Below are 72089 nucleotides of genomic sequence, written 5' to 3' on the forward strand. Positions count from 1 at the left end.
TTTTGCACATAAAAATATTTAGAACATGTTTTTAGCTGAGTTTTATTAGTCATAATGCCAGGAAGTGCCTGGTGTTATGGATGATGGAATTATCTTTGAGGGCTTCCCTTTAGTGTTATTTCTTTCTTATAGGCTTCGTTCTCCCAGCATTTCGTATTAGAACTGAAATATAAAGTGGAAATTGAATATTCTATTTGCAGAGGTGACCCATACACAAAAATAAAGTGAACCCTACTCCTAGGTCTTTCTATTCCCTTGCTCCTAATCAGCATTATAACCCCTATGCCACATGGGTAACCACTTAGGTCTTGGGTAAGGCTATTTTAACAAGAAATAGAAACATGGCATCCATTCTCAGGCACAAAAGTAACAATTCAGAAACAATTGACATTAAATAATGCCCTTATCAGGCAATTGGATTAAATTTCCCTCTTGGGGGAATCTAATAACAAGATTGTGTGCATGCACTGGCATACATGTGTATGTAGAGAACAGAATAATAGAATCATAGAAACAGAAGGGATTGTCTATTATAGCTAGGCAATTTTTCTTAAACAAAACAGGGATCACCTTTAGAATATCTAAAAACTTCTCCATAATTCCTCTAGGGACAGGGCACAGGTGACCCTTTCACACACACAGCGCTGGTACTCTAGGAGGATATTAGTCCTTATGTAGAGATAAAAATCTGTTTCCTCTTCACTTCTGCCCACTGACACCAGTTCTTCTCTTCTCTGACATCAGAGCCTAGAAATGTTTGAAAAATAGTCATCAAGTCCTTTCTGGTAAAGAATGATCCTTTTCATTAGCCAGTACCCATCCCTCTCTTCTTCTGGTAACAGTATGCAATTTTCCTTCAGTTCCATACCTTCCTCACTCTTAACACATGCAGTCGTTTGCAGGGGATGGAGGCGTACATTCCTGGAATGGGTATATGACCTAAGCCCACCAATTAATACATACAAATTTCCTGTCCCTTGTTTAGTTTCTTTATAAAAATTTTTTTTTACATTTTATTTATTTATTTGACAGAGAGAGAGAGAAAATAAGCAGGAGGTGTGGCCGGTGGAGGAAGAGGGAGAAGCAGACTCCCCACTGAGCAGGGAGCCCAATGCAGGGCTTGATCCCAGGACTCTGGGATCATGACCTGAGCCAAAGGCAGATGCTTAACCAACTGAGCTATCCAGTTGGCTGGATGCACCCCATCCCATGCTTAGTTTCTAAGCAGGCAGTTGACAAAGGCTATACCCATGAGACATATTTTTACAGAATCTTTGAGAAAGACCAGCTCTTTTCTTGCTTTTCTTGTCCATTTTACTTGCTGTATAAGGCAATAGAAGTCATTTCCAAGCAAAATAATCCTGAACCAAAAGAGTCTTCTGATCTTATTCTTTCTAAGGAGCATCACAGTTCCTCCAGCTATTCCTTAAATGGTCTGTCTTCACAGCTTTTCACCATCTCTACCAACTCTGATTTGTTCCAGTGGAAAAGTGCTGAACAAAACTGTTACCCAGAATGAAACCCAAATTACAAAATGTGCTCTGAGCAGTGCAGAGAACAGTAAATATTGACCATTAGTGATGTAGATATGATAATTCTATCACTTCAGCTCAATAGTCCATGAATAATTTTGTGATGGTTAATTTTTTATATCAATTTGTCTAGGCTATGATACCCAGTTGTTTGGTCAAACACCAATCTAGAGGTTGCTATGAAGACTAGACTTTGAGTGAAGCACATTGCCCCCCATAATGTGGATGAGCCTCATCCATCACAGCTGAAGACCTTAAAAGAAAATGATTCAGCCTTCAGAACACCTTCAGACTCAAGACTGCAACACTGATTCCAACTCCTGCCAGAATTCCTAGCCAGCCTGATTTCAGACTTCCCAGCACCTCCTCCACCCTGCATTAACACCTGTGTATACGTGTTTGTGTATGTGTCCTATTGGTTCTGTTTTCTCCAGAGAACTGACACATAAAGATATTATGCTTTTTTCTGGCTTGGAACCTTCAAACAATGGAAACACTTGATTCTTTCACGTTTATGAGGACTCTCCATCTTATATTTGCTCAATTCATTGTTTTCAACTGAACTCCTCATACTTTATATGTGTGTCTACGACCATGATTTCCATCAACTGAGATTTTTCAGAAAGATTCCTTCATCCAGCATATTCATTAAGGGTCTCAGTTTGGAACCTATGCACATTTGGTGAGAAGGCTTTGATCTCTCCATCCTAGTAATTAGAAAAGTGTTTGTTAAGCTATAGCTTATATTGGAGCCCTGTTGAACACAACTTGAAGTTCCCGTCAATCAGTATCCTGTTGTGTGACCTCCTTAACTAGTTGTTAATCCACCTAACAGGATTATCATCCAAGCCACACTTCTCCATCATGCCTGTAAGAATATTATAAAAGTTCCCACTGAATGCCCTGCAGAAAGAGAATAGACTATGTTCACAGAATTCCTTCCATCTAATAACCATGCAAAACCCATGCAAAAATCGTTACTTTGACATAAATTATTGTTTACGAGCTCATTCTAACTGGCCACCCTTTCATTTTGTGAAGAATTTTTTAAGACCTTATTTATTTGAGGATAAGAGAGAGAGAGAGAGAGCACAAGCATGGGAGAGGGATAGAGGAAGACCAGACACCCTGCTGAGCAGGGCACCCAACGCAGAGCTCGATCGCAGGTCCCCAAGATGATGACCTGAGCAGAGGCAGACACTTAACCAAATGAGCCACCCAAGTGCCTCTTTGTGAAGAATTCTCATACACAGTTGATTTAGAATTTTGCCAGAGTGCCATCAAAATACCAGCAAAGTAAACTTAGATCTGCATTTTTGCTAATTTTTGAAATACCCTCTTCCCCAAAGATGAGAGATATTCTGTCCATGATTGCATCTTCAAGTTCTTTCATTACCTTGAAAAGTAATTCATCTGGGCAGCCCAGGTGGCTCAGCAGTTTAGCGCCGCCTTTGGCTTGGGGTCTGATTCTGGAGACCCAGAATCCAGTCCCACGTCGGGCTCCCTACGTGGAGCCTGCTTCTCCCTCTGCCTCTGTCTCTGCCTCTCTCTCTCTCTCTCTCCCTCATAAATAAATAAAATCTTAAAAAAAAAAGAAAAGTAATTCATCAAATAAATGACTAGTTTCACACATTTGAAGAAGCACAATGCTTCTCACCTTCTTGAGCTTCAGTTGTTACTCATGTAAGTTTTACTCTTTATAGTTTAAATGTGATTCTCCTTGATGGAGAAGAAAGAGAGAAAACCAGGCTAACCAAAAGGCAAATAACCAGGAAAAAAACTGTAACAGACTAAAGAGCCAAATGACTTTTATCTTTGTTCTATTAAAAAGCATGTAAAATCTGATATTTAAACCATCAAAACTCTGGAAGACAGATGATCAAAGGACAAACAGATAACTCATTTAGAAGAAATCTATCTGAATCACAAAACATGGAAAAGGTTGCATCTTCTTAGTATTGCAATAAATACAAGATAATATTTTTAAGCTTGGCCTATAAAATTAGCAGTCTCTTGAAAAAATATAATATACAATGTTGATAGTGAAAGTATCACCTACATTTTCACATATACACGTATTGTGTGATCATATATATTGATAACAGAAATATGACATACTACTACTCTTTCACAAAGTTGTATATCAATATTCACAACACCCCAAGGAAATATTTTTAAATGTAAGACAATCTTTAGCTACAAAGATTTTTATTGTTTATTTATTTGTGTTTAAGGATATACACCATACAAGCAATAAAGAATATGAAATAAATTATGCCTCATAATTATAAAAGGGTACTGTGTAGCCATTAAAATGATTACTATGAACTTACTAAGAGAAATTCTTATTTTATAATTTTTGGCTTAAAAAGTTATTATACAGAATATGTACATTTTCTCTATGTAATACAAGTGAGTAAAACTCTTCACTAAAAAAATAAAAAAAAAAACCTAAGAAAATATACCAAAACTAATATGGTCATGACATACTAGATGTTAAATTATAGAATTTTTACAAAGGGAAAAATAACAATAGGTTTTATTTTTAAAACTGGATTGAGAGGTTCTGTTTTCTTTAAAACCAACAGAACCTGAGCATATTTTTGCAAGAACCATTCAAATAGTCAAGAAAAATCATGGAAATTATCATATTTTCAAAATCACAGAGGGAGAAAGTGCATCAGTCAAATCAAGCATGATCTGTCAGATATAAGAAAAGCCCTCCTTCAGTCTGCCACCAACCCCAAAACACACCTTCCAATCATGCTTCATCATAGGTTTTTTCCTACCCATACTTAAAGGCATCATCACTAATCCTCAAAAGATTATTAGTGCTCAAGATTTTTAGTTATGAATTAATAGTTAAATCATGATTAGCTATTAGAAGAGCTTTCAGCATTCAAGACTGATCAGTATTATTGAGGTTGGGATATAGAAGGAGAAGATAAGTTGCCAGATGTAAAGCAGCCATTCTCTTCACTTCAGAATGCACCCCCATCAGTCCTGATCTCAGAATCCACATGCGTGCACTTAACACTTTGCATTTCTCTTAGGAAACCATGCTCTCAGAACTAACACCATCTACACTTAGCAGGAATAAGCAAAGCCATTCTGATTTGGGCCTTACCATACCTATAGTTATAAAATGACATGAGTTGGGACGCCTGGGTGGCTCAGTGGTTAAGCATATGCCTTGGGCTCAGGGAGTGATCCTGGGGTTCCGGGATCGAGTCTCACATCTGGATCCTTGAAGGGAGCCTGCTTCTCCCTCTGCCTGTGTCTCTCCCTTTCTCTGTGTGTCTCTCATGAATAGATAAATAAAATCTTTCTTTAAAAAATGACATAAAAAATGATATGAATTGTTCAATATTTCAAAATGCATGGTATGAAGTGGGGGGGTAATTCCTGTACAGAAGGAAGAGAGATACTAACATTATACTGTGATCCATTTGATGTTTAATAAAATTACATTGACAATGAGATAACTTAGGATCAGATACTATATTTTAGAAACAAAGGCAATTTTCTGGTTCCTAGGTATAGGTTAGGATAAAGAGTATATAAGGCAGATGTATATGAGAAGAGAAGGCTAAATTAATGAAGAGGGTATTTCCTGAGAGTTGTCTGGGAGAGAAAAATCAAAGTAAAATGAGGTTCAAGAACAGGAGAGACTAGATTTACATTGAACTGACCAGTGGGCCAGAGCCAAAAGGACTGATGAGTAATGAGGTCAGAATAAATCAAGGAGCAAAGCACAGAGGAGACAAGGTAGAGAAACACAGGAAAGAAGTCCATCAGCCCAAGGATCTAGGGGAAATTATCTGTCATTCCTTAAAGGTTCCAAAATCAGCTTGGGAGAAGTAACCAAAATTTATCATTCATGTATTCAAGAAAACCTATTTATTTCATCTCCTGATGATGGAGTGAGAAGTGACTCAACATATTGACATGTTTTTTGACAAGACAGACTTTAAATCTGTGAATTGTCCAAGCAATGTCAATATTTCTGGTACCTTTTCTTCTCCAATGCTGCCTGTTCCTCTATGATCCCTCTCCTGTAGAACCTGTCCCCTAGGTTCTTCTCTGCTTCCCATTCCAGATGACTGTGACCTATAATGAAGGATTTTGCTAACACTAGAGTTAGTCAACTGAAATACAATTTTAGTATAGTTATAAAAGTGCTCCTAATGCAAAGAAAGTTGGATAAGTCACTACCTATGAACATCATTACCAGACTTGAAAGGCCCCAGGGGTGAGACATACTGCTCTGAATGATCCAAAATTGGCTTCTAAGTCTATTTTGACTGTGTGATTTCTCCTATTACAAATATATAGGATCCTCAGAGCAAGATGATTTTCTTCTCACAGTGTTTTTCATGGCCTTTAAATATCTTTGTCCATATAAATTTATTCAAAAGAAATGTCAATGTTAGCCTCCACAACAATGGGGCAATCTGACAACATGTTGCCTATTGACACAATGCAATGGGAAAGCATAATATCACCCATGAAGTCTTTTTGCATTAAAACTGCTTATCTTGAAGCTAAGTATGGGGAAACAATCAGACTACTCCAAATTCAACCAGACAATTAGACTTGAGTCTTCAAAACTGTCAGTATTATAAAAGATCCTAAAACACCTAATGGGAGAGTCATTCCAGATTAAAAGAAGCTACAAGGCTATGACAACTGCGTACAAAGCATGCTTCTTACTCAGATCATTAGAAGAAAAAAAAAAAAAAAAGAAAAGGAAAAAGAAAAACCAAATGATACTGCAAGGAGAGCTGGAAAATCTGAATATTGACAATATTATACAATGATATTATATCAATGTTACATTGAGATAATTCATCGTGTTTATGTAGAAGAATGACTTTGTTCTTAGAAGATGCATCCCGAGCTAATTAAGAGTGATGTTCACAACTTCCTTTCCAACAACCTAGATGGGAGGAAAAAGAAAATGCAAGAAAAGAAAGATATACATATGTACAACATACATACGGAGGAAGACAGAGACAGAAAGACCCAAGGTAGAGAACTCATTGTGGCAAAATGGTAACAAGTAATGAAGAGTATATTGAGATATTGGCAAGAGTACATTAATCATTATAGTATTTACTATTCTTTCAGTTTTCTTATAGCTTTTTTTTCCCCAAATAAGGTTGGGGGAAAGACAGGCAGAACAAATACATAATCCTGTGATATGGTGGGAGAAACTCAGAAGTCTGAAGATTGGGTTTTGTGCACAGCTGTGACATGTGGCTCAGATTCTGAGCAAGTGGCCTCAGTTCTTGGGGTTTTTAGTTCTTCTTCTGTACAGTAAGATGGATGAACTGAATCATCTCCAAGGACCCTTCCCTGTGATAGGAGTAAGCATTGGGGAATAAAAATAGTCATGTCTATGCATGTAAATGTATGTTGACATATGCCAATAGCATAATAAAATTGCTATTTCTCTTCATAAAATTACTCCCTGGTAATTTCATAATTTATAAATTATTCCTCCTCAGCACCTTGGCTAATTGTGTGTGTTTAATGATATTAGCCTACTTGGCTCTGAAATGCTGTTTCTTGTTCCAAGAATCAGACCTCTTATTTACCTTTAAAAAAAAAAAAAAGAATTCTACACAAAATAACAAGCAAGAAAGAAACAATGCAAGAAAGGAAGGAAGGGGGAGAGTAACAAGGGAAGGGAGGCTAGGAGAAAGGGGAGAAAGAAGGAAGTTGGGGACAGAGGAAGGAGGAATTGCTTCAGAGAAGTATGTATTTGCTCACCAGAGCTGGACTATAAACTGAGAACTGAAGTGTCTATTTAGTGGTGCAAATCCCTCAGGTGATTGTCTCTAATTAGGAGTTGGAAATAGGACCTGTAGCCACTTCATTAATCCCCTGACTATACATATCTAATGCACATGTGTGAAGTTCTGTGGCATCTACTAGGAACCAAAGCAGCAAATGGAAGCAAGAATGGATAGTTTTGAGAAAGAGAGTAGATAATTTTTTTAAATAATCTGTGTAACTCTCTCAAAACTTTTCCTGATGGACCATTTTCCAAGATTAAAAAAAAAGTTTTAAGGCTATTAAGAACTAGACCCATTTGAGCAATACTCTTTAAGACTTATTTATTTTAGAGTGAGAGAGGGAGCATGAATGGGGGTGAGGAGTAGAGAGAGTGGAGGAGAGAGAATCTTTTTTTTTTTTTTATTGGAGTTCAATTTGCCAACATATAGCATAACACCCAGTGCTCATCCCATCAACTGCCCCCCTCAGTGCCCGTCACCCAGTCACCCCTACCCCCTGCCCACCTCCCTTTCCACCACCCCTAGTTCATTTCCCAGAGTTAGAAGTCTCTCATGTTCTGTCTCCCTTTCTGATATTTCCCACTCATTTTTTCTCCTTTCCCCTTTATTCCCTTTCACTACTTCTTATATTCCCCAAATGAATGAGACCATATAATGTTTGTCCTTCTCTGATTGACTTATTTCGCTCAGCATAATACCCTCCAGTTCCATCCACGTTGAAGCAAATAGTGGGTATTTGTCGTTTCTAATGACTGAGTAATATTCCATTGTATACAGAGACCACATCTTCTTTATCCATTCATCCTTTGATGGACACCGAGGCTCCTTCCACAGTTTGGCTATTGTGGACATTGCTGCTATAAACATTGGGGTGCAGATGTCCTGGCGTTTCACTGCATCTGTATCTTTGGGGTAAATCTCCAGCAGTGCAATTGCTGGGTCATGAGGCAGATCTATTTTTAATGAGGAGAGAGAATCTTAAGCAGACTCCTCACTGAGCATGGAGCCCAACACAGGGCTGGATCCCATGAACCTGAGATCATGACTTGAGCCAAAAATCAAGAGTCAGATGCTTAACTGACTGAGCCACCCACAGCCCCTTGACCAGTATTCGTAATCTTAAAAGCAAAGACAGAAGAAAAGAAGCTTCCAAATTAAAAGCCTATATTTGAGATTTCTATTTAAAGAATGTGAGATCAGCACAAAAACAATGCTCACAAAAGTTAAAATTTTTAAAAATCAATCTAACTTAATTTTTATTATATACTATTTTGTATATCCTGATTTTAGACCTTATGCTTTTTATTACTGTACATTCTGATTTTTTTTACCAGGGCCATGGATCATCTTTTAAAAATAAATCTAGGGGCAGTTGGGTGGCTCAGTGGTTTAGCGTCTGCCTTTGGAGAAACCAAATCAATTGGTTTCTCCAGGATGTTTTTCTCCCATGTGATCCCGGAGTCCTGGGATTGAGTCCTGCATCAGGCTCTCCTCAAGGAGCCTACTTCTCCCTCTGCCTATGTCTCTGCTTCTCTCTGTGTGTCTCTCATGAATAAATAAATAAAATCTTTTTTTAAAAAATGTAAAATCTTAGGAGGGAATAAAAGCAAAGGACTTCCATGAAAAATGGTATCTTTATAACTGATGTGAAGATATTTCCAGGACTATTATAAACTGGATTGATAAATATATTCACATCTAGAAAGTGATTCTGTAACTGGGAATGTTTTGAAACATGAAAAACTATGATAAATAACGTGAGCTGGTCATCATTCTTCCCATCATTGAGCTGATTCTCTGTTGACTTTTCACTATTCTTGGTGACTTGCATTGGAGTTTCCATAAATCCACTAAATAAAAAAAAATATTAATTCCAGCATATGGATACTTGACCATTAGCAAGGAGAGCAAAGACTGGGTCAGAATGAAATCTTACTCTAGCCTGCTCTCCTTCAAAGGAAGTACAGCCCATGCTCTCCCCTCATCTCACCCTCTTTATCCTGCTCCTTTTCTTCATCTGTACAATGGGTAGGGGGAAAGCCCATGGAAAGACTATTACCCACCCACAACAACAGCATGTCCTGGACAATATTTCAAGCGCAGTATAGATGAGGATTTACTCAAAATGACTGCCCACTGAGGATATAATTGAGCCTACCACTCCAAAGTCATGCTTGTCAGGTCATTTACTATCTAAGCTTATACTTCTCCATTTGGGCCAATAGGGGACCCAGAATCTTCCCTGGAGTAGTCACAGAGTGCACATGCAGACCAGGTACCCAACAACACTAAGAGTTTTAGTAAGACAATAGAAGGTTATGTTGAAATACACACTGTGAAATAAGACCTTCATACACCAATCATGGGAATTGTACATTTCCTAAATTCAATGTCCTGTTCCTCCTCATCTAGCAAACAATACCTCCTTTTCTCCAATCTGAATCCCTCCAGAGTGTGCTGATCCCTCTCCCCCTTGTCCCCATTGGCTCTGGAACACCTCCAAACAAGCTTGTCCTTGAGAGTTGTCCCAAAAGCTCAAGCTTTCTAGCCACAAAAGCTGAATGGTCATTTTAAATCATCAGTCTTCATCAATTGGTTTCTCCAGGATGTTTTCCTCCCATCAGTATGCTGTGTAAAATGTACAAAGTGTGCAAAATGTTAACTGCTGCCTACTTGTTAGCAGGACTGACTGCTTGATGCTGTAGCTCTTCCTCACATGTTTGCACCTGCTGTCCGGATGCACCCCCTCCTGCACCATGATCAGTATTCTGCAGGGTGGTGACAACCAGGGGAGCATTTTAAGCACCATTGGTGGGAAAGCACAATTTCTTACTTGACCTTCATTAAACAGCCTTGGATAACATCCCCGTCAACAGTAGCTGCAGTCTGGTAATATTAGTGTGAGCATTATATACTACATGGGGCTACACTGGCATGCACCCCAGCCCAAGCTGCTTCATGTACCATCTAGGGGAGCATGTGTGCTAATATTCACATGTGTCCTGATCGAGGTCTTACTTTCTGAGCACTCCTCTCCTTTCTCCACTGACCTTCCTCCCATCAGCTCAGGTACTAGATGTCTGGCCTCTTGACAGAGAGAGAGAGAGATGATGTAGCTGCCTGAGAGAGAACTAAAGCACCAATGTGACTTTAAGATCACCAGAACACCCAGCCCAGGCTCTTCTTCCCACTTAAAACTCTCCAGAAAGCACACTGCTCTACCAAACCCAGGAATATACTGTGTGCATTTTATTTAAGTCATCATTCTCCTATCACTTCTGTATAAGAGGCAAATAAGCTACAGATTATCTCCCCACTGCCCATCAACACCCTCTGGTGGATTGCAAATGTAAGCTGAATTTAACCACAAAATACAGGCACTGTTTCAGAAAGAAGGGACGTAGTGCCTCTTTCTAAGGTAAGCAGCCAATCAGAACAGTGGACCAGTGCAAGGGGTATGGCCCCACGGACCAGGAAGGAGTTACAGCTCAAAAGACACACACTTTCTGCCAGAGCAGTGATCCTAGCAGTAGAGGACTGTAAGAGGTCACCTAAATAGAAGAGAGCAGTTTGGAGAAAATAATCAGCAACTACAATCGGTTGCCAAACCAATGGACACGTAGTTCTGAATAACTGCTCCATTTAGACAGCCAGGGCAAGAACCTAGTCAAGGCCAAGGGGAAGTGTAAACCAGCTCAGGGCAGAGGTGATTGGCTGGACTGCAACAAGATCATGCCGGCAGGATTTTCACATGTTACAGTGTGTCCTGAACTTTGTATTTTTCCATACATATATGGAAAATGCAATGAAATAAGCCATCTATTTCCAATCAATATTTTGATAGGCTATATTAAATAATCAATCTTGCTTAAAGACCACAGCCAAGTCTCATTAGCTGCTATGGTTCTCCTTTGATTTTTGTTGGCTTTCTGGATGGTTTGGCCACTCTCACTAAACTTTGATTAAGGCAAGAGAAAGAGGCGGAACTTTTGGAATTAGATGAAAACCTTTGCCCTTATTCCTGCAGGTCTTTCTGTTAAATTGTATTTTCCGGCTTAAATAAGGTCTCCCATGAATCTGGCTGTCATTATTCTCGAAATAATAATAGTTGATTGTTAAGAAATGAAAAAGCACAAAGCATGTATATTTATTTCTCTGCCTTTCCCCTCAACTCAATGGCTATTACAGGGCAGTGATAGTCCCAAGGAAACAGGGGTTCTTTTAACTGTACCAGAAAATGTGTTCAAAAACCTAAACAAGCTAGCTGCAGCCATATCTTTGTTTGGCAACCTGAGTATTCTCTTCACTTAGACCTGCTCGTTGCAACACACAAAGGATTACTCTGCAGCCAGGGATAATAGCTGATCCCATAATCTGGCACTAACACTTAGAAAGATTAATTACCCTATTAAAATCTTAGACATTACTAAGAAAATCTTTGTATAAACCTTTTAACTCACAACAAACGCAGCCTCCTCAGTGCCTTGGGATTGTTATACAATATAGGTCCTCACCCTCCTACACTTGTTCACCGTTGTTTCCAGCATCTTCAGGAATATCCAGATGCACATACTCACACACAAAAGTGAACGCACATCAGCAAATGTGCACTGAGCAACGGATGGTCGAAGCTGCTTCCTGATACAAAGGCGTAGAGTGGGAATGTGGTTGGAATAGATAAAGTAAAAACTCCTCCCGTCTATAAATCGGTCGCTCTGGAGATTAAGCAGCAGGGGAAATAAAAAACATGGATTCAAAACCTGCTGCTGTGTCAGAAACCAGAGGCACCTAAGAAGATTCAAGTTGTAATCCCCCCACAAATTATATGCCCAATATGTGAGTGAAATGATGAGGAAGGTTGAATTCTTGACGCTTAGCATCAAAGTCTCCCTCTGGAGCCAAACACTGATGATCAGTCTTTAGGGAGTTTTTGGTTTTCTGGATGTCGGCCTATGGTGGTTCCCTTTCTTTGCTCCAGGTTTCTTATCACATATGCGAAGAGAACCCGTTGGTTTCAAGACAGAAATGTGATGAAATGCAAGAGGGAGCAGAAGCCCCAGTGAACAGGTTACAAGGCACGTGCAGACTGAACACGAAAACCACCTGCATCCTTCTCATCAGTTGTGATACTTCACTGACAATGTCATTAAACAGCCCACAGCAAACATCATCCACAGAAAAACGAAGAAATGCTGTTGATAGTAAGTTGGTTAAAAGCCCAGCCTGTAGAGTCAAGATCCCAGCTCCTGCACAGATTGGCTGCATGGAGCCGGGCGACGTGCATCATAGAACCAGCCTCAGTCTCAAATGCCTCACCTGTAACATGGAAATGACAGTCATACCAGATGCCTGAGGGTGTTGGGGGAGTCGGTGAGGGAAGTTCATGGTGCATCTGGCACAACCCCTCATGCATCGCCAGTGCTCAGGAAATATTAGCTGTCCCTGTTCCCTGTCCCTGCAGAGTGACTCCCAAATAACAGAGCAGGCTGCTGTCCAAATGAGGATGACTTCAGGACTGATGCGTCACTTGCCCCTTCGAGCTGTTAAGTAGATCAGGTTCCTCAGCAGGCCTCTTGGCTTTTTGTAAGCAAAGCCTAGAAAGACATAATAACAGGGACAAACAGCACTAACACACATTACAGGGAGACAGGAATTGTTCACAAAACTGGTAGAAGTAGAAGACCCAAAGACACGTTCACTCCCCTTACTCCATCACAACCCCCCTCCCAGTTCTGGTTTACTCTACTTCTCCTGCTACCAACTTTTTCCACTGAGTTTCACCTACTGTCTCAACCACAAAGAAGAAAGACTTTCCCAGGTTTTTTTTTTTTTAATTGCAAATCAGAGGCATAAGCAAATCTCTCAGGAAAGCCCCAAACTGCTCCAGCAGTACCAGCACTTCCCAGAGAAAGGGTCCTCTGCATTCCCAGGTTTGTAGAGAGAAAAGTTGGTCTTCACAGACTTGCCAGGGAAAATGCAAAGCCAGAGATGGTCTATATAAAGCAAGCATGAGGATTTTCCTTGCACTCAGTGAAGTTATGGTTGAAACTTCAAAACCAAAGGAACACTTTTGATCTTAGCAACAAAAGCCTTCCACTCACTGCTCTCATGAGAAGGTGTCAAGGCTCCGCTGGGGCATTTGATTCTTGATGCACGTGGAATGAGAGGCACAAAACATTTTTCTCTGGACCAGCAGAGAGCTGAAATTGGTGCATTCTCCTGTTAAGAGTAAGCAAATTTGGTCCATTTTTTTTCAGGTGCATAGCAATCTTTTTAGACACTGGAAGGCAATTTCTAAGTAAAATAAGATCCAGTAAGGACAGTAATATGGATGTTCAAAATTCTTCCTCCCTAACATTGTCAAAACCATGACTTTCTCCCACTCTACAGTGCTTTCTCCTCAAGTATTGCTGACTACCAGTCTCAGATGAGCAGAAACAGTCAGCTCAAACATTATAGAGACAGAAATGGGTGCCCCAGATTTGCTGTTATTGAAGAAAAATGAAATCCCAGAGACATGAGGGGCAGGGGGGAACTTGGCACTCACAATGAGCATCATTCTCTTAAAGATGTGCACACCAGCACTCCTCTGAAATGTATTTATACAAATAGGCTTGAATTCCACACTTTAAAAATAAAGGATACCTTGTCACCAATCCAGGCTTATCAAGGTGGTCAGCTTCTGATCAGAAAGGTTGCATCGAAACATCTACGGACGGCACACAGAGAAACTATGAAAGGTGGGCTTCTGATTACTCCCCATGTAGATCTGCTTTCACAGCTCAAAAATCAGCCCTGTCCTTAAGAAGCCTTCCAGTTGAAATGCCTCAAAAATCACTTTAAAATTTTTAAAAAATTAAAGTTAAACTGATATACATGAAGAAGAAAAAATATATCATTAAGGTAGTCCAACATCTTCAGGGTTACAGGGGCAAAATGCCCACATACTACCTAGGACAGCCTTCTGAAGAACATAAGAAGATAGGCAGAAAACAGCGTGTCAGGTACAGAACAGATACACCCACAAATAGTTTATGGGACTATATGGGAAGAGCTCCCAAATCAGGATAGTCTTGGGGAGCAAGTGGCAGAGACAGGGCAGGGAAGGCTTCCCTGGTTCCCCAAAGTCTACTTCTCATCAGCCTATGTATTTCTATCTTGGGCTCTATCCAGTCTGGATGCTGAGCTAGATGGAAACATGCAAGAAGGCAATGGGCTCAGTGTCCTCATTTGCTGCCAAGTGGTAGAGCCAAGTTCTAGATCCAAGTGCTGAACCCATCCAGGCCCTGGAGGGCTTCCCCTGGAGGTCAACTACCACATTGGAAGACACGGTCTACAGAGCCAGGAAGGACTAAATTCACACTTCTGGACCATCCCTTCCTTGCTGTTGACCCCAAATGAGTTATTTTAACTTCCTCAGCTTCAGGTCCTTAACTATTAAATAAACAAACTCTTATCCCAAGGATTATGATAGACCAGAGAAGTTATCTTTTGAAATTATAGGGCTCCTGGGTGGCTCAGTTGGTTAAGGGTCTGCCTTCAGCTCAGGTCATGATCCCAGAGTCCTAGGATCAAGCCCCAAGCCCCAAGCCCCATGTCAGGCTCCCTGCTCAGCATGAGTCTGCTTCTCCCTCTACCTGCTGTTCCTCCTGCTTATGCTCTTTCTTTCTCTCTCAAATAAATAAATAAAACCTTTTAAAAAAAATTGTTAACAATGCCTGACAAATAGGGGTGGTGCTAAGTAAATGTTAGCTTCTTTCCTTTGTATTCCTCACCCCTAATCTCCTTCTGCTACCAGGTTTCGTAGATCTAAGGCAGCAGGGGAATAGGCTCAGATGTGAACAGAAGCACAACTTCATCCTGCTAAATCCCACACAAGTTCGGAACCACCTGACTCTGTTCTCTTGTCTTACTAGCCTGTGACACCAGCACCCCCACCACTTTCATTACTACCCAGATGGTGATCTGATTCAGGCTCCTCACAGTCCACTGGCACCAAAGTAACTCATCAACCACTTCAGCATGGCTCACCACTGTCCTGTTACTTGAACCATGGGTTTAGACAATATGATAGTGACAAGACGTCATTCTGTACAAGAATCTTCACTCAGTCTGACCTCCTCCCTCCTCAAAAGTACCAGCTCAGCAAACATAACCACATGGTCCTACTGGATCACCAGGAGATAGCACTGTCACAAGACAGCAACAACAAACCTTTGTCATCGTAAGCTTTTGTTGTGACATCATCTAATTTTTTTCATCCTAGCTTGGAAAAGCTGAGTCCACCAACTCACAGCAATAACTGACAATGAACTCAGGCCCTGTGATTACCTTACATGAATTATTTTGTTCAATCTCATGACAACTCGGAGTTGGGAACTATCATTAGGCCTATTTTACTCGTGACAAAAGATTCAATTGAAGCTCTAGGCAGCTAATTAACTTACCCAAGTTAAAAGAAGTGGTGATGAGGACATCCTTAAAAGAATGGCGTTCATTTTGAGGGTTTTGGTGCCAAGTTTCCCTCTCCCCCCTCCTGTCACTGGGATTTCACTTTTATGCTGGTATTGGACAACTCTGGGGCACCTCTATCTGTTTCCATAAGATTTGTACCAACAGCTTCTATTTCTCTGAGACTGATACCCACACAGCCAGAAAGTGGTAGAGCAGATATTTGAACCATGGCATCTTGACAAGAGAACTTAACCAGCATGCTGCATCCAATTCCTTTTGATAACCTTAGGTCCTATAGCTCAGATTCACCTTTTCAACAATTTTATTGATCACAGACCATGTGCCAGTCACGGCCTTAGTGCTGGCAACAACACAGAACTGTTTTCATGAAGCTTACTCTCTATTTGGATGAAGAAAACATAAAAACACAAACACGTACACGTAATAGAGTTCAGGTAGTGATAAATGCTATGAAGAAAAATAAAGTTGATCAAGGGGCTATAGAGAGAAAGTACTCGATATCTACAGCAGCAGGCAGGTGATCACTTCATTTGATCCTATGTGTTCAGGTAGGACATACATTATATCCATCCAATATACTGGATCATGAGTTGAAAAGCCAAGTGACTTGCCCAACATCCCAGAGCTTGCAAGAAATGAAGTATACACTAAAAGCCAAATTTCCTACTTCGTACTGACTCTTTAGTTGCCATATTTAGTTTAATACTCCAACCTGTAATCATGCTTCCATATGTGCATTTTTAAAGACAGATAATCTCTGTGTACTGGTTTTTCCTTGTTGGTCCCAATAAAATGAGATCACCTAATAAAAAAAAACAGAGTGGATAGGAAGAAAGTATCTAAAAAAAGAAAGCTCTCCGAACTCATAAGAAACTGAACTGTCCAAAATGAGTTCTCTCACTCTCACTTTTAAATACTTTGATTAATAGCTGATAGGCTGTGCTCCACTATAATACTCATGGATTTGGCTCTTACAAGTAGAAATATCCTGGATCCAATGCTTTAATTACTAAGGGAAAATAAGAGCCCCCCTAAATCATGACTAACAGCATTGACATCATTTCCAATCCCGCTCTTTTATTTGTTTGGGCAATAAACAAATGAAATTTTAGTGATAAATTGATTGCTCTGTCCTGGGCTGTTAGACCATGGGCATGTTAATGGGCTGACTTGCAATTATGTGGTTTTGACATGACAAATATTAATCAGTTTAAACTCTCTGAAGACTTTTTGGAAAATATGACCGGGTAGGGAAAGATAAACCTCCTTCTTGTAACTGATTAAATGTCTTTATGGTTATTTTCTTCCCATGCCCATTTTTTTTTTTAATATTGGCAGGAGAACAGATAATTGACAGCTGCAAATCTCAACCACAAATTACATTACTTCAAACAAGCAGGGAAAGACTAAACCTGTGAACTGATAAAAATCTAAACTTCGGGCTGAGCTTTTCATGGACTGGGCATATGATTAGCCAAAAAATTAATCAATCTGCAAGTGTTTAACTATTAAATATCTGGCCCTGTAAACATGCACACATAACACAGATGTCCACTGGAGTGATCCTGCCTTTGATTCTGCTCCTTGTAGCCCAGATGCCTGTTTCTGGGCATTCTCTGAAGACTTATGCTTTACCTTGCCGTCTTTGGTTCCAGCTATCTACTGAAATTTTAATAATGTATCTTTTCTTTCTTGTGATCATTTCCTCTTCTCTCCTCTTTATGCCAACTCATTCATGGAATGACCTTTCTTGATTTTCTTGATTTTCCAAAAAGACTGCTCATACGTGGCCATAGGATGTAGCTGACTCTACTGAAAATTCAAGGTGATGCTGGCAGAGGAGGTGGGATGGTTATTTACAATGCAGCACAAATCAGCAGAAGAGAGATTTCTGCTCTTCAAGTTCTATAGCTATCCCCATCATCACTCCGCCAGCAGTGCCTTCTATTAATACTCTCTCCATTGCTAACACCCCCCACATACACATTAACTTCCTCCTCCTCTCTCCTTCCCCTGTACTCCAAATGCCCTATTCAGTTCCCATTCAGCAAAGACTTCTCGCACTCATACCATCTGGGCCATGAGGGCTTGCTTTCCCCAACCAAAATGGCCAACCCAGACACAAAGCCAAGGAATGGAAACTTCCCATAAGGGAAATTCCGTGGTCAGCAAGATATACTTGCTTTTTTTCTCCTCTACACGTGATCCAGGGAATATTATCTATCTTCTCAAAGGGTGGAAGAATGAGCATTATTTTCCTTTCCACCTGCTTTCTACCTGCAGTCATAGCCCATGATAGTTCTTGTGACTCTTCCTTAGCCCCCAGCATATTTTCCAATGTTAATTAGTGTTGCCACCTCACCAGCTCTGGTATTTACATCTCAGTAAGAAAATGCTACCAAGATGAAGTGAAGGAAGGCTTATAAACCTCATTTGTTAAGCTGTATTGCCCCAGGTGGCAGGCTTCCAATTCATGGCAGATTATGTGCCTATAAAAGGCACTAAGCAAGATATTTTAAGATAGATCTTTTTTTATCTTTAGGAACTATTTTGTAATAGTGGTATAGTGGTATACTCCTGATCAGGAATCTAATGCCCTAATTTTATCCATCATCCGATTTTATCCATCATCAGTCAACCTTTTGATCAGATGTAAAGGAGACACATATCTGATGTTATCTAAATATAAAACATGACTTTTTAAATAGATTTTATTTATTTATTCATAAGAGACACAGAGAGAGAGAAACAGAGACATAGACAGAGGGAGAGGCAGGCTCCTCGCAGGAGCCCAATATGGGACTCGATCCCAGGACTCCAGGATCACGCCCTGAGCCAAAGGCAGATGCTCAACCACTGAGCCACCTGGGCATCCTGATTTTTTTCATTATAAAAATATTTCCCTGATTATAAAAATAGTATATGTTAATTGTAGAAAAATTACCTGCAGATTCACTACCAACAGATAACCACTGTTTATGTTTTGTTCTATTTCTTATAAGTTTATTTTCTCCACATATTTTTATAGATACGAGACCCCACAGTACATAATTTTGTGTTCTGATCTTGGTACTTATTATATATTGAGAGCTTTCCCATTTGTAAATATAATTAGTAATGCTTATATATTATTCCACGTATATATATATATATATATATATATACACTAATTTACATAACTTTACCTTTTATTCAGCACTTAGGTTTTATAAATAGCAAATTAACACCATATTAAATCAACTGTTTGATCAACTCTGATTAAAATGTGTGTACACACATTAAAATGTGTGTACAAAACTAATTAGAGTACAGAGGGCAACGTGGTAAGTAATCAGTTAACCTTTCCAATTTTTTTATTGCAGTAAAATATGCATAACAAAAAATTTACTATCTTAACCATTTTTAAATGTACATTCTGGTACTATTAAATACATTCATAGTGTTGTGGTCACTATCATACATCTCCATGATTATCTTTGTCTTGTAAAACTGAAACTCTTTAACTCATTAAATAATAACTTCCACTCTCTCCCTCCCCACCTCCACCCCCTGGCAACCACAATTCTACTTTCTAATTTTGACTATTCCAAATACCTTATATAAGTGGAATCATACAATATGTCTTTTAATGACTGATATTTTAACATTTAACATACTGTCCTTAAGGTTTATCCATGTTGTATATGTCAGCATTTCCTTCAAGGCTGAATGATATTCCATTGTAGGTACTACCCATTTTTTGATGGCCTCAGGATTGCCTCCATGTTTTAGTAATTGTGAATACTGCTGCTATGAACATGAGTGTACAAATATCTTTTCAATGTTCTGCTTTCAATTTTGAAGGGTATATACCCAGAAATAGAATTGTGGGATCATACAGTAATATTATTTTTAATTTTTTGCAGAACCATCATCTTGTTTTCCACAGCAACTGTACAGTTTTACATTCCCACCAACAATGGACAAGGATTTCAATTTCTCCATATCCTAGCCACTGCTTATTTTGTCTTGTTGTCATTATTAGTAGCCAACCTAATGGATGTGAGGGACTCTCATTACTTCTTTGTAGTTTTAGTTTGCATTTCCCTAATGATTAATGAAGATGAGCATCTTTTCATGTGCTTACTGACCATTTGTGTAACTTCTCTGAGAAATGTCTGTTCAAGTTCTTTGCCCACTTTTGGATGGGGTTGTTTTTTGTTAAGTTTTAACAATTCTCTAAATATTCTGGACATTAATCCCTTAATCAGATACAGGATTTGCAAATATTTTCTCCCATTCCGTCGATTGCTTTTTGTACTGTCAACATTACATCTTGCTGCAAAAATTGTTTAAATTTCTATAAGGACCAACTTATCTGGTTTTTGTTTCCTTTGGTGTCATCTCCAAGAAATCATTCCAAATGCAATATCATAAAGCTTTTGTTCTGTTTTCTTTTAAGAGTTTTACAGTTTAAGACCTTACATTTTGGTCTTGGATTCATTTTTAAGTTAATTTTTGTATATGGTGTTAGGTTAGGGTCCAATTGCATTCTTTTACATGAATCACATGACTTTTTATTAATATATCTAGCCTAGATTGGAAACAGTTCTGAAATTACCAAGAACTGAGCCAGCGTAGAAATGAAGCTGGAAAACAGAGAAATATCTACCTCTAACTCTCATCCCCATCCCCAGTACCAAAACCATTCAGAGCAAAGGTGGCAGTGGGGAGATTCTGAGACCCGGGGGGGCGGGAGGGGGGAGATAGCATACTTTCCAGTGGTGTCTGTCAACCAGGCAGCACAGTTTCCCCTCAAAATGCCATAAATGATTCCATGTGTGAACAAACAGTAACTGATTCATGATCCATTAGAGTTAGCATATATATGATGTCATTTATTCTACTAATTATCTTTGCCTCCAAATACATGATTCTAATTATGTTCCTCAAATTATACTTATTATCATGCCAACACCTATTGTATTTTTACCTTTCTGAGATTTTCTGTTTGAATTCAATCATCTAAGGGAAAAATCAACTACCTCACAGCTTGACAGATCCCAGGCCAACCATGCCCAATGTGTCTAGCATAGCCCCATTCTGAGGACTCTGGGACACTGAAAGCCAGGATATAGAGAGAATGTTATGGTGATAACAGTACCTCACAATGGTAGTTTTAGTCTTTTCCAAATCCCAATTCTACCTCCCTATCAACATCGTAAATTAAGAATGTCAAAGACCAGGACCCACTACAACATTCTTGGAATGGTGGAAACAAGACTCAAGCCCTATTTTCTTCTAAATGACCTCAAAGGATAAGCTAAGAGTTCGTGGTAAAATTTCAATCTCTCATGACTACGTGTAAGAAACACTTTTCAGGAAGAATGGTTATTGGAATCACATTTTGGTCTCATAAACCAAGCTAAAAGGATTTGAAGGGAATCAAGAGAAGAGCCCAAGGAACAAAAAGTTTGTGTCCCAATAGCCAAGTTTATTTTGTAGTGGCTCTTTACACAAAAAACTAGCCTCAGCCTCCCTACTCCACCATTCTCAACATTGTCCTGCCATCTTGTGAAGCAACTGGAAAGGAGCCATCCTCTCCAGATAAATTCTGAGAAGACTAAAGAAGAGTGACCAGCCTCGCACAGGGAAACCCAAAAGTACAACGTAACAGGGAATGCAGTGATTGTGTAATGCTCTGGAGCCACAGCCAATGAATGCCGCAATGCTGTGCAGAATAAAGAGGACTAATAAAGTGGATAAAAAGCCATTAAGTCCTGGGACTCCATGAGACTTCTCCTCCAGTGAGCTACTCCAAGTGCCAACATGGCAAGTTGGCTTTTCAGGAGTTAGCACCGTGTTGTAACGAGTCATCGGTCTTCCGAGGGGAATAAAATCAGCCAACAAATCCATTATGCCATTTCTTCTTCTAGAAGTTTCCTTGGTATCAGAAGCCAGAAAACACTCAAAAGACTTACAGAGGATACCAGCACCTCATCAGAAGTCCCTGTAAAAGGCCAGCCTTAGTATTTGCCTAAGATTCAGGCAACTGTCTCCCTCCTCACCCATGTTCATGCCCATGTCCCCTGGTTCTCATATCCCCGGTTTATTTCTGGATTTCCCTGCAAACAAACCCTCAGCTGATTCTCGTGCTTCAATGGAAAGTTGGCCTCAATGGTATGATTTGGTGTTATGATCCAAGAGACTATTCAATTCTATACCTGGGAATTTATCCAAAGGTGGGGGGAACATCTCACTTGAAGCATGAGGACTGAGGAAGGGATAAATAGATTCTCCTTTGATTACTCAAATCAAAGAGAGTATCTCACCAATATCTCTAAATAATAAATATCATAGTCCTTTCTTTGATTTGGAAACAAAAGTTTCTTGCTTGTTGTTTTTTAATCTAGGTTCATTTCCCAGCCTGGCTGTCTTTGAACACTCACTGTATTTTGAATTCCTCCTTGGGTCTCCTTTAAAGAGAACTGTCCTAAAGACTTAGCTGGCAGCCAGAGGACCCAAAGCTGGACCTGCAGGCTGGCGTTGGTACACCCCATGATGATGAGGCAGGAAGGGGCTGGCCCTTTTCTTGGTGGCAGCTGGTTCCACCTTAGCAGGCAGCTGGCAACAGCCTCCTGTTAGCTGCCGGGTCAAAAACAGTGATTCCGATACCATCTTCAGCATCAACCAGCTCTATCTCCCTCTCCTCCTTCCGGCCCACGCTGCTCCTGTCACCATGATTATGGAGGCAGCAGTTGCACAGTAATTAGGATCCTCCTGGGCCAGCCAATCTCAATGAGAGCAGGATGCCAGCTGCTCCATCGCCAGAAACATCTCCTTGGCATCTCTCCCTCCTCGGCACTCTCCTGCCTCCCAGTTTCTATCTGTGCCCCTGGCCATGGGAATCACTAAGTCAGGCCGAGACCAAGTGGACCTGAAAGACAAGGTCATCTATTTTCCCAGCTCATTGGGAGCAGCCCCAGCTCAAAACCAGGTGGAAAGGTACTGGATAGTCAGTCATTGTCAGCATCCCTACTGTTGAGAGCAAGTTTTAGGGATCATCTGAGCAATTTTTGCTCCAATTCTCCACCTCTTGACTTTATTGTTTGCATAGTGTCATAAACTCCTGTGGACCAAAGGATACCTTCAATGCCTACATTACTCCTAACAATGATCCTGGGATCTTTTCAACTCCAGGACCTGTGAAATTCAGGATCTGATGACACTGTCCATGGGACAATCTTCTGTGGACAGCACTCTGTAAGGACTCCCAGAGTAGCCTCTCCTCCTACTTTTTATTTCTCTGCTCTTCTGTTTCTAGGATCTTCAACTAACAATAGACAGAGATGCTGAAAATGCTCCTATATCTGTCTCCTGATGACAACGGGGGGACTCACCTGGCACCATGGGACATTGTCCCTCTAGGTGCTCTAATTCCAAGAGCCAGAAAAGATATGCAGTGATAAAATCTGATCATACTAAGGGAAACCAAGAGAAGCCCTTACTGGTCTCCTCACATAGCTCAAGACCCCAGAATCTGTTCTCCCACTTCCATTTTCTCCTCTCCTCATAGTCAAACAAGAATATAACATTTCTGTGTTACTAAGGACAATGCATATTTTTAAACCCCTTTCCCCTCCCTATGACTCAATTAGTACAATGTGAAAAACTGCCTCTCTACTCCCTGCAGCCAACTCACCCAACCCAGTGACGACTTTACTCCGGGAAGAAAGTCAGACTTGATGGAAGAACTACAGTGGTACCAGTGAGGTCTGTGTAAATGCTGGACGGAGTGGGGGTAGAAGCAATGGGATTTTCAAAGGCCTCCAGCCTTTCTCCAGATTTTGAAGCGCCTAAGGCACCACTTTAATCCCTGATAGATGCAAAGGAGTCTTGGGGAAGCAGAGAAACAGGAAAAGACCATAAAGAAAGGGCTTGATTGTACTCAAGAAACAGCCATTCTAATAGCTCTCTGCCTGCAGGCTCTGCTGTCCTGTCCCTATCGAGGGGAGGAAATGACCAGCCCTTTCCAGTGTGCTGAGCTGAGCAAGCAGCCCACAGGCATGTACGAATCAGAACAGACTAGTCGTGGGATGCCCTCGGAGTAGACAAAGGGTCATCCAGCAAGAAGATGTCACCAGCAGCACCTGGCTCTGAGCCTAAATTAATTGGCACATGGCTAATCAGCAGGATTGGTGGTGAAGCCTGGGAACTGACCACATCCAGGCAAGAGAGATGTGTCCAGTTACCATGTCACTACAGAATCAACCAGCCAGGGGCAAGGCATGCAGGAGATCTGGATGCAGAAAGCTGAAGAACTCAGACTCCTGTAAGAGAAACTCTATTGAGCCTACAGTGATGTCCTATATACATCCGCGCGGCTAAGAGAGAAGACAGACAATGGGAATTGCAGGAGGCATTTTTACAGCAAGGATAGCACAACCCTTACACCAGTAGTAGGACACTGGAAAAATGTTGGTCCCTATAGCTTTCTGTAAAATAGAAGATAGAAATAATTCAACTCAGCACGATTTTAAAAGCAAAAACAAAAAACGAAAAACAAACCTGAAAATAAAGTGTAATGACTCAACCTAAGGCTAAGCACCCCTGGCTTGAAAACCCTATTGATTCCTAAGTGGGCTCATTCTACCCATGATGCTGTAAGAGCTAGAACTAAATTAGTTAATAAACCAATAGAGGCTTTGCTACTACTTTTTGGAGGACCTTCTCAAATATCGTCACAATTTCCTTTAGTGCTCGATTACAAAAGGGCTCTTCACTGTCTCCACCAGCATCACTGCTACCATGCGCGCCAACGCAGCACATTTGCATTGACCTAACCGTAGCCTGTAGGCCAGGCAGATTGAGTCCCTGTACCTACAGGTGCACACACGCACCGCAAATAGGCCACAGTCGTTTGCAAGTTGTCAAATATCCTGGTCTTACAAAATGAATCCTACACAGAACTTGTCCTTCTGGAGTCAGCCCAAAACAACAAAAAAAACTGACTTTGGCACTGACTTTTCACTTGGAGAAGAGGTACAAATGAGGCAAACCATTCCCTTCCCTACCTTTTATCCCTCTTCCCTTTGTTCTCTCTCTCTCTCTCTCTCTCTCTCTCTCTTTCACTCGCTCCTGCTACGACACTAGGTTAATAGATGATTATTTTCATGAAAGCAAACCTTCTCAAAGCTTCAAAAAATCTTGCAAGAAATTGTTATTGTGATTCAATCTTTCAAACTTCACCGTGTTAATAATCCCTTTAGACTCATAAAGAGCTTATTGGAACCAGCATCAGAATTAATTGAATTTGTAGTCTCACCAAACAGAAACGGCAACTCTATTATTAGTATTAATTATGGTAGGTTTTGATATTTTCACATTTTTTATATTAAAGGGACAGTATCAAATTAAACACAAAGCAGCCTCAGCTCTACCTTTATGCCCTTAATTCATAGTTCTGTGACTTAGTCGAAAGCAGGATATAAACCATGTATTTATTGAGTATCCGTATCTTTGTTATTAATGGGTCTAAATTGGTAACAACGAAGTCTTCTCATTCCATAGTTTATTTTTAGGCATTTTTTTGTTTCCTATTAGAATTATGCTCTTTCTGGAAGGGTTGTTTTTTGTGTCCTATGTTCATTTTTTATTTAAGAATATTTTCCAACTGAGCTTCTTTTTCAGATTCTAAGTTTTTACATAGTTTAGCTTTAGAATCTGGTAGAAAGATCAACTTATAAATGGTAGGGACAGCTTGCCCTGATATTTCTGCTGCAAGTCATCATAAAATGGACTCGGAGCCAAGAGACCGAAGTCCTGGTCCTGGCTCACCAACAACCACCTGTGTGATTCTCCAGCATCAGTTTTTCCCTTCATGAAAAAAAAATTACAACCAAAAAAAAAAAAAAGTTGGTTTTTAATCCACTATCCTCTCTAAACTTTTTCTATTTCTACCTTTTATGATTACAATTACATGATGTTATAAAAGACTTCTAAATAACTCTCTCACTAGTGAATCATACATAGTTCTTTTTAATTGATTGTATTCCTTGTTACTGCTTTATGAGGATGAAAAAGACTTTTTTCCCACAATTGCTTGTTGTCTGGCATAATGTCATTTGGTAAAATTTTTACCTTTGTGTGTGTGTGTGTGTGTGTGTGTGTGTGTGTGCAGGCACGTATGCCTATGATGGGTATATTCGTATGAACAGTGGAGAAGGTGGGCACAGTGAGAAGAAAGTGAGTGGGGCTCCTGAGCATTTTGTTTAACCATAACAGACCTGACTTTCAACAGATTAAAAAACACTATTGAGGAGATACAGTTATAGGCTTTGAGAATCAAAACTATTTCCCGTGTTCTACAGTGCTCCCTGATAGTAAATAATCCTCTAGACAAGCCAAGTCTTATCCATCATTTCAATCAGGGGTTCTTAAGGGAGTATTTTCTAGGCGATCAGTGGTGGCAATAGGTGCTTTATCAAAGTCATAGTCCTTTCCCCTCAAAAAGTGAACACTCCAGCTGAGGAAATACACAAATCATAGAATTTTAGGGTGGAAGACTTACTAAAGTACTTCAGTTCAACCTCTATCCCACGAAACTGTTGTAAAGATTCATTAACTCAAAAGAAATGATCTTGTAGTAGAAGATCCCAACAAATAGCACAGGGCAGGGAAGATTCAAAAAGAAATGCCTGTTGGTTTCTTCATTCTATCACTCAGACCAGCTCTCTGCCACGCTTAGTGAGATTTGTAAAAATAAGAAAATAATATCCGCACCATCACTCCACTGAATATAAAAGATGGGGCTGATGTGCATCGATAAAACACAGTCCTCTACCTTTCCACTCCCTCAAGAAGCCAAAGAAAATCCGTTTCTAGGATAGATGGATCTGTGTTGAAGCCCAGAGTGACCATGGATTGGAGAATCCAGCCCCTTGGCTGAGTGATTCCACGTAGTTGCCCTCCCTCTAGTGGTCAAAGTGGAGATGGCAGTTCAGTATTTCAGCATTAAAGAGTCTGGATGGAAAGAGGAGTAGGGGTTACCCAGCCCCCAGAGTTTTGACTGTTTCAGAACCTCAGCACTAAGTTACAGAGCAAGTTGCCTTACAAAGGCTTCTTCTTAATTAGAACATCTTGCTTGTTTATAATGATCATGGCACTTACAAAAGACCATATGTCTTTGAGACGCTGCTTGGCAAGACTTTTCCAATGTTTACCAAATCTATTTTGTATCCCATGCTAATAATAGTCCAGTGGGTCCCCAGGCAGAGCAATGGAGACTGAGGACTTCTTGTTTCTCTTATTACTCAGTATTCCGCCTTCAGAATGTGAAAGACCTCTTAGTTCCTGTGAAAAGACTAAAACAGAGCTCAAAGTTTCCCAAATGCTGTTATTTTGGGAAACGTTTATTTCAAGGGCTAAATTGTAATCTTTTGACAAATCAACATTGAGCAATGCTCTGTTACTTTGTTATACACACACACACACTTGAAACTATTTCTCTTAAATGACACTTTCAAATGAGTGGCAAGTCATTTTCCTATAATACCCGTAATGTAATTCTATCCTCTTAGAGCCGGTGCATGTAATGCAAGAAAGAGGGTGAAAATGATGCCCAGTGTTGGTAATCACTGGTCAAAGTCACACAGCTAGACCATCCCCACTGTGACACTCAGACCATGACATGTGATTCAAAACAGGGAGAGGTTGCACCTACATAACCTATCACCAACATAACAACAGCAACAACAGTTTGTTGTACTTCGTTGACATCACAATAAATAACATGCTCAGTTTGTTTTTTCATTCCTTAGGTATGATTTGGATCATCCAGAAGACTCAGCTCTGTTACTCATTGTGGAAGAAAGTTAATATGGCAAATTTATATAGGGATCTGGGGATTATGTGGCATCCAAGACGTGCTTAATTCATGTGAGCCTTTGAAAGTTCATCATACATATGTTGTATGCAGAACGCATATTGGATACTACAATTTCCTTCCTTGGGTTAAGTTGTAGTGAACATATAAATGAAGTGTTAAGATCTTTCTTTTTTAAATTGTGATAGTTCTATAGCTCTGGGGGCATAATCCTCCAATGGCACCTATTTTATGTACTTGGAATGACTATCACCAGGGCCTTCTTCCTACTTGAGAAATGGTGGCAATATAACCACCATTTTAAAGAACTTTGAAATAGCTCCTAGAGATGAAAAATGGTCAATGAAAATAACTAGCAGTGCTTAACATGTGTCAGCCAGAGCTCTGAATGCCTCTTCTCTAATAACTCATTTATTCCATACAATAGTCCTATGCTGTAACTACTACTTACCTCCACTCAACAGAAATGTGCACTTTTATCAAGGTATCTCTAATGTGTTTTTTAAGCACATTCACTCACTGACTCTGACAATATTCTTGTGAGACTACTAAATACTTCATTTTGTATTTTCTTTGTAATACTAACATTATGTTCCTTTAAGACACAATACAGTGTCAATTTTTTTAAATATCTGTTGAGGTTTTTTTTAAATATCTGTTTGAGGTTTTAAATATCTGTTTGAGGTTTTAAATATCTGTTGAGGTTTTCCGAATAGAATTTCTTTACATCGAGATTTACTACTGATGTTTTATTAAGCTATCAGAAGAGTCTGCGACATAAAGATCCCTTATTTCCCAAAGAGGGAAGCAGAATTTCATTGGAAGTTTGTGAAACAATTAAATTTAACTCTGACTGTAGAACTATTTCCATCAGCTATAAAATTACCTTGGAATTAGTGAGCACTGAGAGCAAAGAAGTTGGAGAAAGTTCTTCTCTGATGTGAATATGTATTCTTTGGAGACCAAAAAAAGTTACAATATATACACTGATGCCAGAAAATTTAACAAGAGTGAACAGTGATGGTGAGTCAGCACCAAAGGGGCAGAGCTGTAACTCTAGGAAATTTGAACTGAAGCCAAACACATAGAGGGGTGATATATGTCTCAGGTTTCAGAAAACACCAAGACAATCTTTCCCAAGACACAAAATACTTTGCATAAGATAATAGGCCATAGGCCACACACATGATGAGGTCGTTATTTTTAAACCAGTTTACCAAAATTTCAACTTCTATTTTCCCCCAAAGCACAGACAGGCACCTACAAATATATCTGTGCTCCTCCATCCTTAGGATCTGGATGGTTTACAGATCCTGTCTTGGGAAAAGGTGGAAATCATTTTGCATCATATGTTGGCTTGTCTATGTAACTTCAAAATCCAATTGAAAAATAAGAAAAAAAATATTCTGGTAAACAGATCACTTTATTCTAAGGTGTAATGATGTCTTCCTGCAATACACCCCTTTGAGCAACTTCTCTAAAGAGAGCTCTCGTTTGGAAACCATCAAGGAAGCCAAGTGCAGCCTCCTAAAATACTTACAGCCCAGGAATGCTGGGAAATAAGCCCCCCCCCCCAAAAAAAAAAAACCTCGATCAAGGTAACACACCACGGCACATAGCGATCGCCATGAGGCAGCACAGGATAGCCACGGGAGTTCAGAGAAGGGATAATAGGTCTCCAGTTACAAGAATCCAGAAGGATTTCATGGAGAAGGTGAACTTCTAGCTCACCAGTGAAGAATGGTTTGGAAGTTTAAGTGGCCAGGGCTGGGAGACCTTGTAGAGTTAGCCTCATGAGCAAAGGCACAGAGAGGAGAAGGCTCAGGGCAGGGACAGGAAAAAATAGTCACGCTTGAAAGAGGGAAGTGGAACAGGAGAGTGGAAAAGTCATTCTAAATATTTCCATCCATTTTTATGGTGTTCTCTAGCCAGAGCTGAAACTCCTAAGAGCCAAGTCACAGAGAAAGGTCAGTCCAGAAAGGAGTGACGTGCAACCGAAGGTCAAATCATTTGGGGACGTAAAGGCAGAACAAAGAGAAAAAGGAACCTTTCCAAACAAGTTAAATTAAAGTTCTGGGGATGTTAAAACAAACAAGGCAATTAGGACAAATGCTGCTTAAGAGCTGGTCTGTCTCTTGAGACAGGGCAGGAAGACTCAGCTAATGATACCAAGCTGAACTCTAAAGAATTGGATGCGGGCATTTTAAATGGGGAACCTTTGACTCCGGAACTAACTCTAAATGACTGCGACTTTATTGGTCCTTGGGGCACAAGGTCAAGACCCAATTTTTCTATCTAGTCCTCTACAATTATAATGAGGATGCTTGTTATTTAGTAATGCCGTAGATTAATTTTGAATGAACAGCCCCAGTGGTCGGCTGAATAACGAGAGCATCCTCTGCTAATCAAAGAAACAACACTGGAATGAAGGGTTCACTCCTTTCCCAGAAAAAAAAGAAAAGTCTCTCACTTGTTTTCACTTGACTTTTAAATAATTTAACCATTAGAAGGGGAGGGGGAGGAGGGGAGAAGCCTAGATGCAGGGTGTGAGCACATTGGGGAAATTGGAAAATTAAGAGGATCTTTGGATCTTTGGTTAAGTTTCAGTTCCAGTGCTCTTTTTCCTGAAAAATATTACTTTCCCCAAGCTGTAGAGTATAAAGCATTTAACATAAAGAATAAAAGCTTGACTAAAAGACATGAATCAGATTTTGAAACTAGCATGTCATTTGCTCATCTCCAACCATGACCACCACTTAAAGTTCATATCAAGTGCGGTTAGCTCAGTTCTGTCCTAAAAAGTTCTGAGTTTCAAAAGGAGAGACTGCATCAAGTTGAGATTACTTCCTACACATGACCTTTACTTCTTGGTGCCATAGGAGCCCTCAAATTCGGTCCAGGCATACTGGACCATGTTTCATACTATTGCCTTTGTTTCTGTGTGCTTAGCATCCACATTTATCTATAAAGCAGATAGCTACTGAGGACCTACTATGTGCCTGATACTCACTGTATGGGTTTAAGATTTCTCTGTCATTCCCAAAACCAAAATTCTGCAGATATTCCTATTGACATAACTTGAAATTTAATTTTCAAGTGATCCAAGATGACAGATTTCACATTTTGCTCATTTCATCCAAAATGACAGACTACATAAGAAGGGTTGGAGAGAAAGGGAGGACAGTCACATCTACAAAAAGATAAGCACAGCTAAGGCCAGCATTTGTATGCAGACATATTGCTTTAACAGAATTGCTCAAAGCACTGAATTTTACCCCCTCTAGCTTTAAGCAAATAATTTAGTGCTTGGGAGCTTCATTTATTTATTTTTTTGTATTTTTTATTGGAGTTTGATTTAACAACATATAGTATAACACCTAGTGCTCATCCTGTCAAGTGCCCTGCTCAGTGCCCAACACCCAGACACCCCATCCCCCCACCCACCTCCCCTTCCACTACCCTGTGTTCATTTTCCAGAGTTAGGAGTTTCTCATGTTCTATCACCCTCTCTGATATTTCCCACTCATTTTCTCTCCTTTCCCCTTCAATCCCTTTCACTATTTCTTATATTCCCTGAATGAATGAAACCATATAATGTTTGTCCTTCTCTGATTGACTTACTTCACTCAGCATAATACCCTCCAGTTCCATCCACGTCGAAGCAAATGGTGGGTATTTGTCGTTTCTAATGGCTGAGTAATATTCCATTGTATACATAAACCACATCTTCTTTATCCATTCATCTTTCGATGGACACCGAGGCTCCTTCCACAGTTGGGCTATTGTGGACATTGCTGCTAGAAACATTGGGGTGCAAGTGTCTCGGCTTTTTCACTGCATCTGTATTCTTTGGGGTAAATCTTCAGTAGTGCAATTGCTGGGTCATAGGGTAGCTCTATTTTTAACTCTTTGAGGAACCTCCACACAGTTTTCCAGAGTGGCTGTACCCGTTCACATTCCCACCAACAGTCCGAGAGGGTTCCCCTTCTCCACATCCTCTCCAACATTTGTTGTTTCCTGTCTTATTGATTTTCCCCATTCTCACTGGTGTGAGGTGTGATCTCACTGTGGTTTTGATTTGTATTTCCCTGGTGGCAAGTGATGCGGAACATTTTCTTATGTGCTTGTTGGCCATGTGTGTCTTCTTTGGTGAAATTTCTGTTCATGTCTTTTGCCCATTTCATGATTGGATTGTTTGTTTCTTTGCTGTTGAGTTTAATAGGTTCTTTATAGATCTTGGAAACTAGCCCTTTATCTGATATGTCATTTGCAAATATCTTCTGGGAGCTTCATTTAAAGTATTCATCCTACTATGATTTTAGATTCAAGTAATCATTGTATTGCCAAGGATAACACCAAGTTAGTCTGAATCACCTGCCATCAAGGTGGAAAAGAAAGCACTAACTTTTCTGTATCTACGTGGAACAACGTAAAATAGAATGTATCCATGAGCTGCTTTGTTTACTGATCAATGTAAAGGACTACATAAGAGAAAGTTTCAAGGTAAGCCAATAGTCTGCACAGATCAAATAAACATGATTCCCCATTTTTCCTTGTTCACAGTCTCAGGCCTAATAGCAATCCTAGCCAGGTTTGTTAGTAAATACAAACTCAACATGTTAACTATCTGTACAGTCCAGTTCTCACAAGCTCTATTAAAAAAAATTCAGCAACCCCAGTTGTGTGTGTGTATATATATATATACACATACATATACACATACACATATATATATATGTGTGTGTGTGTGTGTGTGTATACTTGCTTCCAAAAGTCAAAATCAAGAATTAGATAAAATCAAGAGAAAAAATGGATAGGTTTCACATGGACTAGAAAAGTGTGGAGCTGTCAGTGGCCGGAAATTTTTAAATACGTTATTAGTCATGGTTAATAAACAGTTGTTGCACGTCTACCACATAGAGCACTGGGGAAAACACACATTTACCTATGTGGTCAGCCAAGTTACATTCTGGACTCTGTGCTGTGCTAGATGCTGGGGAGCTGGGAGACAGCCTATATCTTTGACAGGACTTTAAGCTGATTAGAGACTCAAATACAGACCACATTCCAATGAACAGGAGCAAGACAAACAAGTGGGTGTGCAAAAGGGACCCTGCTCTGTCTGCCTGCCTCTACCTGTTGCCACCTTACCACAAAACAGATGTGCTCTTCCTAGGATTCTTGTTGCCACCATGTGACAGATTTGAAGCTTTTAATTGTCCCCAAACTCTCTGGCAGGGATACCCAAGCCAAGAGGAACATGCCAAAGTGAACACAAGTGACAAACTGACCAGAGAGTCACAAATGAATGACAAAGACTTTTGGGGACCACCATCTGCTTGCCCATTTGAACCCATGGATTTTCTAATGAAAATGAAGAAGAGATGAGCAAATAAGTCCATCTAAATGGTTTATAAACCTATATCCTAAGGGCAGCAATAGGCATTTATGCAATTTGGGATTACAACAAAGTAAAAATACAAGTTGCAAAACAATTTTAAAAAATACAAATTGCAAAACAAGAATAAATGTTGAAATCCCAGTGCGTACTTTCCAACCATACCAAAGAAAGAATAAATACAAGAATTATGAAAGAAACCAAAAAAAAAAAAAGTGGAAAAAGTAAATGTTAAATGGTAGAAGAAATCTGAAATGGAAATTTTAAGAGGAAGCACAGTGAAATCTGGGAGTAAATCTAAACACCAACTCCCACTCCTCTAAACCTCCCCGAGAAAAGCCCTAAGAAAAAGAATCAGCACTCATCAACTTAGACTCTGGGAAAACAATGCGTGGGGCCCACCCAATAAGTAAAAGAGCAAAGGCATTTCGTACTTACAGGGCCCAAATCCACCATGAAGATTTAGAATGAAGTGCAAAGTTCAAATCAAAAATAGCAAGCAGCAAAACTCAACTGTCACTGTTGACTCAACTGTATACACTTTAAAGCATTAAAAATAGCAAAGGAGAGGATTACAGCCTCAAAAACTTTTTCAAAACATGGAAGCAAATGCCAACTGAATTCAAAAAGACAAGTTCCAACCAAAAAATAAACATGCAATCTACTGAGTCAAATGTAATTGATTAGGGGAAAATCAGGTTGAGGCATAGAATATTCTTGAAAACTCTTACCCATGCTGAAGACTCTACATTTGGCAGGCCATGGAGGGGCAATCATTTTCTGGCCATGCTGGAGAGAATTGCAGGAACTTATAGGGATATACACTGAGTAGAGGGTGTGTAATATATGCTCAGCCTTAGAATTCCATTTCCTATAGGATAGTGTTTCAGGTTGGCTAATTCTGTCTCTGTCTCTGTGTGTCTTTCTCTCTGTCACACACACAAACACACCCCACATGCCTGATATTCAATTTCCCCATTCCTTTCAGTAAATTCACTTGTCTTGCCCAGGCCCAATTCTATGCCAAATGTTTTCTGATAATGACGCAGTCTAGTTAGCCACATGTTCCTGCAAAGCTAATTGATTAGCTCCAGAATGAATGACAAGGTCCGGATGGACAGTACATGGGACAGAGAAGTTTGGGTAAGCCTAGAGAAGCCAGAAAGGGGAAATGCAGTGTTGCCAACATCTGTAGTATCTGTCTCACTTTCCCTAGCTTTGTTCTCAGGGGTCTGATCGCTCTGGCTTTGACCCTTTCTGAGCCCTGAGCCAGTTCTGAAAAGGAAAGGAAGTATATTAGGGGATCCCCCCCTCCAACCGGGTAACCACTAGAATCAGTTAATCTGCCATCCAGTATCCGCCTACAAACCAACTTCTGATCCAAGAGCAATAGCAAGGATTTGAAAACAGAGATGTCTGTCTCTTTCAAACATTGTATTCCCACGTGGTCCGAGCCTAACCAAGAATGGCTACACAGAAAACTTTTCCAGGCACCCAGGACCCCTGCTGACAGAGTTCACCGCCTTTGCACATTAGGCTTTGAACTCATGTCTCCTTACAGTCACTTCACGGATTTTCCTACACCCCTTGCTACAAAGTGCTCCTACACCCTCCTCCCAGTGCTTCGGTACTGTGCCCACTCTCCCAACGGCACGTGCCCAGGTAGGTATTCTCTGCCTCTGGCCCGATATGCAGAGAGTTCAGGGGCAGTGTCTACTCTCTTGTCATGTTGCCCTGTTCTGTTAGCCTATGGACAGTGACCATCCCCAACTGTATTTTTACTGCTGTGAACCCACCTGATTCATGGCACATCCGAGCTTTTAAGCAACAATTTGCTTGTTCTACTTTCCTTCTTTGAAGTTTATCTCCTAACTCATCAGTGACTCCCACAGGGTTCACATGGAGAGAAAATGCCTCTCACGTGGGCTACGCCAAACCTGTCCATACAGACTTGGAGATACTCCAGCCCTAGCTCCTAGGAGATCTCATACAGGCATTCCCTCCTTACCCTCTTTCTAACTATGCCTCCCTCATCTGCTTAAAGGAGCCTCAGACCTTTGCACAACTCTCCATGCTCCCCCATTGGAAAATGAGAACAGAAACACAGTGACTGAAATTCACAAAAAGTCTCACGTCACATCAGTGATCCTCTGAGAGTGGGTTGCAGGTAGACGTCTTATGGACTTAGAGTGGGATGGATGGTTTACACCTTGCCAAGCACAGACTCATCATCCCCCCTGCATGTGGATCACAGGCATCATCAGGCAATGTAATACAGAGGCACAACCCCCCAACTGGCTTGGGGTACTTAGTCTCAGGTCTGAACTCCTCTGTGACTTTACCTCCATCAGACTCTATTGCCCAAGATGTGGAAGGAAGGCTTAGAAAGAAAGATCTCTAAGGTCTTTCCCATCACAAAGAAACCTGCAATTCTGATTTTATAGGGGAAGACAAGAGATTTGCATAGAGCCTTTGAGGTCACTCCGCAGGAAGAATGCACGTGTACATGAAGACAGCAATTTATCTTATTATTTATAATTTATTATTTTTTAATTTATTCAAAGATGCCCTATTCACATTACCTGGAAGACAGGGGGTTGATCCCCAAACATATGGAATATTGTCACACGGACACCCTCTTCCTGAAGTAGAATTGTTCTGTATAATCCCATAAGGAGAACTGAAACCGATGGGTAGAAGACAGCCTTAAGTTTAATATAGAAGAAATGTTTTATTCATTCTGGGGATGGTCCTAATATAGAATCAACTAAAAGCCTTCCACAAACACACTGCTTTCTCCCAAAGAGGTCTCTGAGATTGGGAGTGTTTAAGTCTGCAAGCATGAGCTGATGACGGCTGCCACACGACTTCTTTGCATAAAGGATCCTTCCCAGGGCCTCTCACAGCTTCCTGCCTCGGCCAACATCCTGTCCAACAGAAGGGCCTTTTAGCTCTCAGATCAAAGCCTCCCTGTGTGCAAAGTGCCCATTGTTCATTAGTGAAATGTGACTTGCACCTGCTCCGCTGAGGTGTATGGCTTTCCCTGCGTCCCTCTCGGTTTCAGCAGGCTGTAGCGAGATCACAGGCCAGTCACTTCAGTGACGAAGGAAGCCACACTCTGCCAGTCAGAGGCTGGCCCAGCTGTGCTGGTCCTGTGCAAACCAGGTGCCCACTGCTTCCCCAGGAACCTGCTGCCAAGCCTTGGCAGCAGGGAGGACCAGCAGCTGTTCCTCCAGCATCAGCCTTGTCTGTCTGTCTCCTCCTCGGTCTGAGGATCCAAGGGCAGTGCGCTGGGGGACTTATCACAAAGAGGAGGGAAGAGAACTTTGAGACAGATAACAAAAGTGTTTACGGAAGGTTGGCCAAGGGCATGGAAAGCAGAAACGCAGGCAATGTGGGAACAGAGACAAATTTCAACCAGTCTAAGCCTCCCGTAATCTGAACAGCATCCTCCTCAAGAGAGGATGTTATGCAAATGCATAACAGGCAAGCAGCAATCAGAGAGAGCAAATTGTTTTTTAATAATATCAATGATCTTTTTATCGATCATAGATTTTAAATCCATGCCGACATTGATCCAAAGAACACATTGATCCTGATAAAAATCCACAGCCTGAATTTCAGTTAGCAGAGAGTGTCACTTGCCCTGCAGGGATGCTCATTCTCATGAAGTTTCATGAATGAAGATGGACAACAGGAGCAGGGAATAAGATAACCATTGACGCCCACGAGCTTCTGTGGTTATAGGTTCACTCTGTGTCCTGACCTGGGAAGCACCTACTGAGCTATAACTAAACTGGATGCATTTGGATCTTGAATTGTGTATTGTGTGTCCTTCTTCTAGAAAATATTTAAATGCCACCAAGCCACTCAGCCAACTACCCCCCCTTGGATCCTACCATCTCCTCGTCAGATCCAAATGATGTTATTCAACAAGGTGGGACCAGGAGTGAAGAACAGATTTGCCAAGTGAGTGACTTCCTCCTCCTAAAGGTGCTTCCCTGCACTGTGTCCTTGGAGTTGTGGCGAAGGGCTCCTTCCCAAGCCGTAAACCCCAGGCAGAAGGAGGCGGCGGCAGGGGGGGGGGGGTTGGGGGGAGATGCAGGGAGTGTAAATGACACTGTTGTGCCGTGACTCATCCTTTCACTGACTTCATTCACTTCTGTGTTTGTAGCCAGTTGGACAGCTGTGTTGGCCATGTGAAGTCAGAGAATTTTTTTGTTCCAAAGACAGGAAGATGGGGGGGGGGACAGATAAAACAGTGGGTGCGTGTGTGTGCAGCCATAATTATAGCATGACTTCAGCTTCCCTTGACCAGCTAACAGTCACCGCATTAGTCACCAGTCCTCAGAGGACGAGACGGGTCTGGGTGGATTCGGCATGAAGTGAGACGGGCCTGGTGACAGAGACTCAGGTCCAGGAAAGGGTTCTCATTTTATCGCAGCGAGATGAAGGACAAATGTCAATAGCTGAAGGATATGGTTGTCAGCTAGGAGCTAAACTCAGGCTATTACAGAAATAAAGGTGACAAGGACCTTGCCTTTAAAATGTCCACAATCTGGGGAAAGAGACAGCTAGAATTAGCCAGAGATGCAAGCAATGCTTTCAGGTCACAGGGGAGGAAGCATTTACATTCTGCACCAAGGCATCTTAGGACAACATTCTTGCGTTCAAAACTGGCAAAATAATGCAAATGGGGCCACAGCTAATACATTCTTTCTAATGTCACATAGATCCTTCCCTGGATGCTGTTGTCACCCACCAACACTTACACTTCTCCTAGCTCCTGCAATAACTACTGCAGACCTCCAACGTTTGCTTCGAAACTGTAACCCAGGCCTCAACTTCCAAACACAGGCAACAGCAAACTGTGGCCCGTAAGCCCAAATTCCACCTGCCATCTCTTTTGCAAAGAAAGTTTTTTGGGGACAGAGAATTCACTTAACATAATGTCTATGGTAGTCTTCTCCCTAGAATAGACGAGTTGAGTAGTTGCTACAAAGACTAAAGTCTCAACTGTTGGTTATCAAGCCTTGCAGATAAAGTAGTTTGTTGACTCTACTCTAACACACAGCAGAGAACATCTTCCTTTGCCAAGAAAATCTGAAGGTGAATTCCTTCAACCTTTTGACATAACATCTACTGAATGGCCTACAGCTGTTTTTTTCCCGTCTGGGCCTGTCCAGATTCAGGGGGAGGAAGGTGCCTCTTCTTCTGGTCAAGACCAGTCTGTCCATTCTGGGAAGAGATGAATTAGAAGCAGGAATTCAGGGACACCTGGGTGGCTCAGTGGTTGAGCATCTGCCTTTGGCTCAGGTCATGATCCCTGGGTCCTGGAATCCAGTCCTGCATCGGGCTCCCTGCAGGGAGCCTACTTATCCCTCTGCCTGTATCTCTGCCTGTCTGTCTCTCTCATGAATAAATAAGATCTTAAAAAAAAAAGAAAAAGGAACCAGGAATTCACATCTTCCCTCAATATTCCCCACTCAGAATGAGATCAATGCCCCTCAATGCTCCAAAAACAACCAGTGCACTTTGCACATTTTCTTTGTAACAATTGTTTGTATACATGTACTCCTTTCGTCCACGTATATCACACTATACTGATTTAGGATGGGATAGGACACAGTAACAGATTTCATAGCCTAGTACAGCTTTTCTTCTCAATCATCCAAAGTCTGATAGAGATTGGTAGGAATTCCCTCCATCTGACACTCATGGCCCAGGCTCCCTCCCTCATGAGACACTGTCAGGTCAACACCACCTCATTTCCTGGTTCATGGCAGGTATGGGAAGAGAGAGCAAGGAAGTAGTGTTCTGGCTCTTAAATGCCTCGGCCTATGAATTGCATTCACATCTAGTGACCAGAACAAATTACACAGCCCCTTCTCCTGTAGGGGATTGAGCAACATAAGCTCCTATCTGTTCAGGAAGAAAAATTCAATATGGTGGGCACTGGAAGCCTCTACCACCTCCAATCTCCTTTGTCTTTGTTTTCCAATACCTGGAAGAGGGACAAGTACATACTATGTACTGATTAAAGATTTTTCTGAACTGTGTTGACCCTGCCTGGTGAACTTAAGGGAAGTCTTCACAGAAGAAGAGATCAGGAAGTGGAGAAAAGGCCCCTTCCAAGCGCTAACCCCAGGAAAGGAGTCTGAAAGAAGAGAAGAACCACCAGACAGCATTGTTGAGGAATCCAAGTGAATGAATTAAGATAAGAATAGTCAATAGCATCACATGCCACAGAGGAAATAAATAAGAAAATGATGGAGAACAGGCCATTGGATTTGACAATTAGGTCATTAATGGCTCTTCTCTGGTGCAGCCCAAATCTCATTATGGTGAGTTTTAAGAGGGAATCCAAATCATTTCAGTGAACTAGAGTTTCAGAGTATGAATGTTGCTCAAAACAGATGGCTGTTTGAGATTTGTGGATGTTTTGTTACTCTGAGATTTTTTGACCCTAATAAAATTTCTTGCCATGAAATAGCAATATAGCTACCATTCATCATGTGCTCGCTCGCTATGTACTCCACTAAGTACTTTATTCGCATTATTGCTAATAACTAATAAAAATCCCAGAACTAAGGTGTTGCTATATTCTGGTCCCACAGTTAGTTCCTATGTCAGTGAGTATTTGGGCCCAGCTCTGGCTGGTTCCTAAATTTTTCCTTTTTCAACTACATCACAGTCTTGTTCCCCAAAACATGCAGTGGCTAAAACTGTGGCTCTTAGATCTGGAGCACTTCTTAAACAATAGAATGTCAAGGTAGAGTGGCTCTCTTGATGTTGAAGACTACCCTTTGCATCTTTAACCTCAAAATCATTCCACACCAAGGCATAGTGATTGTTGCAGATATTCTGAATCATCCTTCTAAAGTTGTCCTCACTTGAGAGAAATTATACAATGTATACAGCACCCAAACTTTCTTTAGTTCTTTCCTCTTTGGCTTACTTTTTACTATCTCAGCCTTTCTTTTACTTCTGCAACTAATAATTTGGTAAGCATAAATTATTTTTGACATCAGTGAAATCTCAGATGTTTTCTCTTGTGCTAAATGGCGAACAGTGTGCTGTATTTGGGTGATGATAGTAAGTTGACAATAAAAAAGTATACGTAAATTTTGCAGGGAAAAGAGTGTCAAGTATATATTGGTTTAGTAACAGTTAGATAGATAAAGTTCTCTTTGGGTCAATAGGGAATCGGGAAGGAAGACTTGGAAATGCTATATTGGTCATATCAAGAAGCAAGCAGTTCAACCATAGTTCATTTAAAGCTCCCAGAGAAGATGATGCTTATCCTCACCTTTGATTAGTATAGTCCTAGAATTCTGTGGTTCTTAATTGTTTCACAATCCCAAAATGACTAGGCAAGTGGGCTTTTTCAATTCATATCTGCTATTGACTCCTTGTTTGATTGAGCCATAAATGCTTGTGAACACAGTATTCTTATTCTCTTCCATATATGGCCTTTTTTTAAAAATTTCACCACTGTCCAGATGACAGATATTAGCATCTATTATACCTTGGCCTATTAAGTCAGAAGTGTATGTGGTTTCACATTTATAAGTAAAATTGTAATTTTTATTCTAAGCTTCACCAGGAATTTCAATAAAGTATTACCTTTTCAGAACCTGAAAATTAGGGGATCCCTGGGTGGCTCAGCAGTTTAGCACCTGCCTTTGGCCCAGGGCATGATCCTAGAGTTCCAGGATGGAGTCCCCCATTGGGCTCCTTGTATGGAGCCTGCTTCTACCTCTGCCTGTGTCTCTGCTCTCCCTCTCTCTCTGTATGTCTCTTATGAATAAATAAATAAAATCTTCAAAAAAAAGAACCTGAAAATTAAATTATTAATCATTTTATGTGTATCTTGAGAAATGAGTACTAGAAAATATTAAGCAGATTATTATAGGTATGTTTCATTTGTTAAAATACCAAGGTTCTGGGATCCCTGGGTGGCTCAGCAGTTGAGCGTCTGTCTGCCTTCAGCCCAGGAGGTGATTCTAGAGTCCCGGGATCGGGTCCCACGTCAGGCTCCCTGCATGGAGCCTGCTTCTCCCTCTGCCTGTGTCTCTGCCTCTCTCTGTGTGTCTCTCATGAATAAATAGGTAAAATCCTTAAAAAAAAATACCAAGGTTTTATTGAATGAACACCTGAAGTGGGCAGAGTCCTGGGAAGATAGTACTTAGCCCTCAGTGTGTCATAATACAGTAGAAAAAAAAGAAACTAAGTGAATGGATTTGCATTAAAACATGCAAAATGCTATGTCCATGGGTGCAAAATAGCAAATATCTGTCTTAAACTACTGATACTACTAAATATCCAATCTACAGAATAAGTAATCTGAGTTCATTGTGATAAATAGTTTACGTTAACAGATTCATTGAAAGTTTTCTTTAAACAGAGAACTCTTAGAAAACATGGTAGAAGTATTTCTACCATGATTCTCTGGAAGCTTGATCTCTCACTATTCTGAACATTTTTCCCCTCCATCGCTGATCCTTACTTCAGTCAGAGCCCATTACTTTCAGTGGATGGGCTGGACTTCTACTTCATAGAGAAAGTCTTCCTGCATCTCATAAGCTTTTCCTTCTTTTTGTACAATGAAAGTAGCACCTCACCTCCATTCAAGGGTCAACCTCTCCCAATATTCTGGGTCCTACCTCTCCACTGATTTCAGACTTTACCCCTTAACTTGTCCATTTCTTTGCTTTGGACTTAGATCTACAATTAAATTCATTTAATGTTGAACGCCAGCCTTTCAACCAAAGTTCCCTCAAGGCATAGTGTTTGATTGGTGAGAGTTAATCACCTATTTTCTCAAAATGGGTAATATATGCTGAGTTCTTACAAATTTGAAACTGTTTTGTTTCCTCTTAGATGTGAAAGACATCTTGGCCGTATATAAAATCTCTGGCTTATTTTCACTTCCCTTAAAGACTGTCCCATCAGCATCTGGGATCGTTTGTAGCTTTAGAAAAGTTTGATGCCTGCCCAGCCTCATTCCACCATAAGTGAATAGGTATTTCCACCTGCTCACCCTAAATATTCTTTCTTTATTCTAATCACTTTAGAATATGCCTGGATGCTGACTTTTCTAAATCAGTTTTCCATAGTATATGGTGAGCCCTTCAAACATGTAGAGTCATGCTTTATTTTTAGAAAAGTTTCCTTGAGTTGAATTTTCAAATATTTGTTCTTTGTTTTGGTTTTCTTTTGGGGAGAACCCATGTGTATACATATGCTTGTGTTTTATTCCTATAATTTTGTCTCTAATCCTTTTTCTTTCTATATTTCTTGTTCATTTTCTTTTTATTTTTTTAAGATTTTATTTATTCATGAGAGGCACAGAGAGAGAGGCAGAGACATAGGCAGAGGGAAAAGTAGGCTTCTGTGAGGAGCCTTATATGGAACTTGATTCCAGGACCCCGGTATTACAACCTGAGCCAAAAACAGATGCTCAACCACTGGCCCACCCTGGTGCTTTTCTTATATCTACCTTGTTCCCTACTGTGCTTTCAATGGTATCTATTTTTCTTGTGTTCTCATTTTTTAGTCTTTAACTTCTGAAAAATGTTTTTCTTTCATGATTTCTGCCAAACTCTAATTCACATCTTCCTTTATTCATCATCTCCTGTTGCCCAGTCCTGAGTCATTGCATTTTTGTTTTGTATACCTTCATTAATAAGTAGTATTCCATTAAGTTTTTTATACATGCAATGTCGATATTAAAATTTTTATCTCCTTCTTGGCAATATTTTTCTGGTGCATTTCATTTGTCTATAGAGGAAAATTCCCTATTCTTTTTCACAATTTAATAACTGTCTCCATACAGATGCTCTTCCAACGCTTTTTTTGTTACTCATATTTGAATGAATTTAATTTTCCTGGACCAGCTATTTACAAAGGTTATGAGGGGGTAGAGCGGAAGGACTAAGGAGTTCCAGTTTGCCAAGCTTTACAACTCATAGGTTTGTTCTGTTCCAGTCTGTTGCAATAGGCTATTTCCCTTAAAAAAGGAAGCTTCTGTTCAACAACATTCCCTTTGCCCTTTAGGTTCATAATGGATTCTATCTATGTGATCTTCTAGTGTCTTCCCTAGACACTGCCACTCAGGACACATCTCTTACCTTTCAACATAGTAGCCCCACTTTTTGTTGGTGCATTTTGGCTTCTCCTTTCTGTAGTCTGCCACCTACATGGTCCCCCAACCCTTCCCATCAACCCACATCTTATTCCATCTCACCTAGGGTGAACAACATCCCAGTTTGCCCAGAACCGAGGAGGTTCCTAGGACATGGAACTTTCAGAGTTAAAGCTAGGAAAGGTTTAGGCAAACTGGAAGAAGCTGATCACCCTGAATTCATTTTTGTTCCCTGCAGTTGCCACTCAGGATGGGATTCTCTCCTTCTGGAAGTGAACACTTACTGACATTTCTGAAATTCACCACAGCTGATGTTACCCATCCTCACCATCCTCCGTGATGCCTATTCACCACTTACTATGCAGCTTCTTGCCTGTTTCCATTGGCCTCGCCTGCTTCTGGCGGCACATATAATTTGTAGTTTTAAGAGATATCTGGGTCTCCTGGACTCACTGAAAATGGAATTCATGAGTTTTTCCTCTTCTTTCTCTGTATAATTTCAAAGAGAAGTGGAAAAACTCAGATTAAACCTCTATCATGAGTCTTTAACAGATATTTTCTGTTGTCTTCATGGAATTCCAGGTTGAAGAGCCTCACTTTTGTTATAATTGAATTTCTTGACCAAGTGAACTCTGCAGTTAAAACTGTGATGCTCAGAATAAGCAATACCCCATGTAAGCAATACCCCAGACAGAATGATGAGCCAACAAGATGAACTTCAGGATATGTATGCTACACATTATGGAAGTGCATTAAGGCACATAAAAGCACAAAAGCATTATAAATATCAAGTGCTATGCAGATAAAAGCAGTAAAAACAGTAAATACTGATAACTAAAAAAATCACAAAGAGAGTTAAAGAATACCCTATATAGAATGTAGCTAAGAACAGAATTGGGTTTTGAAATAAGCCCTCTGTGAATAAGAAATCGCTCTTTCTTGAGTAAGGCCAAACTCATCACACATATATAAAAAATATGCAGACTGAGTGCTCCTATATGCAAATCATTGTGCTAAATGCTGTTGCATGGATAATTTTATTTAATCCTAACAATTCTTCAAGGTAAGTGTAATAAAATCGAGTGTCCTGCAAGTTAAAATATCCAAGATCATTCAGCAAACAAATGCCAGACCTAGGACTCAAACCTGTGCATTGTTGGGGCCATTGCCCACACTCTGCTTGGTCTACCACCCTGCCTTTTTCTATTAAAAAAAAAAAGATGAAAATTCAGTGCATGGAAGAGAAATCTTAACGGAGATAGTAACTTAAAGCAGGGGGAGAGGAGAGGGCAGTCATTGACTTCTAACCAGATGTGGAAAAAACTCAAATGTAAACAGTTTAACTGCAGGAGGAACACAGAGGGAGCAAGAAAGTCAGCAACCTTATTTATTAAGATTTTTTTAATTTTATTTATTTATTTATTTATTCATGACAGACACAGAGGGAGAGAGGCAGACACGGGCAGAGGGAGAAGCAGGCTCCATGCAGGGAGCCCGATGTGGAACTCAATCCCGGGACTCCAGGATCACACCCTGGGCTGAAGGCAGGCGCCAAACCACCCAAGGATCCCCCTGTTAAGATTTTTAATGCAGTTGTTTCGACAAGCTGGAGACATTTAAAATTTGAACAACACACTGCATCTGGTTTCATCCTCTGACAGAGGCCCATTTTAACAAAGTGGGAATTAAATTCACAAATATAAGAAACTAGAATAGTTTACCAAATTTCTTCCTACTGTTATGAAAATAATATTGTGATAGGGGATGAGATTAAATCTCTGAAAAATCAAATTCAGTTTAAAAAAAGAAAAAGAGTGGCAGGCTAACTGGTCTTCCAGAAGGAATAGAACTATCAAGTCTAATTCTTAAAAAGCGGTTTGCAAAAATCTGATTCTTCATGTCACTGAAAAGCTATTAAAATTAAATAAGCTCCATGCATTTGAAAGTATTAGTTTATAGCCCCTTCCCAAATATGAACATCATGCCTCAAAGACTCAAGTGACCAGGATGACATCATTGGAATCATCTTCATCTTCAAACGTCATAGAAACTCCACTAGGAGCAAAGCCATGTGCATGTTTGACCTTGGTTTCTGCATAGTGCCTGTGAATGGGAAGAAATTTGAAGCTGCAAGCCTTCAGCTGATAGGAGGAAAGTGCACAATGTAGGAAGCTGACTGATTTGAAGGCCATATGCAGCCTTGACCAGAAGCCTCCCTGAAATGCCATAAATCTTAATTCCAATTAATTTCCAGCTATTCCAGTATGTTATTCAATAAGGAAATAAAACGCTAACCCTTTAACTCCAGATACTGGTGCATTTAGATTCCATTAATCTTTCTCTAGCTATTCCAACCTATATTGACCTCCTCCCTTCTCAGAAAATTATTCCTATGACTGATGCATTATAATTTGACCCTTAATTGCCTTCTTTGGGGGGCGGGGGGTGAATGTTTATGCAGGTAAACTTTGACTTAAACTACAGGAGAAGGTCTTTAAGCATTAGCTCCAAACATTGTGATAAGCCAGAGCAGATACTTAACACATATTAATTCACTGATCACAGGGAAGGGAAACTTTAATAGAAGGATTAAAGGGAAGAAAGTAATGAAATGCAAAGTACGGAGCATGATGTGGAAGGGAGACTTCATGAAGAATCACGGCTGGATCACTGGATTTTGGGCAGCCAAAGATGTACAAGGAATACTGAACAACTAAACTAAAAAAAGAGAGGGCAGGAGTACTAATAGATGGAAAAAAGCATGAGGAACGTTGACTGGGGTGTCTATTCATATACAAACTAAACAATAAACTGAAGGTAATCTCTTCAATAACTTCCTGTATAGCTTCAGGAGAAAGATAAATGGATAACAAAGAAAGAAAAAGCACATTCCGTTCTCTGAAAAGATCAACCACAGGAATCAATGTGGTGATAGTTGTCAAAGCCAACTTATTTTTTTTATCCCAGAAACAACTATGAGAATATACCAAACACAATCACAATTTGCCCAAGAAAATAGAAATCAAACCCTTTCTAAATCTTCAGGCCACAGAAATGTGTTATCCTTTCTGCATTTAATTTACTCCATCCTAATCCTGCATTAATGTTTCTAGTTTCTAAGTTTAGCTAATTTGTTAATCAGTATTAACAAATGCTATAATGTAGGACTTCATATTTTATATATAGAACATTATACATACTAGATCTCAGGATTTTCCTAAGTACAAAGTACCAATAACACTTCTATTAAATGAGCAAAAATGTTAAGGAACGGACAAGTCAGATCATATGGAAAACAATTTTCATTCTTAAAAAGCTTAATCATCAAAAGGACTAATTCAGAAGATGGATGCAGTATAATAGATCTAGATGACAACAGATTTTAATTTCCCCTCCTTATTTTATCTCGGCTTTCAGGAGACAAAATTGAATCTATAATAAGGCTTTTGAAATCTGAATCACCCTAAATTTGGTTTGACAGTGTTGTACTTGATGCTAAGAAATTCAGTTACAATGCCAAAAGGTGGTAGAGAGACAAAGAAGATGCAGATAGGGATACCTGGGTGGCTCAGTGGTTGAGATTTGCCTTTGGCTCAGGGTGTGATCCTGGGGTCCTGGGATGGGAGCCTGCTTCTCCCTCTGCCCATGTCTCCATCTCTTTGTCTCTCATAAATAAATTTTTTAAAAATAATCTTTAAAGAGGATGCAGATAATCAAAAGTATATAGCAGGCAAGAATTTTTTTTTCAGTTTCACCAAAGTCTCTAGGTGTCCTAATATTTTTTAAAATAGGTGTCTAACATGTTACACTGTAGCTGTGGAGAGAAAAAGAAAGAACCCTGTGATCTACAACTGCTCTCAGGAAAATTTAAGTGTGCCTTTCTACTTTCCAAAATGCTCACATTTTGTTTACTTTTTCTGTTCATTTAACCAACATAAAATCTATTACATTCTGGCATAGATAATATAATCTGAGTCACACAACGATAATTAAGACACTACGTTTGTACCTAAAGGAACTTACAGTGAGATAAAGGAGATTCTAAAAATAATTATAATTGAAGGTGGTAAACACAGGTAGATCAAGGCAAGAATGGTACTGAGTGTAGTTTGAGAAAGTACAATCCAGGGTCCCGGACTCAAGCTTCAATATTTGTTTCACTATATGGGCTGCATTTATTGAATGTTTTGGCAACTGGCTCACATTCTTTTTCACCCAAAATTCTGTGATCGTCTTGCATGACTTCATTATCTTCATGGCTAGTCCAACTTTATGACTTCAGAAACTTCCTCTTCCATGCCACTTTAGCTAAGCTCTCCCATATTTGACATCACTTAGAACTATTCCATCTCTGACACTGCTCATTAATATCAGTCACCCTCAAACCACAGACTACTGTCATTCCAGCCTACACATTCAGTTACTCCCAACACACAATTTCCTCAGTTCTGTTCAAACCTCTGGGGCACTTAACTACTCTTTTTCCACACCTTCCCGGCTTCATTTCCCTCCTTTTTCATATTGGATTCTGTGGTTTATAATCTCAATCGCTCCCTTACTAATCTTTAACCCAGCTCTATCGAGCTGTAATTGATATAGAACATTGTTAAACTTAAGGTGCACAACATGATGGTTTGATATACATATCTTGCAAAATGACTAACACAAGAGTTAACACCTCCATCACCTCACATAATTACCATTTTTCTGTGTATAATAAGAACATTTAAGAGCTACTCTCTTAGCAACTTTCAAATGTGTAATTCAGTATTGTTAACTATAGTCACCTTGTGATTAGATCCCCAGAACTTACTTATTTTACAGCCGAATGTATGTACCCTGTGAACAACATCTCCCCATTTCCCTTACACCCAGGCCCTAGGAACTACCACTCTACTCTCTGTGAGTTTCCATGAGATCAGTTTTTTTAGATTTCTCATATAAGTGAAATCATACAGTATTTGTCTTCCTTGCTAATCTCTAGGAACTTCCTTGCCCTGCTATCTTTAATTGCAACTGCACTAACAAAATCCCAACTGTGGATGAATTCAAGTATCCCACAATGAATGCCTCACAAGTTGCTAAGTATTACCAGAGGAACTCAACCAAGCTGACTGGAACCATCAAAACTTCATATCAGAGAGTTCATTTGGCCCCTAAAATCTGTCCCTCAGCCCAAACTGTCCCATTTTCTATTTCAATTGCAAAGTTTCTCAAGTATCCCCAATCAATCTTTCCTACCTTGCATGGTAGATGACATCTTGAAGAAAATAGAATCGGATAAGAACTGCCTCTGCTGCTCAGAGAAGCCATATCCATACCCATTTTTCATCCCACTGTCTAAGAGCAGTTCTTCCACCCATATTCCAGATTCTATCCTCTTTGGTTTTTTTTTTTTTTATCCTCTTCAGTTTAAGAAAGTTTTATTATTAAACATGCCTCTCTTGCATGGTAATACCTTTTTAATTGACCCATTTCTATTAGATTCAACCATGTACAAGTTGTCTGCTAATTTTCAGATTCTTCTATGTACTTCTCGCCTATCCTAACTAAACATTGTCACTCATTCCTCCTTTTATGAAAAAGTTCTCCAAGGATTATCAAGAATCAAAATTCCCATATCTTCAAAACCCAAAAATTTTGTGTACTCTAATCTGGCTTCTCTCACATGCACCACTCAATTGCATCCAAAAAAAAATTGTATAAGGTGTTCAGTTCAATGACTTCCATGGTATCAGTTCTAATGGACTCTTAATTTTTATTTGACCTCTCAAAACATACAATACTATTATTCACATCCTCTGACTAAAACACCTTCTTTGTTTCCTTGACCTAACATTCTTCTAACTTGATTTCAATACATTTTAGTCTCCTTTCCTGGTACTCCTTTACACATTCTAAGTAATGGAGTTCCTTGATCAAATTTCCTTGGGCTTTTTCTGATTTTGTCAGAGCTTACAGAAGTACTTCAAAAAAGTCATTCAACATTAACAACAATAAAAATAAACAACAGCAACAAACTCTCAAGAGGGGAGAGAATCAAATTTCAAGAAGTGCCATATTATATCATTTTAAGTGTCCAGTTTTCAACAAAAAATTATTAGCCAAAGATGCAACAAAATATGGTCTGTGTACAGGGAAAAAGTAGTCAATAGGAACTGTCCATGAGAAAATCCAACAGTGGACTTACTATACACAGATTTTTGAAACAGCTAATTTAAATATGTCCAAATTACTAAATGAAACAATGCCTAAATAAAGTGTGAGAAGATTATCTTACAAAATAAAGAATACCAATAAAAGAATGGAAATTCTCAAGAAGAACTAAATAGAAATTGAGGTGGTGAAAAGTACAATGACTGAAATGAAAATTTCACTAGAGGGACCCAACAGTATATTTGAGCATATAGAAGAAAGAATAAGCAAATGTAAAGGTAGGTCTATTGAGATCATCTGCCCTAAAGGACACAAATAGAAGATAAAGAAAATAAATGGAAACTCAAAGACTTGTGGGACAACAATTAAGCATACCAATATACATAACAGGAGTCAGAAAAGGAGAGACAGAGGTAAAAAGAATACTTGAAGAAATAATGGCAGAAAACTTCTAAATTTTTATTTTTATAAACACAATCTACATTTTTTAAGATTTTATTTTTGAGTAATCTCTATACTCAACATGGGGCTTGAACTCAGAGTCACATACTCTGACTGAGCCAGCCAGGTTCACCTCTACATTTCTTTAAAAGCTGTAAAATCTCTAAGATAAACTCGAAGAGATCCACACCTACACACATCATAAGCATTAGAAGTCAAAGACTTTTTGACAGTAGCAAGAGAGATGTTACTCATCATGTGTGAGTGGTCCTCAATAAGATTCAGTGAGTTCTCACCCAAGAACAAATAGAAGGCATGAGGATGGCCTATTCAAAGTTCACAAAGGAACTACCAACCTGCCAGTAGGGTAAAAACCTATATCCAAACTATCCTGCATAAATAAAGGACAAAATAGGACATTTCTAAATAAACAAAAACTGAAAGAATTTGTCACTAGCAGACATATCCTACAAGAAATACTGAAGTGAGTCCTTGAGGTTGAAATGAAAGGATACTGAATAGCAGCTCAAGTCCACATGAAGAAATGAGGATATAAAGAAATAAAAGTAACTCCATAGATAAATACAAAAGATAGCATAAATGTATTTTTTGCTTGTAACTTTTTCTCCTATCTAACTTAAGAAACAACCATAAAGCAATAATTATAAATTTTTATGGAGGGGGCAGCCGGGGTGGCTCAGCGGTTTAGCGCCGCCTTCAGCCCAGGGCGTGATCTTGGAGACCCAGGATCAAGTCCCACGTCAGGCTCCCTGCATGGAGCCTGCTTCTCCCTCTGCCTGTGTCTCTGCCTCTGCCTCTCTCTTTCTGTCTCTCATGAATAAATAAATCAAATCTTAAAAAAAATCTCCTTATTTTTAAAAATATCATATTGATGGGTGCAGACTATATAAGGATATAATTCATGTGACCATATTAACACCAGAAGGAAGGAGAAAATGGAATTACATACAAAGATTTTGTATATTCTTGTAATTATCTCTATTAATCCAACCTATATTGTTATGAATTAAGATGTTAATTAGTCTCTAATACAACCATTAAAAATAACTCAAAAATATATAAAAAATAAAGTGGGAATTACAATAGTGCACTAAAAAATATGTAACTCAAAAGCAGTCAGTAATGGAGGAACAGATGAGCAAAAAAGTATAAAACAAAAATAAATAGGAAAGTGGCAGACATAAATCCTACTTTATCAATATAATATTAAATGTAAATAGACTAAACACTGTAATCAAGATGAAGATGGACAAAATGGATAGAAACAGAAAATATGGGATCCCTGGGTGGCGCAGCGGTTTGGCGCCTGCCTTTTGGCCCAGGGCGCGATCCTGGAGACCCGCAGGGATCGAATCCCACGTCGGGCTCCCAGTGCATGGAGCCTCCTTCTCCCTCTGCCTGTGTCTCTGCCTCTCTCTCTCTCTCTCTCTCTCTCTGTGACTATCATAAAAAAAAAGAAAGAAACAGAAAATATGAACTATATGTTGTCTACAAACAATACATTTTTGATTCAAAGACAAATAGATTGAAAGCAAAAAAAAAAAAAAATGGGAAAAGATATGCTGTGAAAACCGCAGCCAAAGAGAGTTGGAGTGGCTGTACTAATATCAAATGAAGCTGATTTTAAGACAAAGATTGTTACTAGACATTTTATAATGATAATCAACCAAGATGATACAACAAGTATAATAGGACTCCAAAATACATGAAGTGAAAACTGATACAATTAAGAGGAGAAATAGACAATTCAATAATAGAGACTTCAATACTTCACTTTTAATAATGGATAAAATACCTAGACAGAAGATCAACAAGCAAATATTTGAAAAACACCATAAGCCAGCAATATCTAATATATATCTATTGAACATGCCACCCAACAAGAGAAGTATACACATTCTTTTTCTGTGCATGTGGAATAGTCACCAGGATGGACTATATATTAACCTACAAAACAAGTCTCAATAATTTAGAGGGATTGAAAAAAAAATTTAGAGGGATTGAACTCATATGAAGTTCTCTGACCACAGTGAAATGGATTTAGAAATCAATAGTAGAATAAAATTTTGGAAAATTTACAAATATGTATTCACCATATTAGTAGAATGAAGGACAAGAGCCACAAGGTCCTTGATATTGGAGTCATGAGTTTTGAGCTCCATGTTGGACATAGAGATTACTTTTAAAAGCCACAAGATCATCTCAACAGATACAGAAAAAGCACTGGACTCCAAAACCCTATACAACAAAAATGTTCAAACTAGAATAGAAAGTAACTCCTTCAATATAACAAAATGCATCTATGAAAAACCCGGAGTTAACATCATATTTATAACAAAAGACTAAAAGCTTGAAAGATCAGGAACAAAACAAAGATATCTACTTTTGGCACTTCTGTTGAACATTGTACTAGAGCTTCTAGCCATGCTCGTTATGCAAGAAAATAAATGGAATGCAAGTTGAAAAGTAAAAGTAGAATTGTATCTATTTGCAGAAGACATACTCTTGTAAGCAGAAAATAAGGTACCACCTACAAACACACACACACACACACACAAAAACACTGGAACTAGTAAACAAATTTAGCAAGATTATAGGATATAAGATCAATATATAAAATCAACTGTATATCTATAGATTAGCCATGAAAATTTGAAAACGAAAATTTTTAAAAATTATATTTACAACAGCAAAAAGATCAGAATACTCAGGAACATATTTAACAAAAGAAGCACAAGATTTGTACACTGAAAACTACAAAACATCATTGAAATAAATTAAAGAGGATCTATAAAATGGTATCCTGAGTTTATGAATTAACATAAGGACTTAATATTTTAAGATGGTAAGTAACACTCAACTCAATCTACATAGTCAATACAATACTTATCAAAGTCCTAGCTCTTTTTGTACAAGTTGACAAGCATATCCTCAAATCCATATGGAAATGGAAGAGACTCAAAATATTCAAAAGAATCTTGAAAAAAAATTACAATGTTAGAAAACTCAGGTTACTGATTTCAAAATATACTATAAAACTATGTTAATCAATACTGCAGGGTACTGGCATAAAGATATTTAGATCAATAAAATGAAGTGTCCAGAAGTAAACTCAGGCACTTATGACCAATTGATTTTTGACAAGAATGCCAAGATAGTTCAAAGGAGAAAGATCAGTCTTCTCACCTATGAGAGCTGGAACAACTGGATATCACATTAAAAGAATGAAGCTAGACCCATCCTTCACACCATAGACCAAAATGAACTCAGAATGCATCAAAAACCTAACTATAAAAGCTGAAACAATAAACTGTTAGAAGAAAACATAGACATAAATCTTCACAACTGTGGGTCAATGGTTTCTTAGATCTATGACACCAAATGCCTAGACAAAAACAACACAGAAAATTGGACTTAAAATTTAAAATTGTTGTGCTTCAAATAACACTATCAAGAAAGTGAATGCAACCCATGGAGTAGGAAAGACTATTTGCAAATCATATATCTGAAAAGGGACTAATATTCAGAATACACAAAAACTCTTGCAACTCAATAAAAAGGAAAATCTACTTTTATAGTGGCTTAAGTTTTTTATAGACATTTCTTTTTAAAAACTATTTTAAAATGGCCAATAATCACATAAAAAGATGCTCAATATCATTATAATTTGTATCAGGGAAATACAAATCAATACCACAATGAGATATCACTTCGTAGTCACTAAGATGGCTAGAACTAAAAAGACATACAATATAATAAGTGTTAGGCAGGATGTGAAGGAATTGGAGCTTTCATACACTGTTGGTGGGAATACAAAATACTGCAGCCACTTTGGAGGAGTTCAGCAGCATTTAAAATATAGCATATTTTAAACATAGATTTCAAATATAGTAGCATTTTAAAAATATATAGTAGCATTTTAAACATAGATTTATTCTATGAGCCAGCAATTCCACTCCTAGGTATATACCCAAGAGAACTGAAAACACTCAAAAATTTGTACATGGGTGTTCACAGCAGCACTATCCATCAGCTGATGAATGGATAAACAAAATGTAGTATATTCATACAATGGAATATTACTCAGCCATAAAAGAAGTGAAACACTGCTGTACACTGTAACATGGATGAACCTTGAAAACATTATGCTAAGTGAAAGAAGCCAGACACAAAAAGCCACCTATTATATTGTTCCACTTATTTGATGTTGTCAAATAGGCATATTGACAGAGACACAAAGTAGATTAGTAGGTACTAAAGGTTGTAGGGATGGGAGAATGGACAATGATTGCCAGTAGGACAATGGGTTTAACCAAAATGCTCTAAAATTAGATTATGGTGATGATTGCACACTCTGTGAATATATTAAAAACTACTGAATACACACATTAAGTGGATGCATCTTTTGGTGAACTATAGCTCAATTAAAATATAAAGAGACTTATGCCATTCAGTAATGCCACATCTAGGATTATGTTCTATGGAGAAACTCTCACAAGATGACATGCACAAGAACGTTTATTCCTGCATCGTTTGAGAAAAAAATAGAAACAGATTAAAGATCCATCAACAAGAGAATCGATAAATTATGATCTTTTCATATCATGAAATACCCTATAACAGTTTACATGCACTGGAGGATGTGTATTAATGCATATTGAATGAGAGCTAGAAGAGCAAAGAATGCATCATTTAAAGATATGGGATAGAAACCACAAAAGCAATATTATAAACTGCTTATAGATACACAGAGAAGTATAAAATATTCACTAGAATTAAAAACTTCAAACTCAGGATACTCGTTACCTCTGCAGATGGCAGGAGAGGAATGGGATCAGATTAGTTACAGGGGTTTCAACTATATCTGCAAGATTTTAACTTGTAAAGGAGAAGGTAAGAACAGAAAGGATGAGGGAAGAAGGGAGATTGAAGATAAATCTAAAACAAATAAGGAAAAATGTGATCTGAATAAGCTGAGGGGTAAATACATGATTTATTATATTAGTGTCTATGCTTTCCTATATATGTGAAATGAAAGTGAAAATGAAAGACATGCTAATCTTTACATGCGTGTGTGTGTGTGTGTGTGTGTGTGTGTGTGTGTGGATATGGATAAAGATAGAATCAAAACCTGATTATATTTAATGTGTCTTTATCTCATCAGCACTTCAAAGTATAGAGAACAAAGAAATTAGGGCTGAAAGTGGCTTACTAGTCCACTGATGTATCTTGCTAATTAATTTTCTATGAAATCTCTACAGAGACCTTTTTAAGATAAATGTTTTATCATTTGAAAAATAAATTTATGCTTACTCCTAAATTTGGAAACTACAATATAAAAATGCAATATGAAATATATATAATTATACTACTGAGATAAAGCCACTGTTTATACTTGTCTTTTTCAGTCTTTTCTCTATGCAGACATGCATCTTTTCATATAAAATTAGGGTCAAGGCATGGCTTGGCTCAGTCACTAGAGCGTGTAACTCTTGATCTTGGGGTCATGGGTTCACGTCCCACATTGGGCATAGAACTTATTTTTTAAAAATTAACATAAAATATTTTCAAAGATAAAGATAAAATTAGGTTGTGTTATTCACATGTAAATTAGATGTCCATTTGTCTGCTGAAAACCTCCAATTGTCATCTAATATCCTATTATACCTAACCTCGGCCCTGAGACCACATATGATCTAAGCCTCCTTGCTTCTTCCCATTCTCCTGCCTATTCTATTTAAACCTCACTAGCCTTCTAGTGGCTCTAAGCTTGCTTCCAGCACAGGACCTTTGCACGTGCTCTGCTTCTTTCGTTCTGGGATGCTCTCCTCTCATAGGATTATTTGAATATAGTGTTCATTAAATATTCATTCACCTATCTCATCTTCTCTGGATAGAATGGGTTTCCTTTTCCTTTTCCCATTGAAATTAGGCTTGCCAATGTGATTTGCTTAGGAATTTACAATAGAATATCAGCAAACATGACACAGATAATGGTTTGCAATCTGCTTCTGCGATGGGGTTTGTCCTCTTGTGCCTCTGTCATCATGAGGGGAACACGCTCCAGCCAACCTGCTTGTCCAAGACTCACATGACATGAACCTGAGCAGAATTTTCAACTTGGTGCCAAGCCCAGACATGCTCAGACTGAATCAGCTAAACCCTGTCTACCTGCCTCAGAGAGAATAAATTATGTGGAGAGGATAAATTATTTTATCTTAAACCACTGAGTTTTGCAGTGATTTGTAACCCTGTTTTATGGCAACTGCTCATGGATATATTCTATAACTTTGCATAGCTTAATCTTGCACTCCATTCAGATCTTGATATGTGGGCTCCCTCCTTTGAAACGTCTATCCCCTCGACTATTTTAAATTTACCCATAATATTGATCACAATCATATGTGTATCTGTTTGCTTGCCATCTTCCCCGTGAGAAAGGAAGTTCATGAGAGCAGAGACTTTATATTGTTCACTGCAGTCTTTCCAGTGTCTCAGTGCCTTGCACATTGTCGATGCTCAATAAATAATTGAGAGAATATTATGACTACCTGCTTTTTTAAACATTTTCCCCAATTATTCCCATTTCCAGATCATTAGACACTTAGCTTGCTTATTTTTGCTATTATAAATATCATTATGAAAATACTCTGGTACATAAATCTTTCTGTATATCCCTGATTATTTTATCAGAATGGCTAAATCAAAGGTCTTAAGCAAAGTTGAGATTCTAAATGTATCGGAACAGATTTCTCTCACTAAAGTTTGCACAGACCTATAAAAACAAAAGTTTTCACCAATTTTTGCCCAGATTTAATATTATATTAAATCAATATAAATTATATCAATACAAATCAGTATATTAAATATAAAGTTTAATCAATAAGGAAGTTGAAAATGCTACACTATGTTTTTTCATTTTTTTGTATTGACAAGATTAAATATTTTTATATGTATGGCACATTGTTACTAATTCTTTAAAAAGCGGTATTCACATCCTTCACCCAGTTTTTCCTATGTTAAATTTTTTTCTAATGCTTAAGAATTCTTTATAATATTGGCTTCTGTAGTCCAGTAGAACAGAATTTGAACACCAACTAAGTCTCTTCCTAACAGTTTGATCCTGATCAAAGCTGTATGCTCATGATGTTTCAGTTTCTCATTTGCAACATGTGAAGAATAACACCTATATAGATAGATGTGAAGATTAAAATAGAGCCTATATGTCTAGTCAGTTAAGGTTCTGGTTTTAAGCAATATTAACTCTGGGTAATTTAAGCAAAACAATGTATTGGAAAGATCCTGAGACAGCTCATCAAATTATGGAAGAGGTGAACAACCAGACTTTAGGAAGGGCAAATACCATGGGCAACCCTCAGGGTTGGGAGTAACACCCCTTCCATGGACTTCTCAGCTGAGGTCCAGCCATTAAATGACTCAACTCCAGCTGGCTTTGTCCCTGGTGTCTACACTCAATATTTAAATACCTTGTTGAGATAATTTGGCCTAATCCAGATCATATGCCCCCCTTCTACAATCAGGGAGTGAGATCTGATTACAGAAAGAATGGAAAGTACGTGAGGCACATAGCCCCTCCTAAATAATCAAAAACGAGGAGAGACGAAGGAAGAGAGAAAGAGAGAGGGACAGAGGAAAGAAAGAAAAAACAAAGAGAGGAGAGAAAGACATGTAAGAAAGGGAAGGAAGGGGTGGAGCAGGAGGAGGTGAGCTACCCCTGTGAAGTGCTAAGCTCTGTTTCTGCCCCTTAAGTTCACAAAAATAGTAGCCATCCATATACCATGCAACATTTTGGATTTTATATTTATGTAGAAAAAAAAGATTCCATTGAAGTCAGAATCTTGAATAAGTTTCTTGTGGTAAGTTATCTTTTGCTTTTATTGAACTCATTCCCAAGAGACCCAGCCCTTGAATCAAGCTGAAAATCTTCAGCACTCTAAGGGCTTAATGCTCAGTAGTAACCACAAAGAAGCAGCAGGCCTCTTCCATAGACTCTGCTTCCCTAGGATAGACTGTGCATGTTTAATTGTATTCTTGAATAGCACAAAATTCTGAATGGAACAAGTATTTGAAGACAACCCTTCAGAAGATCCAGTATTTCAAAGCCAAAATACAAAGGCCAGAATATGAAGCTTTCAAATTTATACAATATAACCAAGATGGAAAATTCTCTAATGATATTATCTTTGGACAGGACTTAACCCTTCCAAGACTTAATTCTTCATCCTTAAAATAGGTTTAACGGTATCTACCTCTCATGATTACTCTGCAGATTAAACAACGATGAAGATTTAAATTGTAAGCACCTGATTAGAGACAACCATTTTCCCCTCTTTTCCCTGTGAGTCAATTGAAAGCACCATAAAGACCCTCTTTGCCTGATTTTATGCATCCACATAAGTATATAGCATATAATGAATGGAGTATATAATAATGGAGGCCATAATTCAATTATTTAAAAGGAGGCCTACAAACCATCCTGCCAGTATTCTAGCATGATGTTATTCCTTACAGCAAGCCTGCAGGTTCCATTGTACAGATGAAAAATAAAGCTCAGCAAGTTTAAGCAAGGAGCCTATCAAAATTCAAATTCAACTCTGACTCCAGAGCTCATGTTCTTTGCATTAAGCCGCATTATCTCCTAGAAAAAGATGATCCATAGAGAAAATATTCTAGAACTAGACAATACCCATAGACAATTACTCAAGACTAATCTGTTTAGCCAGTTCTCCGAAAGGACATGAAGCACCAGCAAGTTGTTCATGTATTTAACCTCAGCACCTGGCTTGGTGCACAGGGGACATTTGGTATGGATATGTACAATCAGTCTTGTCTGCAGATTCATGGAGGAGAGGAGATTCCAAATACCACCAAATATCTCTAGAAAAAAGGGTTTGAGGAAACCATCAAGTTTTAGCTTGGTAAAATTCCTCCACCCTCCCATCCCCATCCAAAAATAAAAAAGAGGAAGAAAATGAAGAAAGACAGCCCACCAAGCCATATAAGTCTTTTACCAAGAGTTTGCATGGCTGGTATCCTTTGATTTTTCTCTCTGATGGGCCACAGTATTTGAAGTCAACCTTTCAAAGAATCTGGTACTTTAAAGACCAAATGGACACTCTAGGTTGCCAAGGTTTAAAATATTGTAGACGTCAAATTATTTGTTGGATACAAACATGTGAAAAAATCATTCAAAGAGATTGATCTTAAAATATATGTGATTTGGATAAAGTCATAGCCCTAAAAGGTACTTCCTAAAATTCTCTGAACTGGAGCTAAAGATGTATATATGTATACATACCTATTTATTAGCTAAGGTATGTATGGTATACATATCTATTTTACTTTAGCATTTGGAGATGAATTTTTTTTCAATCACGCTTAAGGAATAGAATGTAGCAGATTCTTACAGAGAACACCAAGAAGGCTTCAAAATGCACATAGCAGCTCTTCTCTCTCCAAAGCACGCCATCCAGCTAGATTCTGAATGAGAGAGTGCTCTAACAGGATTGGCATCAACCCCACCCATCCCTGGAGGAGTCTGGTTATTAAATTATTTTTCAAAGACTTGTCTTCCCCCCAGTCTTCGGAGGCAGTACAGCTGGGAGCCATTAGCTGTAATCAGTGGGCAGCCAGCAAAAAGAGGAAGCAGTGGGGGAATGCTCTGTCTTTCTGGAGCAGCCATCTGGGCAGAGTGAATTTGGTTTTAAACCCTAGGGGGTGGAGGAAGTTATTGGGATCTTGTTATATTTGGACTTGACTTCAGATCCCAAACAAAAGGCCTCTTTTTCACCCGAGCGTTTGCTTTCTGGAAACAGGAGTAAAGAGGTAGCAGTAGTAAGCCAGTGTCCATCTCGCAGGACATTGTGGCCAAAGCAGACAAGGGGTCTGAATACAAAAGCCAAACACTGCCTGCTTGGGAGCCTGACTTGGAGTTCTGAAAAAAAAGGAGGAACACATCCTACTGTGGGCAATCTCTTTGTGTCTTCCCTGTCCATGCTCATAAAGAAAAACACACCTCTCCCACTCAAAAAAAAAAAAAAAAAGAGGATTATGCTTGTCTTTGAAGCTCTTCATACTTACAGCAAGCTTACTTTTACTTGTTTCAAAATAGAAGTATCATATTTTTCATTTCATCTTCTCAATCTTCTCTGAGGATGTTGGCAATATGTGTATTAAATGAAGAGCTCTTAAGAGTGAACTTTGTGGCCAGAAATCCAGGTTTGATCATGGATCCACTACTGACCAACTGTGTGGCCTCCTCAAGGTAGGCAGCTCTAGGCCTCCTCTCCCTCATCTGCAAAATAAGGGAAAAAATAGATGAATCATAAGGTTGCTAGAATTAGTGATGATGTGCATCAAACGCCCAGCATACTTCCTGGAGCGCAAAAGACATCCAACAATTGATTACTATTCCTGTTTACACTATCTACAACCAAATTTTTATTTTATTTTTTTTTATAACCAAACTCATAGTAAAGGTGGTAAAGTCACCAAATGATTCCATAGGATTTTGAGAGGGTAACTTACAGAGTGAGTTAAACATGGTTCATCCCTCTAAATCAGAAGTCCCTAACTTGGGGATCTCTACACCCTAACACCACTTGCAGGTGCGTATATTTTGGCCTCCTAGGGTTCTTTTTTTTTTAAGATTTATTTTTATTTATTTGTTTTAGAGAAAGAGCATACAAGCAGGAGGGGCAGAGATTCTCCAGCAGACTCTGGACTCAGCACAGAGCCTGATTCAGGGCTTCATCTCACGACCCTGAGATCATATCCCAAGCCAAAATCAAGAGTCAGATGCTCAACTGATCATGCACCCAGGTATCCTTAGGGTTTTCATTTTTTTCAATTTATCCTGAGCATCTTAAAATGCAGATTTCATGGGATGCCTGGGTGGCTCAGTGGTTGAGCTGCCTTTGGCTCAAGGCCTGATCCCAGAATCTAGGATCAAGTCCCGTATTAGGCTCCCCGCAGAGAGCCTACTTCTCCCTCTGCCTGTGTCTCGGCCTCTCTCTGTGTGTCTCTCATGAATAAATAAAAATCTTTTTTAAATTGCAGATTTCACACTAAAATATATATTTCAAGCTTCCATTCAAAAACTGAAAATTTAACCACCCCAGGCCAGCATTCCTGAACGGCCCAGAAGGCTAGGACTGACCAGGGACTGTCCCCCTCAGAGAGGAGATGTGCCCTTCGGTCTGCTACAGACCCCTCCCCTCCCAACTGTGGGATCCTGCCCCTGCTCCCCTGACTTATCTTTTCAGGCATGTGAATCTGTGACACCTTTGTTAACCTCTGCCCCAAAGTGCAGATGGTTGAGAATAAGAGAAACATGAAGGAGCTTCATGAAGAATGCTGAATTAGTAGTTGCAGATCATGAAGTAAAATCATCTAGAATTAGGGGATTAGAAGGACACAGGGCACCAGGCTCCATACTCCTCCATGCACTTGGAAACTTGTCATTTAATTTCAACAAGTCTCAAGTTCCTGACACATAAGAGGCAACTAATATTTACTCTGACATTTCACAAGTTGAATATGAGGATCGATTAACGTAACGTATATGAATAAACCGCAAAATGCTCTGTACAAATGAAAGGTAGATTATCAAAGAGAATGGGCACAATATTCAAAGGAAGAAAATCATTTCCTAGACCATCTCTAAGAGATCTTTTTGGGAAATCACACAACTATGAGAGATCTTTCAAATAACTTAATTGAGGGGAGCCTGGGTGGCTCAGTCAGTTAAGCCTCTGACACTTGGTTCTAACTCGGGGCATGATCTTAGGGTGGTGAGATCGAGCCCCATATCAGGCTCCACACTGGGCATGGAGTCTGTTTGAGATTCTCTCCCCACCTCCTCTACACTCTCTCACTACCCTGCTCAATGTATACTCCCTCACGCACTCTCTAAAAAATCAGCTTAATCTAGCCCTCGATATTACAAATGAGCAATCCAAAACACAAAAAAAAGAGCTTTTAAGACGCTTACAACTTAAAAAAAAGTTTACAATATAGTGAAGCAAAAAGAAATATTTGGAAACGGTGTTCACTGAAGAGAAACCTAGAATCAGGTGAGCCCCTATTAAGTCCAGGGGTAGAAATAGTCACTGGGAGCAGAAAAAAAAAATTTTAATAACTTAAATGGTTCCTGCCTTGGATTTCAAATTCTAAGGGTAATAGGCATTTTCTCACTCTGGAAAAGGATGGAACAGGATATATGTTAAATAACAGGCACAGAAGAGGCTACTCCCCTGATGCTCAGTTCCATAGATGGGATGAGACAATTGGCAGAAAGCAAATATGTGTCTTTCTAAAGAGGGAAAACCCAATCCAACCCCAAGATTCATAGTTAGGACATCTGTCAGGAAGGGCCTGAATGACCCTAACTGTCAAGAAAGGCAAGTGTCTAAAGAAACTCACCAAGAAATAAGGGGTCTAAGAGTCTGGTAAGTAGGAGGGGAGGCTAGAAACCCTTCCACGTCATTTTGGATCTTCCTAAAACCAGACACCAAGACAGGATTAGATATGCAAGAGATTTATTGAGTGAAACGGTCCTCAAGAATAGAGGGGAGGAATAAGAGGTGGTGAAGAGAGTTGTCCAAAGCGGGAGGCAACTCTCATACTTGCAAAGGGAAGGAGGGAAGCAAGCAGGTGTAGGTCCTGAGGACTTGGGAGAAAATCTGGAACTGTGACTTGGGACTGGGTCAGGAGTTTTATCCAGAAGGAAGTGGGAAGTATCAGGATTTTGAAGGAGAGGTGATGCCATTAAAACCATTGGGAAGAGCCCTGCAACCAGAGCTCCATGCCTAGTGGTTTGAAGAGAGAGAAATAGACTTCCAGGTTATGGAATTAGTCTAGGCAAACTAACAAAAGGACAGAAGAGATTATAATACTAAATATGGAAGAGTTGAGTGTTAAGGAAGTAAAGAATAAGCAAATTCCCATCACAGAAATCACAGAGACGGTTTCCAGAAAGAGGGAGTCCAGAGACAGGATGGAAATACAGATAAGAAACCGGTCTAAGCAGCTTTTATCTTAAGGATTCTATATTTGGACTAATCCTGCAGTAAATGAGGTTAAGAAATGTTTATGTTAGAAGATTTGCATGTAGAGCACTGTTTTCCTTTTCTCGGTTTCAGGGCAGCCAGACAGAAGAAATTAAGTGTAATTAAATATAAAAAGTATCAATTAGCACTGATTTGCCCATCCTCTGAGAGAAATGGCCAGTTGGGAATGAGTGATCTAATCCTCAATCAAGCCTCAGAAGGAGTCAGAAACCAGACATCCATCTAATCCCAATGGGAAAACATCACAGGAAAGTCAAGGGTCCCTGATAAGCAAACGAGATTTCCCCCCCAGGTCATTATAATCTTTAAAGTAATAACATTTGATGTCCTGTTAAATTATGCTCACAAATCTGACAGCCTGGGGTGAGGTCTTGAGCGTGGTGTCACTCCCACCTACAACTGAATATTCAAAACCTTTCAAAACTAGCCAAAAAGAATAAGCCTGATAATCTAACAGAATGAACACCGTTAGCATCAATTTCGTTTGTTAGTTTTTAACCAAGTAGATTCCAACCAGCCACTTTTCCATTCTCCAGAAGGCTTCACATCACAGTGCTGAACAGCATGTTCCTAGATAGTAACCTTCTGTTCCCTCTGCAGTCGCCTACACCAGTTCCCACCAACAGCTCTCAGATTCAGCCGGCCCATTTCTCAGCTCTTCTTGATCAATGAGAATCACATTTGTGCAATACCCGTCAGTGGTTTTATGGCCTTTTCCAGTTGACATACTTTTCCTCCATTCTTCTCCTGTTCTTGGTATCCCCCCTCCCCTCCTCCAACAAATAAACATATGCTTACATATACTCAGCCTTTGGGAGATATTCTGAATTCAGGGCAGATGCTCTACCAAAGAGTTATATTGAGTTAACAATCTAGGACAATTAATGTATCTGTTTATATAGTAATACAGCCTGTCAAACCTTCCCCTCTCACCCCCCTAAATTCTGAGCACATCTGATTTTACTCAGGTGCTCAGATATCCCAGAAGAATGGGAGGTGGTCATTTAGACTTGAGGTTAAGTCCTGCCTTTACTAGCTAAGACAAAGCTTCCAGGCCACACACAGCAGATCTAGACTGTTCCTCAGGATCTGCCCCATGCCTCCCAGGGATCAGTCCACTCCACATCCTGCCATTGTTGTCGTTCCTCCATTCTCTGTATCTGTGACAAGTAGACCCTCTCCAATCACACCAACCCCCTCAACACATACTGGACACTGTGGTTTTCCCAGATTTCCTAAAGCATCTCTAAAACGAGATTATTATGTGTAGTAGAATTTTGCTGATGTCTTGAGGGTAATGGTCAACAGCCTAAAGCTGCAAGGAAAGAGCTTCCTCGCAGTACTAGACAAAGGTAGACACGTATTGGCCATTCTTGACTACAGTAAGGTTTTTAGGAGGCATATTCCTCCACGGGCCACACCCAACTTCCCACCATGATCTTGGGAGCTCCAGCTCTTACTCCAACCACTTCACTCCATTCCCTCCCCCTTCATAGACCCTGGCCCCCTCGGTTTTCCTTAGTCATTGCAGAACAAATAAGCATATTCTTTATCCCCTCTAACTCCTCCTCAACATGCCCAGGAAGTCTTGTTTTTCTCAACCAAAGGGCTTATCAGGGCTTCTTCAAAAGCAATGGAATTATTCCCGTGGGAATAATAGGTCATTTCCCTAGAAGATAAAAACAGTAACAACTTTTTCATTTCTTAATAATGTTTCTGTCCTCTTTGTAATGACTAAGTATGTATAAGTCTTTTAATTAGGGCACAGATCCCCAAAACTCTCATCGCAATGTCCTGGGAATGCTCTCCTGTAGCCCTGAGAGGCATAGGACCCAGCAGTGGCCAAGAACCACGCTAAGCTATGGACTGACTCTACTCTGAAATCCATTCACAAGACCACCAACCCCAGTGATCTCTCCAAGATTGAGGAAGTTTATTTTATCCCTTTGCCACGCCATCTTTTATTTCTCCCCCAGTGATACCCTATTCAAACCCTCAGCCAGGCAGAGCATCCTTCTTGTCCTCCTATGGTGGCCATGCTCTCCAAGGAACCCACAGACACCACTCCTCCAATTCTCCCACAGACCTGGCCGTGAGCTGGCTGTCTGCACCAGTGAGACCTTCCCATGCCATGCCAAAGCTCCCAAAGATCACTGTAGCTCCACATTTCAGAGGTCCCCCTGCTGCTTGAACTTACCAGCTCTCATCTTCTAACTTCACCTACCTCTCCGTCAGTTTCCATCTCTCCTCACCTGCAGCCCCACATTAGTTTCCTGGGACTGCCATTATGCAGAGCCACAAACTCGGTGGCTTAAAACAATAGGAACGTTTTCCTTCACAGTTCTAGGAGCCAGAGGTCTGAAAGCAAGAGGTTAGCAGGGTTGCACTCCCATCAAAAACTCCAGGGAGGATGCTTTCCTTGACTCTTCCAGCTTCTGATCCCTCCAGGACTTCCTTGGTTTGTAGTCTTCTATTATGTCTAAAATCTCCATCTGCCTTTTCTAAGGATGCTTATCATTGAATTTAGTGCCCACCCAGAACACACAAGGTGATCTCATCTTGGGATGCTTAACTTAATACACCTGTAAACCTTCTATTTCCAAAGAAGGTCACATGCAGGTTCCAAGCATATGCAGGAGTGGGAGAGGTACAGGAGAGACCATTCATCCCACTACATGTCCCACACTCCTGGGAGCCCTGGCCTGACCCCTGGCTGTGAAGGCCATCCCCCGCTTCAGCCTTCCCAGAACACCTCCCACCCCTGCATTCAGGAAAAAGATTCACTGGGTTGGCCCACTGTGCACTGCATGCCACAAGGGAACTTTTCTCCCTTTACCCTGGGGCAGGTAGATGCTATCTCTCCACCAAGAACTGCTAGTAGAGATCTAGTTTCACAGGCTAGGATTCTATTGCAATGTAAGGGAGGAAATGTAATCAATCTCACTGGAACCTTCCATCTCCCTCAGCTGGATGAGAATTTTAACTCTCTCTTCTCTCACTTCCCCTAGAATTTGCACATTATACTACCAACAGCATTCTCCAGACCACCATGCTCACACATGCAAGCTTATTAAACATTCTGACAAGCCTACAGTAGATAGGCTGTAACACCTTTTACTTCAGAAAAACTACATCTTGGTTAAACTCATTTAAACTAGTATTTCCCAAGCTCTCTTGACCTTAAAGACTTTTTTTTTTTTACATATTGCCTTAAGATTTCATGGAATACTAATGTCCCGTAGAACATAACTGGGAAATGTTTTCTGAAAATATTAGAAGTGTCATAAAGTTATTTTCTTCCCATTCTCAACACTGGGATACATAGCTGTATTTTAAGTCCTCTCAGTATTACGTATCTAAAATTAAAGTTTTAATCTGGCTAGTTTTGATTTTTCTACTTAGAGCTGAGTACCCTGAATTAGCTGGCATCTGTCAAGGATGAAGCCACCAAACTGACACAGAATAACCCTCAAGATTTTTTTTAAGATCTTATTTGAGATGGAGAGAGACAGAGAGCAAGCATACCAGCGTGGAGAAAAGGGGGTGGGTGAACACAGAAGGAGAAGGAGCAGCAGACTCCCCGCAGAGCAGGAAGCCAGATGAGGGGCTCAATCCCAGGACCTTGGCATCATGACCTGAGCAGACACTTAACCAACTAAGCCACCCAGGTGCACCCCCTCCAAGATATTTTGAAGGTGGTAGCCCATCTTCATCCTTCCCCAGCCTCCTCCCAATACTGGAAGCTTGTGCAAAACAAGCACTGACTGGCTGTCCTCTAAGAGCAAAGCCATGAGCTGTGATGCTCCCTTCTGCACTATTGCAAGTTATATGTGGGAAGACTAAGTCCAAGCTATTTTTCCTTTTACAGACACAGGATAAGATTTCAGTGATTATTTAGGTTTCTGATATAAAGGAGAAGCATTACAAATTACATAAGAGATAATTTTCCAAGTTTTCCATGAGTCATTTCAAATTATGCAGCTTGATAACTTTAAGTGCAGATACACATATTGTTCAAAAAAGGCACTTTCTATGCACTTGTGAAGCCCAATCATAGGTTTCCCCTCCACATCCTAAGAAAGCAGCCCAGGCTGTTGGAATGAACACTGACCCAGAAGTCAGAAGACCCAGGTTTCAGCTCCATTTGGATGATAACAGACAAATCTTTCTGAACTTGGATTTTCTTTCAGTTTCCAAATAGACAAAGAGGACAAACCAGTATAGTCAATCCTCATTAACTCAAGGATACCATATTTGTGAACTCATTTATTTGCTAACATACTTGCTAATATTTGTAACCCCCAAATCACTATCCATGGTGCCTTTGCAGTCCTTCACGCACATGGACAGAGTAGCAAAAAAACGTGAGCTGCCCGTCATGCAGGTCACCAGCTGCTGGTGAACAAGGAGACACCCTGCCTTCTGGTTGCAGCTCTGCTGCTGTAAACAAGTACCCTCTTCATGGTCTATTTATTGCCGTATTTCCCAGATTTTTTGTACTTTTTACTGATGATTTCACTCTTTTTTTTGATGATTTCATTGTTTAAAATGGCCCCTAAATGTACTGTTGACTTTCTCTCTAGTGCTCCTAGAGCAAGAAGGCTGGGATAGGTCTTAAATATGTGTTGGAAAAGCTTCACTCGGGCAGGAGTTATAGTGCTGTTGACCAAGAGCTCAATGTTAATGAGTCCACCACATATAATATATATATATATATATATATATATATATATATATATTAAATAAGGCATCTTTAAACAAACACACATAAAATAAGGTTATATTTTGACCAGTTGATGGAAATTTTTTGAGTAGATCCTCACAGGGACTTAAGCCTGTATTTGCCTTAGTGGCAATAATTCTGCATTCACTAACTCAACATTCACAATGACTTTGTAGAACATAACTACCATGAATATGGAGAATCAACTCTATATCCCCAGCCTTGTAAAGTAATTATGATTCTTAAATGAGAAAATATGTTTATTTGGCAACATTTAGCAATTACAGTTGTCCCTCAAACAAGGCTGGGGTTAACACACCGACCCCCTTTCCCACAAAAATCTGCATATAACTTTATTAATAGCCTGTTGACCAGAAGTCTTACTGAGAAAAGTCAATGAACACATACTTTGTATATCATGTAGTAAATACTGTATTCTTACAATAAAGCAAACTAAAGAAAATCATAAAAGATACATATTTATTGAAAAACATTTAGGATCTAAAATATAAAATGGACCCCACACACCAGGCTCTGTGTAGACACTATGGACAAATTTCTGACATACTCTGACACACAGTAGCTGTCTGGCAGAGGGCAGAGAGAGGGCAGCACTTGGAAAATATTACAACTTTAAACAGTAAGTTATTGACTTTTATGTTAATACTAATAAATTTCCCTACTATTAATGCTATTTAAAAAGGATTCACCTAGGGACACCTGGGTGGCTCAGTGGTTGAGCATCTGCCTTCGGCTCACAGTGTGATCCCCAGGTCCTGGGATCAAGTCCTGCATCGGGCTCCCCACAGGGAACCTGCTTCTCCCTCTGCCTGTGTCTCTGCCTCTCTCTCTCTGTCCCTCTCTGTCTCTCTCATGAATAAATAAAATATTTTAAAAAATAAACAAAGGAGGGCAGCCCGGGGGGCTCAGCAGTTTGGCACTGCCTTCCGCCCAGGGTATGATCCTGGAGACCAGGGATGGAGTCCCGCCTCCGGCTCCCTGCATGGAGCCTGCTTCTCCCTCTGCCTGTGTCTCTGCCTCTCTCTCTCTCTCTCTTTCTCTCTCTCAATCTCTCTCTCTCTTGAATAAATAAAGTCTTATAAATAAATAAATAAATAAATAAATAAATAAATAAATAGGCTTTGCCTTCATAATGTAGGCTTTCTCCTAAGAAACAAAGAGCAGAATCAGACCAATAAATACAGAGAATGAATAGTTGTGGGGCAGAGAGATGAGCAAAATGGATGAGGGGGAGTGGGAAGTAGGAGCTTCCAGTTATGGAAGGAATAAGTCATGGGGATGAAGGATACGGGAAGGGTACTATAATCGTGTTGTGTGGTGACATTTGTGGTGAGCATAACAGAACACAGAATTGTCTGCTCACTATGTTATATACCTGAAACTAATGTAACATTGAATGTCAGCTATACTCAAAAGAAGTGTTTTGGTATGGTTTGGTTTTTTATGTAGGCTTTGTTCTTACGGAACCAGAAAGGGATTTGGAAAGTTAATGTGGTTTTGTCAAACCTCCCTAATTTAAACCATAATGATGAAGAAAGGAAACATACCAAAAAAATTTTTCAGAAAACCTTCAGTATTAGATTTGGGCTCATAAAAATTCATATTACAATAATTATTCAGCACAAAATCTACAGAGCATTTTATAAAGAGAAGATCAAAATTCCCAACAGTCTTTCCAAAAAAACAAACAAACAAACAAACAAAAAAGAGCTTACATCAGGGACAAAACAGATGAATAACAAATACTGGGTCACCACCAAAGGGTCACTTTGCCCTGTTTGCCCTAGGTACTCAAGAGGCAAATCAAATTCATGAAGACAATCCTGATCTGGGTAGAGAGACAGAAGTAAAATCACGGAAGTACAGAAGTAAATCTAAGACATTCACCTGGAATGCATGCCCTGCTCCACAAGGCTCAGATTATACGCACAGCCAAGACGTGACAGCAGCTAAGACAGGCCAAAAGATGTCGAGCAGATGCCAGTAAGAGGATATCCCAACCACCGCACCATTGTTTTGGGCCAGTTTTCTCAATGAGACCATGAGTCCTGTTATGGAGGACATGCTAAAATGCTCCAGGTGTTGCAGGGCCACACTGAATGGTAAGGCAGCTTCTCCCAATCTGTTTCCCCCAACTCCACTATCAGCTGATTGGAAGGACTTAGGTTTTGAAAATCTAATGTGCCTCGAGCTCCCCTGGGTGGGTAAGCTGCTCTGTAACAAAGAACATGCCAGTTCATCTTCCCCTAGCACTAGGCACAGCTGGAAGGAAAGAAAAGGAAACCCATTTTAAAACATTTTAAAGCTACTCTCTATTCCAGACTATGAGACTGCTCTGTTTAGGATCTAAAATATGCTTACTTTAACCCATCTTTGTTGACACAGCCACAAACTTCAGCAAATACTGGAACCAGACTCAACTAGATTTCTTGTAAACTTTCCTATGTGAGCAAAATCCCCCCTTCGATTTTGCCTAATGTTCATCTGCTGTATTTTTTTTAACCAAGTTCTAAAAAGGAAATCTGGCATTCTGTATTCTGTGTTTTATGGTAAAAAACACACATACAAAGCCAACTGGACAAGACCTCCATTAAGCTATAGTAAGTTTTGTCTTCTCCTTCTCTCAAAAGCTTTTTTCTGATAGTCACCATTGGTCTTTATGTTTATAAGTGGTACTTCTAATCCATGGTACTTTCTCTAACACTCAAAGTAATAAGGGTAACTGAACTTGCACGGGAGAGGGTGGGTGTGGGGGTGGTGGTATGTGCGGTGGATAGAAGCCAAAGCTTCAGGTAGCGAGGTAGGGGTTTGGTTGACCTGAGTAAGGGTTGGGGGGCACATCTTTCTCAAAGAGCCCAAAACAGGTTTGCAAATGGCTGACTCTCCACTTAGAAAAATGTACTGTCTTATGTACAAAGCTAAGGGCTCATATCCTCCACGTTCTCTCTGACCTGGTGTCATGCAGAGAACCAGGAGCCCTGAACCCCTTCCTCATGCAACAACTGGCTATGTAACCTCAGGCTGATATCTGGTCATTCTAAGCTTCAGGGTCTTTGTCCAGAAAATTTGAGTAATACCTTCTCTACCTGAAAGTTCAGAAGTAGAACCTTCTCATTTTAGATCCAAAGTCCCTGACCATGTATCCAAGGTCCTAAAAAGTCTGTTCCCAATGTGAACATCCCTGACGCTTCTTTCCTCTCCCCTCCACCTATTCCCCACCCCATGGTTGGCAGCCCCATTTCCTGGTGGCTAGAGACTCTCTGACCCCCAGATGCTCCCCATACTTATTCATCTCCATGTCTCTGTGCCAGCTTCCCAGTCTTTCTAGATTAACCTCCCTCCACCTATAATATTCAGACCCAGTTCTCAGGGTATCTACTCCATTCAGCTTTCCCTGATTTCCTCCAGTAACAAATTCTTTCTCCCTCCCGTCCACTCAGTTCCTTACAGAATTTATCACATTCGAGGTGGTATTTACATACAGCCTCATCTTCTTTATTAGACATTGGCAGAAACCCTCAGTTTACAGATATTCATAGTTCCTTCTCCTCCTTACCCCAAGTCTCCAAGTCTTGATTTTCAATAGTTGTTCATTAAATATTAGATTAATGAATAAAGCTTAGCAATTTACTTCACTGTGCCAGTCTCTCTTCATGTATCAGGGGGCATAGACAGTGGTGATACATTCACTAATGAGCTTGAGACCATTTAAAGAAAGAGGAAAGCAAATATTCACTATGAAATTAACAGTGTTACAGGACAAAGTTAATTTTGTGGCCTCTTCCAGGCCCTTGATTGCAGTTATGAAAGGTACTGGAAGAGCAATATGAGTATGTCTTGCAGCTGGCCTCCCACATCCACTTCCCTAGTGGCCCATTTGGTGCCTCCCCTAGGTCTAGGTTAACAGCTTGACACCTGTGCTCTCCACCTGGGACAACAGAGACAAGCTCAGCCTCTTTGGGGACCTGGGACTTCAAACTCTCTCTCATATTCCCAACTACAGGTATTAGTAGAAAGGGAAAGGACCTCAACTACGTGATGAAATGTCAATCTTGAAGTCAGATGTGGGGGGGGGGGGTGGACAGGGAGGGAATCATACAATTTGATGTGCCTCTTTCATAAGGGGATACATTCCCACCCAGTAAGGAGCAAGGTTGCCAAGGGTAGGTTTTCCTTTCTTAGACACCAAACACCTTTCATCTCAAGAAGTCACTTAGGACTTTAAGTCCTACACATCAGTTTTCTCACACATATGTAATGAACTACCCAAGGAACAAGGTCTTCCGGAAGGAGTGGGGTCTAAAGACCTGTGTCTGAAGCCTTGAGGACACAGATCACATTCCCATTCCTGCTCTAGTGCTTCCTGCAAAAGGCACAGCCCACAGCACCCTCTCTATTCTGGTCCTGGTTACCTGCCCCC

The 72089-nt window shown here is 39.7% G+C and overlaps 1 long non-coding RNA gene across 1 annotated transcript; it reads right to left on the bottom strand.

Moving 5' to 3' along the window:
* Positions 1-12441: 12441 nt before the first annotated feature.
* On the bottom strand, positions 12442-15489 carry LOC140625990 (uncharacterized). The gene is made up of 4 exons (XR_012025233.1): positions 15365-15489; positions 13979-14042; positions 13435-13552; positions 12442-12927 (listed from the first exon to the last, which is right to left on the bottom strand). It is a non-coding gene; the product is annotated as an uncharacterized lncRNA (long non-coding RNA).
* Positions 15490-72089: the final 56600 nt, after the last annotated feature.

Source organism: Canis lupus, chromosome 37 (genome assembly GCF_048164855.1).
Source record: "Canis lupus baileyi chromosome 37, mCanLup2.hap1, whole genome shotgun sequence".
Lineage (NCBI taxonomy): Eukaryota > Metazoa > Chordata > Mammalia > Carnivora > Canidae > Canis > Canis lupus.